Raw genomic sequence first — 72,089 nt, 5'->3', positions numbered from 1 at the left:
GGGTTCACACCTGACATAACCGTCCATTTTGCACACACTTACTGCTGTATATATATCTATATATATATATATATATATATATATATATATATATATATATATATATGTGTGTGTGTGTGTGTGTGTGTGTGTGTGTGTGTGTGTGTGTGTGTGTGTGTGTGTGTGTGTGTATTGATATGTGTGATGCTCCCTCACACATATCATGCAGCACTGTCATTCAAAAGCAGGAAACATGTATTTATATACGTGTGTATGTGTGTGAGTGTGTGTGTGTGTGTGTGTGTGTGTGTGTGTGTGTTTGTGTGTGTGTTTGCATATATGTAGACATACACACACACGCACACACACACACACACACATATATATATATATATATATATATATATATATATATATATATGTAGGGTGCATTCAGACATCAGGTCCACACACTAACTCTCCTTCCTGCACAGCTGCACTTTTCTGCCTTGCTACAACACAGACAGGTGCCACATGTGGGCACAGCCTAACATTAGGAGGGTATATATAAGGACAGATTGCAGGTAAGCCTATTACACCTATGGCATTTGTGCATGCTACATTACATGTTAACATGACTGTCCTGCAAGTGATGAGCTCTGGAACCCATGTGTCCATCATAATGGCATTATTTCCATCACCAGCTATTGGCCACACTAATATACATTTTGCAGTACACAACACACACTATGATGGCTTACAACTTGTCTGTCAGTGCTGATTTGCAAGGTTGACAGGTATAGTCCACTGCCCACAGGAACAGACACTATTGTCAATAGCAGTTATTCAGCTGTTCAGCTGGACATCATTACAACAACACCTGCTGGCACATATAAATCATTCCACCTCATCTATCCCATTTTTATGGACCAAGTACTACATTTAGTTATATGCATATATACTTCACATACCTGTTTTGGGAATGGTGTCTATTCTGTTTACAATTTGCTGTGTGGATGGCTGGATGGATGTGTTTTTTTTTTTTTTGTATTTGCTTTTTTTTTCAGTCTCTCTTCACTAAATGGATTGAACTGCTTTGAATAGATTGCAAAATGGATTTTGTAGGTGATGCACATGATCAGGTGATGGCCTCTGCACCAATCAGTGTCCACCTCCTGCTACCTGCATGCAGCATGCTGTATAGTACTTCCAATTACAACTGTCATGGCAACCCACTGCTATAAATTCCTACATCATGTGGGTGTGGTCCCTTTACCTTTCCTGTATGGAGGACATCCTTGCTGTGTGTGGGCAGCAGTGTTGCAGACAGCAGGTAGCAATAGCTCTTACAAGAGGACTTGCAGACTCAGGCCGCTACATATTTGTATAAGGTTCCAGATCTACAGACAGAGTGAATAGTGTTGTTATATGCATTGCATACCAGCAGTGTTACAGGGTTTGTGTGTACATACTAGTTTAGCATGGAATGGAGTCTGTCTGCATAGCTCTCAACTGTGGGCCTATCCACATGATGGCCAGAGGATTGCCTGTTATGTTTTGTCTGTTAGTCACACAGGTCTTGTGTCAGATATTTCACTAGCATTGTGTCTGTTGAGTGCTATCAGTACATGGCTACATCCATTTGTGTTTCTGACTTTATATTCCTGACTAAGGGTACATTGTAGACTGTCCTGTAACACCAGCAATTTTTTTAGTGTATAACAACACTATTTAAAATATGGCCCTGTGTTCCGGCCTCTGTCCTCCACCTTTATACCAGTCTTTGTCCATATGACATGCAGTAAGAGGTTGTTTATGTAGTGGCCTGTGATTATGTCCTGCTGCCATTCCTGCCATCATTCCAGTGATGTTGTGGTCTATATATATATATATATATATATATATATATATATATATATATATATATATATATATATGTATATGTATATATATATATATATATATATATATATATATATATATATACATATATACACATGGGCTACAGCTGGACAAAACATGTGTGCCCGTCTGCATTCCAGAGGTCAGTGTATGTAACAGTGTTATATGCCCCTGTAAGTCAGTCTATGGGGGAGGGGTATGCCCCATATATAACCTAGGCTGTTACAACATGTGAGGGACATCAGTAGTAAGAAGCCTTAAGTTATATGGCTGTACATTTCATACATTTCACCTTGGGAACATTGGTGGCCTAGTGCTTACTGCCATACAGACTGTTCTGTCTGCCAGTGTGATAGTGATGTTTTCAGTTAAGCACGCCCCATTTCCTGAGGTGGTTCTACCTAAATGTGGTGCAGGGCCAGTAGATGAGGAGGTCTAGGGGTGGGCCCCAAACATGCTGGTGCCTGGTGTCATGGCCATATGAGGTGGATCCGCTGGGACCGGCCTTCCCAAATGTATTTCATTTTTAAAACATATGTGGGTTAGTAATAGTCAACACATTCCATGATTAGGTATAACAGCATGGATAGATATTCCCTTTAACCCAAAACGCCAGATATGGAACAGTTCATAGGTTCATAGGTTCATAGGTTCATACTAGGCTATCTGCCCTAGGGCATTTATAAGCCTAGCCAGAGTTGTGTGGCTTTCACCACCCCTTAGGTTGAAGAATACTATACCCATTAGTTTGCCGTGCCTCTGTCCAGCAGTGATACAGAGATGATCCCCGGGGTAAACCTACAATCTCCCATTCACTGGTCAAGATTCCTCTTGAACAGAGCCAGCGAGGTACTCTGTCTCACATGGACCGGGATTCTGTTCCACAGCATAGGGAGTCTCTGGGTGATGAATCTGTCCCTCCAACACATCCTATTTATATCCGTGTTGAGGTTTAAGTCTCTTGCTCTTGTGGCTCTGGTGGATTTGGATTTTTTGAGGTGGAGCATGTCCATTAATTCCGGGTTGGACATGGCCTTGTATGTCAGGCACAGGTCACCTCTCAGCAGACGGTATGCGACTGAATAGAGCTGGAGTTTCTTCAGTCGGGCAGCATATGGCATATTTTTGAGCCCCTTTATCCTTTTGGTGAGGAACTTTTGGGGTCTTTCCAATTGCTGCAGGTGTCGGGTAAGATACATTCCGAATGGGGCATTGTACTCAATCATTGGTCTGATAAGTGAAGAGTACAGGGGAACAATGACCTCCCTTGATCTGGATGTGAATCCCTTCATAATCAGGTGGGCAGTGTAAAAGGTCCTCCTAACCACTTTGGCAATGTGAGTGTCAAAAGAAAGGTTACTGTCAACTTGGGTCCCTAGGTCCCTGATAACCTCTTTTGTGCTTAATGGATTGTCACCTATGTGGTAACTTGGGGTTACCTTGTTTTTACCAAAGGGTATAACTATACATTTTTTGGCATTTAGCTTAAGGCCATGGCTCTGGCACCAGTTATCCATTTCTATGAGACCTCTCTGAAGGATATCTATGTCTGATGGATTTTCAACTATGGCGCCCAGTTTGTAGTCATCTGCAAACTTTGTCAGCCACAATTCTCCTATGTTTGCCTGCACTTATGAAAAGTAGATGCCGAACAAGAGGGGGCCCAGGACTGAGCCCTGTGGGACACCGCTTGTGACCGGCTTGGAGTCTGACATGGCACCAGCAACTCTAACCCTGTGGGTTCTGTCCTTGAGCCAGTTTGCAACCCATCTTGTGACATATGGGTTTACATTTAAGCTGGTGAGCTTTTCTATGATACCCGAGTGGGGTATTGTGTCGAAAGCTTTTGCAAGGACAAGGTAGGCTGTGTGAACTGCTTTACCCTCATCAATGGCCTTGGTGACTGTTTCAAAAAAGTCAACCAAGTTCAAGAGGCATGATCTGCCCTTGACAAAGCCGAATTGAGTAGGATCCAATGTCTGTCAGTCCCCTATGTCTTTATTTATGAGTTCCATTATGATCCTCTCCATAGCTTTGCAGACCAGGCTTGTTAAGCTTATGGGGCAGTAATTACCAGGGTCCGTAGAAGCACCGCCTTTGTGGAGTGGGACCACAGTTAACTTACGCCACTCTTTGGGTATGTATCCTGTGGTAAGGCTAAGATTAAACAGCAGCCTTATGTGTGGGTTTAGTTCCTCATTGAGTTTGTGTAGCACACAGCCAGGGACACCATCCGGTCCCATTGATGCTGTGTTTTTAGCTTTAGAGAAAGCAGCTCGCACCTGGGCATTTGAGATGATTGGGAGGCTACACTCTGCTGGGATAGATATTTCTCCTTTTGAGGGGTGGGAGGGGAGAAATTTTCACTGAACCTGTCTGCCAGTATGTTTGCAATGTCTGTGGGTTCAGTGATTTTTGTATCATTTTGGACTAATTCTGAGCATATCTGGGAGTTTCCACCCAGGTGTCTAACATAGCTAAAGAAGGCCTTATGATTGTCTTTTGAGTCCTTCGCGATTTTTCTCTCAAAGTTGGCCTTGGATGATTTTATGAGTGATCGTAGTTTTTTACTAGTATTGATCAGAGATGTCTTCCCTTTTAGGGATTTTGCTCTATCTTGTAGTAGCTTTCTCCTCTTGTTGTAAAGTTTGTTTATGGCTGACGTCCACCAGATCAGATGCTTGCCTTTAGTGGAAAGGGTCTTGATTTTATTTGGGATTGCTTGATCCATGCAATCCTGGAGGTGCTCGTAGAAATCATTTGTAAGGGATTCAGCAGCGTGGGTTGTGGTTTCCAATGGCTCAGGGGCCTTGAAGGATACCACACCAGTCTTAAGAAGTGTGAAGTTGGCTTTTGAGAAGTTCTTCACTGTGGTCTTTTTTGTTCGGGGTGGGGGCGGGATGTGGATCTCCAGTGAGATTAGTTTATGGTCTGATCTCACCAATGAGGGATATACTTCCGGTGTGGAGCATTTGGTCCCCATGTTTGTGATGATCAGGTCTAGTATATTTTCACCTCTTGTGGGAATGGTGACAAGTTGTTCCATAGCATTTGAGTTTATGAACTCCAGGAACCTTTGGGCTAGGGTATTGGGGCTTGAGTAATGTTCCCAGTCTATGTTTGGGTAGTTGAAGTCACCCAATATGATGGTGTTTGGAGAGACATTTATACTCTCCGGTGTCTTCAGGAAGGCTGTGTGGGGTTCCTGAGTTTGAGAGGGTGGCCTGTAACATGCTACAAACTGTAGAGCAGTTTTGCCTATGGTTAATTGCACCTGAATGGTCTCTGATGCTTTGTGAGTTGCCAAAAGCCTGGAGGTGTGGGTATCCTTGATGAATATGGATACACCCCCTCCTTTTGTGGTATGGTCTGGGTTTTGGGGCCGGAACGCATGATATGAGGTAAAACCTGATAGTGCCGTGGTGCTCTCAGGAGCCTTGAACCAGGTTTCAGTCACAGCACAGACATCGATGTTCCCCATACTGAGGAGGGCTTCGAGGGCGTGCCTCTTGAGATTTAGACTTCTGGCATTGAGCAGCATTACCCTTAGTTTTTTTCCATTATTGTTTTCTAGGGCGGTGGGTTTAGAATTTGAGCCTTGTCTAAAAAAGGCACTATGGGGGTGGCAAGAGCCTTTGCCAATATCCACAAAGTTGCGTAGCAAATAGAACACATGCATATATGGAACCACAGTGGCCATTACAACAGCCTGCAAGGTACATTGATGGCAGCATGCCACCAATGTGGGAGTATTTCAACATGGCACATGCATGGAAACAAATTTCAATATTTATGAAACAATAGGACATATGTCCCAACAGTAGATTTAATTATACACATACCAATTGAGTTATGTATTTAGTTTATTGTTGCAGATATGGTGGGGGGGGGGGGAGATATAAAAAATAACAACTTGTATATCTCTGTAGTTCTCATTAATTTCTTAGTCAGTGCTGTGATCTGTACCTTACAGGCATTATTACACTACCCTATGGCCTTAGTTTGGACAGTGGTATGGATGTAGACATCTATTGTTTTACCTGCAGTATACACCTCTTACCTGGTATACCTGTGGAGATATTGTTTGTTAACACTACCTGACTGTTTCTATGCATATTCCTAGATTCCAGGTTGATGTTATGCACATACCTCTACATCTCTTATTGCACACACTCTAGACATGTCGTGACAACATGCAGGCGAAACTGGGACATATTTTGACTACTGCCCTCATACATCTTTGGTGAGTTGTACAATGACAGGTTTGTTTTCATAGACATTTTCAAAATATTTACAGGTCTGACAGTCATAAACCACAAAACTTGTAACACAAACTAATAAAACTGACAGTCAGTTATATGACTTTAAATGCTGCCTATATGTCAGAGATTAGCACGCTGATATGCCAAGGGGACAAGGTAATAGCCAGCAGATATGGACCAATTATCTGGACATCACCAGACAGATCTGTACAGTCGAGGGGTATGATTCTGCATACAGCTTACTAGCACTCCCAGGATTCGAATCATGGCTGTGTGTGCTAAAAACAAAACAGTGTACATCTCAGTTGAGTATGCTATATAGATATTGCTGTGTATCTTTTCTCTGAATTCTGTCTATAAGTCTCCCGTGGTTTTACAATCTGGCCTTGTAATTACAACACTCTTATACAGGGTTTCCTAGACAGTTTTATTATCTAGCACTGTGTGGATAACAGTGGTGAGTAATACCTTATTAGTTAGAGATACTGCAACACTAACACTGCCATACAATACCAGATTAAACACTACCAGTCCAGGATTTTAAGCTTTTTATTTCTAGGCACAGTTTTCATATCTGCAAACCTGTGGGGGAAATGTTTGTTAACACTACCTGAATGTTGCCACACATATTACCAGATTCCACATTATTATTATGCATATAAGTCTCAGTCTGTTACTGCACACACTCTGGTCATAGCTTCACAACAATGGGATGGAGTTGGGAAATACTTTGCTTATTACACTCATAACACTTTGGTGAGTTGCTAAAGTGACAGGTTTGTCTTATAGATATATTTCTGACAGTTATGATGTCTGACAATCAGTTGTATGTCACTATTTGCTGCCTAAACTTCTGGGATCATCACACTGATTTTCCAGGGGGGCAGGGTGACAGGCAGGGGATTTACACCAATTATCTAGACTTTCTGGCAATATTTGTACAGTTGTGGGGTATGAGTCTGCATACAGCTTACTTCCACTCCCAGGATTTGAACCATTGCTGTGTGTTCTAAAAATACACTTCACGTCTCAGTTGAGTGCGCTATTTGGATTATGTTGTCTATCTTTTCACTGTTTTCTGTCTAAGTCTCTCTCAGTTGTACAATATGATCTTGTGATTACAACAGTTGTATACAGACATTCCTACACATTTTACTTATGTAGCACAGTGTGGGTAACAGTGCTTAATACAACAGTACTATTAAAAGATTACAACACTACATTATCATATGATACCTGAGTAAACACAAGCAGTCCAGGAGTTAGACCTTTATTGCCAGGCTGTTAACCTTTTATTTACATACAACCTATATAACACTCTTCCTGCCATATTGTCTGGTTTATTCAGTACATGCCATAAACAATACAGGTTTTATACTGGCAATTAACTTTGTACTACTTTTAGATTTATTTCTTATGAGAGTACATGCAGGATTATAACTAACCTGCCTTGCAACGCAACCTCTGCAGTCTACAGGCATGGGCTTCCTGATTCACAGCCCGCTCATCTGCCACTGTCAAAGACATAAGAGGAATGTTTAGCCATACCTATCCATAATATACATGAGCTGGAAATTATTAAACAGGTAGTAGACTTATAATTACACATGACTGGGACATCACCCATCTGCCTAGCCTCGTGGATCCACTGATCCAAGAGCTCCCTCTTTATCTGTTTCAGGTTGGTATAGTGATGTCTGACCTGCTCACCAGTTCGAGGGATGCCAGTGGCACTGGTGAGGTCATGGGCAAAATGATCCCAGGCTTTCACTTTATATTGGGAACCATGGTACTGGCCCTGCAGCAGTCTCTGGTCATGGTCTTTAACAAGGAGTCCTATCATGACTTTAGACTTCTGGATGCCCCACTGCTGAACCCAGAAGTGCGATCCTTCACCCACACCAGCCATAGTGCCTACAGGAGGAAGCTGCAACAAGTTATGAGATGTAGTCCCATCTGCGGGGTTTAAATATGGCCAATTTGCTGCACTTTGCCATGATTGGACAGTTTTGAAAATGCTAGGCTATGGGCAAACCTGCTTACCTAAGGTTGTCATTGCTTAAAGGGGTATACCAATGGGCAAACTGATTTAGCTGGCGTACACATTGCTTGCACCTAGTAAGCAGGGATGTGCAATGCTTAGCATTGTTTAATTTTACATTTGCACACTATTTGCTGTTTGGCATTGATTTACCATTCATTATATGTTATATATGTGTTTGGTATCCATAATTCATGTGTACATACTTTGTATGGGGTCCTTGTGTTTATTGGGAGATTTCAACACTTTATTATAATGACACCTCACATTTGGACTTAATTCAGTACTCCAGTTCAATTATTTATGTTATGTAGTAGGTTTTACAACATAAAACTGTATATAGATTCCTTTCACATGTAAATTTTGATTTTCCTATAGTGATGATCTGTTTGGAGATACCTCAATATTATATACTGCTGGGATGGCTTATTGGTTAACTACTGTGACTATAGTGTACAGGGTCCTGTGTTCAAGACCTGCAAAAGCTGTTGATTTTGTTGTTGGGCAGAACAGCAGCTCTTGGATACAGAGTGATTAAGCCACTTTTAAGCAATTGTAAGTGGGTTTGCATGATGGTAAGCAATGCTAACTTCTGGTTAAATATGCTTACAGGGAGTTAGCTTCAATATTGTTTAACCTGTGTGTGCATTGTTTACCCCCATGCAAATGGGCTTAAACTCACTTACTACTGCTTACAAGTGCTTATTCCTGCTTATTCCCATAATAATTTAGACAGAAATGTAACATGCATCTTGGGAAGCTGGTGGATTTGGATACTCTATGGATTTATCATTCATTACACATTATACCCTCAATTCATATCCCTGATGCATGTGTACATATACTGTATGGGGCACTTGTGTTTATCTGTGAATTTTACAATATTATTACAATGACACCTCACATCTGCATTTAATGCAGTACTCCTGTTCACAAATATATGTTATTTAGTAGGTTATATGGCAAAAAAATGTTCATAAAGTGATTTGACATGGAAAATGGAATTTACTACAGTGTGAATTGAACCGGGAATGACTGCTTGCAAGGCAAACGCGCTGACTACTACACTATTGCAATACTGTTTCAGTTGCATATATCTTGCTATTTATCTTCTTGTGCCATTTAAGCTACAGTATGCAGAGCTAAGCAGTGGGCAAACTCATGCACCTATGGTTAAATTTAATCTGTTTGATAAAAAAAAAATACTACTGCTATTTTCTCTTGGAGGGAAAGGTTTCACTTATTGCTGTGGATTCCTGCATGCATCTGCACATTTGGCAGACATCCTAGCAACTCCCCATACCTCTCAAACTCTTAATTCACATTATCTGGACAAAGCTTGACAACATGAGGTCCAACTATGGACATAGTTTAATTATTGCTCTTATAAACGTGGGACAGTTGCTAGAGTAACAGGAATGATTTTAATATACATTTTCTGACGGATGTTGGTGTCTGACTCATATGTATGCTATTATTTCATGTCTTCGTTCCTGACATCATCTCATGATTTCAAGGTACAACTGAGGTACAGGCCTACTGTATGGGCAACAAATGTGGATATTATGCAATGATTTCTACAGTTGGGAGGTATGCAACCTCCTATGAGTGTTCTCGGTCATTGTTATTGCCGAACAGCAATTTCTGAGTGCAGGGGTGCATGTATTGTGAGAGCTCTGCTCTTAGACACAACCCCTGCACTCGTCCACGCTCCATGTCTGTTTAGGAGCAGAGGCAGTGCGCCTTCATTACTATGCATGGCGCACTGCCGTGCTGCTCCTTAACAGTTGCTTCCATGCAGGAATAAGCTATTCCTCTACGGAACCTTACTGAATCCCAAGGAAGGTGAGGCTCATAACAGATGCAAAACCTGTGGATATAACATTAAAGCCCTGTGAGCGCATGCCTATAATCCTTCATTATCCTTTGTCAGTAAAAGCAAAAAAATAAATAAAACTTCTTATTTTTGCCTTTGTTAAAGGCTATTACTGTCCTAATTTGCAGTCCTTGTAATACTCCCATTTTACTAGTTAAAAAAGGGAAAAAAATGCATACAAATTTGTACAAAATGTATGTGTAGTTAATGCTGTAATAGTACCAACATTTCCAGATATTCCTAACCCTTTAATTAAACCTATTATTTTTGCCTTCTTAAACAAAGTATCATCCCAACTTGCAGTCATTGTAATACTCCTATTTTACCAGTTAAAAAAAAAAATTAATAAAAAACAGGAAAAAATACATTTAGTTTCGTACAAGATTTATATGAAGTAAATTCTGTAATAGTACCAACTTTTCCAGGTGTTTCTAACCCTGCAACAGTACTGACATATTCCTTCAAATGCCCCAACCTTCTCCATAATATTTATCTGCCTTCTTTTACATTCCTATTCAGCCAGATAGCCAGTACCTATTTGCATGAACTTATAGAAGGCAACATTATACCTAGACTAGTTTACCACAAGGGTATGTAAAATTTCCAACCTTTTTCTCTAGAAACATATAAAAACAAACAAGATTAAGTTTTCTCGTGGAACTACTTTGATTCTTTGAGTAAATTATTTACTTTTATCTTCAAAAACTTCACATGGCTGCAAACAAGACACTCACCAGTATTCAGTAAATTCCATGTAGGTTTTGTGTAGAGCCTATAGGGAGTGTTACTTACTATGTACAGGAAGTAGTGCCCATGGCAGTGGCACACAATCAATATTAATGAAGCTATGTGTGCTTAAACCAGGTTTTGCAGTCTGCACTAGTGTATCTAGCCATGAAACCTCTTCATGAATGCAGATAACACATACCTCTCAACTGTATAGATTTTCCCAGACTGTCCGGATGTCTGTGTCATATTTTTGGCTTGTTACTCATAAAAATGTGGTTTCCTGGCAAATCATTATTAAATCTTTGAAGAGTGAAGTCAGAAAATAATGACAGACATTTGAGATTCAGGCTACATACACTTCGAAAAATTCATGCTAATGCAAAACCTGTTAGTCTATCAACTTTCTTGGTTTGTAAGAGCAATATTTCAAAATTGTCCCTGTTGTTTGGGCTTTTGTCCCCATTATGTGTTGCTTTGTGTAATTGTTTAATCTTGTCTCCTTTTTTATTTTGTGTTTTTGCTTTCTTCTTAGGCTTTTGCAATGCACCACTTGCCACAAATGGCTTTGGCTATGCTTATCGTGCTTGCATGACTGGACCACCCATGTATCAGACATGACCCAAACATTCAAAAATAGAAACTGGATGCATTCAATTAATAATGCTGGGCATCACACAAACTCAGTAAATGAGGCTGCACTGCACTAATACCATGAAGTTAACAAAGAAGACTAATATAGGTGACCTCCTGTAACTAATTTTGTGGTGACAGGTGTTAAGTCAAGGACTAGAGTGCAGATGGCCCTAGGTCTTAGTACAGGGTATGTACATTTTCTTATACTGGTGTGATAAATAAAGTGCTACATAGACAAGAGTTGTCTCAACCTTCTTATGGCAAGAGGTCTAAGTTGAGGACTACTAAACACATGGTCCTGGGTTCGAATACTATGTATTCCATACACATTTTACTTTAATTTATTTAATTACTTTGTTTTTTTCCACTTCACATTATATTTACTCTCCCAGTTGAATAACAGAGTTCCACAAGTGGCTGTATATGAAATAATCTTGCGAATGCACACTGTCTAGTTTATCATACTTTTGAAAAAGCTGTGTTCTGCTTACCATCACACAAACAAATGCACTTGGCCTACCGTGTTTGTGCGATGGTAAGCAGAGTGCAGCTTTATCAAATGTATTGAAATGGAGATACTAGGGTGGCCACAGTTGTGCAGTGGTTAGCATTGTTGCCTCACAGCAAAAGGTTCTCCAGTTCAATCCTTAGCTGGGGTGCCTTCCTTTCAGAGTCTGCATGTCCTCCCTGTGGTTACATGAGTTTCCTCCCACATCCCAAAGGTATGCTGTAGGTGGATTGAACACTCTAAATTGGCCCTAGTTGTGTGTGCCTTCCGTAGAAGGTTGAGTGCTGGGCTGGTAACTCAACATGCCAATCATGAGTAGATAAGTGATCCGCAGTGGTGACCCCTAATCAGGAAAAAGCCAAAAGAAAAAAAATTGAAATGCAGACATCGCACACTCTCAGTAAGGATAAATATGTGAAAGGAAAATATGATATTTAAAGTAGAACTGGTGGAAAATAATGCACAATAGACATTGAGCTTGTTCTTTTGAAGAAATGGCTGATGTTGTTGGAGAGGGGGTGAGCTTCCAGGTACAGTGCTGGGGTGCTCAAGAGTCATAAGATCTTTGTTGGGCTCCTGGTTAAGGAGCATGGTCCTTGCCTCTTACAGGGTAACTGTACAGGTTCTCAGTCCAAGGCCTGGAATGGTATAGCTAGGGCTTTGCCCAGTGCAACAGGTATCCCACCGACTGGAGAGCAATGCCATCATAACTATGATGATGTCAGAAGGAGGAAATGGGATATCTTTGATCATTGGATCAGGGAATGTAAGGCATGGAACATCCCACAGATGTGTATTTATAAATTTTACTGTGTAATTGTAAATTGTAAAGCTGAATATAGTCAATAGTGGTATCCATGATGGCATTCTTTTTTTCTTTCTTTCTCCACAACTACAGAAGAGAGGGCCTTGAATGTGAGGCTCCATGAAATGCGACTGACAAGGATGAGAAAAGCATGTATAGGTTCATAGGTTCATAGGTAGGTACTAGGCTATTGGCCCAAGGGCCTATGTAAGCCTAGCCAGCAAGGTTCCATGGCTTATGCCACCCAAGAAAGTTATTTTCCTGTGTAAGTATATATATATATATATATATATATATATATATATATATATATATATATGTATATTTATATATATATATATATATATATATATATATATATATATATATATATATATATATATATTATATATATGTATATATATATATATATATATATATATATATATATGTGTATTACTGTTAATGTAGTCTTAACAGTTAAAAATGGATTAGTTGCTATATGATACAGTTGTATAAGACTGAGCATGCATATCTCAACTGTAAAAGCAAGTATGCATGCATTATCCTGTAGCATAACTCTCAATTGGCCACATTTTTGCTTAATATCCAGAGTTTTGGCCTACTGTTTTCATCTGTTCCTCATACAATTTATGGTTTTCTGGAAAACAACTGAAATTAAATTCAGTAAATGAGTGTCAGAATGTGTGTTAACATAAATCCTATGCTACTTTCCATGTTTGTAAGAGCAATATTTAAAATCTGTCCATATTTTCGGTCATTGTACCCCCACTATTTTATGATATGTCCCGATATCTTTCTCTTAGAGGTTGACAGGTATGGTCTGTAGCACAAAGCAACAGTTGCACATTCTCAGATAATAGTGAGCATGAATCTATAAAGTTTAAAAGGAAAGTGTGTATGCATTATGCTGTGCTGATGATGCCATAAGAAGGCTAAAACATGCATATCCACAGCTAGTGGGGGTTTAGCTTTATTGGCCTGAAATTTTCCATAAATACACATAAAAAGAAAAAACTCATGGGCATTCAGAATTGCATATAGCTGAAACACCTGATGTCCTTAAAGGGTCATTTGCATATATCCCATGTTGCCTCTAATACAAGAAGTTTGAGTCACACAGTGAAAAGTCTAGCCTTGCTAGATTTTTATTTTGATTTTTACTGAGTAGTCCAAAAGAAAAGTACAGTGTTACAGTATTCACTGGTTCTGGGCTCAAATACCACACTTCCCAAATATAAAACTTACTTGTTTACAATACTGTTTTGGTTTTCATCATTAAAATATGTATTACTGTTACAATTTCATCATTATAGCATTTGAACTTAAGACCTCTATACCTGTGGCTTGAATGGCCTGCTGTCAAGTGTAATCAGTGTATATGGAACATGCATATATGAAATATATGCACCCATGAATGATTGCTGGGTGCAATCTGATCTGTACTGTAGTGTGTATGTATAAGGAGCAGGCTATTATTCAAAATAATGAAGACATTTCTTAGCAGTTGGGACTGTTAAAAGTAAAATGTAACAGAACAGAGTAAAAATTAGCTGTAGACTGCTTTGATATCAACTGTGAAGTTACTAATGTTCCCCTTTTTTTCTCTCACCCCACCCCTTCACTTCATTTGTTTTTTTATGGTAATTTTTTTTATTTTTATTATGTATATTTTTAAAAAAATCAAAATACCACCAAAGTGCAAGGTATAGAAACAAAAAGGCTTCATTTATTTTAGTGAAATAATAATTTAATAGCAGCTTTCATCATACAAATGACTTTTTCAGAATGAATATAGTAAAAATACATACCACTTAAGTCGGTCAGATAAGCCTATCACATTTAAAAATCAATTAAATATTTAATCAATCAAAATCATGTTTCTTAAAGACAAAAAATAAATAAAACTTCACATAATTACTAGAAAGATAAATCAACATCAATGTATGTTAACTTAAGCCTTATATTTAAAAAAAAAAAAACATTTAGTATTTATTACTTCATTCAGACCAGGGTGCTTGTCGGCTCCAAACCTGAGCTGAGAAAGTGTCTCCTTCTCTTCTAACCTATTTTTATAGTTCCAACCCCTCACATCATGAGGAACTTGTTCAAGAATGGAAAAAAAATATATATTTATTACAACCTCTAGAATGTTTGTCTAAAGTATTATTTTTGTCACCCTTTTTCTCTAATCCTGCCCTGTAGGTATCTGGTCATCATCCCAATATAATAAGTATCACACCCAGAACACCTACTAAAGTACATTATCCCTTTAGTGTTACAATTATAACATCCTGATATGCTAATAGTGTAATTTAAGTGTTCTATACTTATCTAGGATCCTTCAGCTATATATCGACACATATTGTAAACCCCACACTTATACACCCCTTTGTTCTTTCTAGTAATACAGAGGTTAAATGGAAATCTAGTATTGTCTTTCTGTAAAATGGTTTTAATATTAAACCCTCTTTTATATACAAAAAAGGTTCACTTCCTGCTGTTTTAAACAATTCATTATTCCCCTGTATTATCTTCCAGTTGTTAATAATAATATTTCTAATATCCGAACTATCAACTGTTATTTCTAAATTACATTAGACTTCTATTTGTAGTCAATAGTGCAGAAGAAATACCACTATGAGAAACACAATTCTCCCTTAGAATGGGTGGAAAGTAATTACTTCTTTTTTCTCTTATTTCATGTACTATCATCATCAAAAACTCCCTCTTATACCCTTTATTAACAAATAAGGAGGTAATAATTTCCAATTCTTTCTCAAACTACCCCTCATCAGTTGTCATCTGGGAGGCTCTAATATATTGCCCCCGGGGATATTTTTCTTCAAAAAGGGTGGATGGTGACTTTGATAATGAAAGTAGTTATTAGAAAACACCTTCTTCCTATATATACTATTGTCCCCTTCAAGAAACACATTACACCAAATGACATTTGATGACCTTTATTAAATTTCCATAAACATAAATGTTGCAAAATATTCATTCATTTCAACCAAACATGATACAGATGAAATAACATCCATATAACATTATCTTAGGACAGGACAGCATAAACCTGCTTTTCCTGATCAGTAAGCAGCATCCATACCTCCACTCACCTACTTATGAAGCAGCGTACCCGCTCACTTTCATTACCATTTATTGCATTATACCATCAATCCAATAAGCAGCTTCACCTACTTGCTTATATACTTATCAAGCAGTGTAACCGCTCACTTTCATTATCATTTACTGCATTATGCCATCCACCAAATAAGCAGCTTCCTCCACTTACTTATGTACATGTCAAGCAGCATAACCGCCCACTTTCCTTTTCCAACTTATTGAATTGACCATCCAGCACCAGAGGGGGAACAGAAGAGGGCAAGCTTGCCCCTCTTTTCTGCCCACCAGCCTGACCAGGCTGTTCCCCCTCTCTGCAGCACACTTCCAGCAATCTAAAAAAACATTAAGGCATCTGGCCAAACATCATTCGTTGTACCCCGTCCCCACTAATCAAGGTGAATATAGTTAACTCATAAAAACCCTATCACATAACAAGCAACCGATTACCAAACCACTGAAAACAAAACACTGATCCTTCACCTATGCTAAGATAACCTAGCCTACCCACTGCACATGAGCTAAATAATCCTTACCTCATGACCAATGGCAGCTCCACAAAGACTACAAGTACATTATGAAAACTACGCAGGGTCAACTACATGCCATCATACCAAATTACAACCCCATTTGCCACCCAATCTAGTAATAACCAAATGATCTCTTCTTAATGCCAGAGCAATAACAATTCTAATGACTCTCCCATCATTACCCTTCAACTGGATAACCTAAGAACAAACCATGATGCCTAATCCCAACCCCATTTCACTGCTTAAAATAACCAAAATAGTATCATAAAAGCCCATTGTCTAGCAATCCCACCATCACACTAACTATCCCTTATAAGCAATAAAACAGCTCAACAGCCATCATGGCATTCTAGCAACTCAACAAAACAAGCCATACTATTTCGTTATTAAACCACATTGCATACCATCATACCAATGAGATCTCTTTAAAGTAGGTACAATATCTTTTTTTTTTTTGCTACCACTCCTGATGCTCCCCACCCAAAACAAGCAAACAAACCATTACGTTGTAACTATTGGGAAGAAAATATAACAATTCCATATGTGACTACCTTGCTGAAAGACCATGACCTCTTTTCACATCACTCCATCAACCAACATCCTCAACACCCTCTCTCGCCTGTCAAAGCCACCTTCCTTCCACCTACCTGTAAAAGAAAAAACTGTAAATACTTCATCCACACATAATCACAACTTCTTAATGACAGTATGCACCACCACTGGTGTATCTCCTTAATCAACTGCTTAAAATGCATTTACTATCACATACAAAACACCAATGAAACTTAAGATGTGTTAACAAAAATACCCGTAAGATTTCCTCCACACCTGACAGATTCACAATACAACTAATACCCATGCAAAATAAACAAATTATTGCATTACAAACGGGCCTATTCTATAAATAATATACCATTCTCTTCCCAACCAATTAGTTCCCAACAACGTTGTTAACCATAATTAAGGGAAAAAAACCCCACAACCATAGCCATGCTATTATATCCTATTGCCAAACCTGAAGTGTACACCCCCCCCCCACAGATCTATCTATATTCCTTTTGGACATGGGCAAAAATCACCCATGTCCCTCTTGACTAAGAGCAACATGGAATGCACTCTGGATACCTGAGGCTGTCTAGTTCATCAAAACCTTAGAGCCATTAGCCTAGTAACTACCCCAACTCCTGAAATTAGTGCCGCTCCTCAGACCAGTAAGAACCCAAAACTACCCCTAAGCAAATATCAAACCCTGCTATAACTTGCCCTCAGCATACCTTATCCTCCCTTGGCCTTACACTACCCAGCTGCACCAACCTTGAAATGTCTTAATGAGTATGAAACAAACACATATTAACATACCATCTACCAGACATCAATCCATCCTCCCCCAGCAGAATACCTTACCTCCAAATACAAGTGCATAATAACCATAAATAAAACAAATATTGATAAACTGACTTTAAGGGCCTTAGCAGCAGTAACCTAGTGACTTCCTATGCCTTTAAATACTGCGCATTCACCCCACCTGTAGAAAATCCCCAGGCCCCCCCATAACAGATCCGCAACCCTGCCTTACCCAGCATCCAACCTACTCCTTACTTGTCGACACACTACCCAAATCGCACCAAGTTCGACATATCTTGCTAAACCATGAATAAAATAAAATTCCATATGACCCCTTTGTACAGAACTCCAACAAACTGAACATCCAGCCCCTCAACCTCAACTACCTTTAGCTATTTCCTGCAGGACAGCGACTGTTTATATTACACTCCCCCAATCAAGCACATTTATGCACCATTCCATCAATGACAACAGCCACTGGTACCTGCACCATCACACTCCTAGTCCTGCCTTACCTTGACCCAAACATACCTCCTTACATAACCCCTTATGCACCACTCAAGCACCAAAATCCCCAATTCCATTATACACTAATCCAACCATCAAAGTCCACATAAAGCATCCATTACCTTTCAAAGGCATTTAATCAGGGTGCTGACCACTGATCACTCAGCACATGCCCATCTCCGGCCTTCCTGTGCACCACCCAAATCTTACCTATGGCTGTTGCTCTCTTACTATTGAATGCAAATGCCCACAACAGGGACAACTTCCAACGTATATCTAATGTACTGAATGGGTAATAGAACAAATTGTACAACCAAATAACTCAGATCAAAAACTTAAATGCCTATCCTTCACTGGCTAGCAGTGTAAATCCTCTACCAAAACTCAGCAACTTTGAAATCCACTTACTTCCATCAGTAACTGTTGCCCACTTGTGCTCCACATGTGTAATCTCACACGCCACTGCTTCCATCATCTGAGAATTCACTACATAGCGCCACCACTGGTACTCGACACACCACCATCTACAAAGAAAAGGAGAAGAGAAAACCCTCTAAAATGTAAATAAAAAGCTGCATCTTATACCCACCTATTCCCAATTACAGCCGCAGTAGTCCAAGACCCCATCTGCAAGAAAGAAAAGACATGTAAATCATCCAAAATACATAACCCCCATTCCAAGACATCTTAAAGGACAACCTATCCCGCCAACATGGGAAGGAATGTACCACCACCACTCACATCTATGACAAAGCAGCCATAACTGAAGCTATGCTTCCAATGACCCTAGCAAATATCCAAGATAAATTTAACTACCCCATCTAATCATGCTTGTTTTGTTATAGGGTTTCCATATTGCTATTCCAAGCTCAAGTCTGGGTCTAATGTAGCTAACAACAATGACATTCTTATTTGATTACCTAACCTTATACATCTTCCATAACACCTGTAGTTCTATAACTATATTAACCAATTGGTTGATACGAGTAGAAAAACTCATAGGTGAATCTACTCATACCAATTCCCAATTATATTGCTTTTCATACTCAAGTCAATAGCATGACAAGTTTTTGCCTTTACCTGCCTTCCATCGGGGTATGATGTATCAAACACACGTCTATAAATTCCTAAAATTCATTCCGCTATGGTTGCCACTAATCTACCAGAAACAGAATGTATACAAAACTGTCCAAATATGAGCCAAATCTGGCCTTCTGTGAAATCTGTACCATTGAAATATGGTCAATATCCTTCTAAATAACCCAATTGATTTGCCAAGTAATTCCAAATATAGCTGCCCCCTAGGCATAACATATTATAATTCACCCTAGTGCTTATCTAATGAGATAAGGGCAACAAGAAACTATTCTATGCCATTTAAAATTAATAACGCAAAGTCTCCCCATGCCTACTAAACAAGGTTTCCAAGGGTAACTGCATAAGATGCCTGCTTTAGTACTTAATTGTGCAAGCACACCCCCTCACCTCACATGTAAAATGGCTGTATATAGAAATACTTTGCTGTGTTTCCAAGAAGTCAGTACAAATCACGAAGTTCAAAAGCCTGAAAAATATGGCAGAACCAAGGAACCAAAATAGGGACAGATCTAAATATTTCTCTTATAAACCTAAAACACTGCTAGGGTAACATGGTTTATGTTAAAAAAATGTTTCCCAAGGATACTTACTTGTGACCTTATCTAAGACTGCTGTACTTTGAGTTAATGTTAACAAAGAGCAATATCGTATGATTTGTTGATTCTAGATTTATCTGGTCCACAGGTCCTCAAGGGGCTGCTGCTGCTGTTGCTAGTGAGTTGAAAAATACACCATATTTGATTTAATATGATTTTACTTCTAAGATCCCAATTTTTTTGGGTTATGCTGAAAGAAAATTTTCAAGTTTAACTAAATAATATAATATTTTAGTGAAATCACTGAGTTGAACAAATTGTTGAATAATCTTAGCAGTGCATTCTTAGCTTTGGGATATATAATTCTATACATACGTAGTGAATAACATTCAGCAGTATAGTATACTCAACTAGTTAAACTCTACTTTGGAAAAGGTACAGAAAAGTATTTACTAAACAAGAGTTTGAAAACAGAAAGGGAAACAACTATATTTCTCCTGTGTGATATATTAATTCTTAACATTCATTTACTCAGTCAGTAGCTCCCCAACATATAATACAGACCCAATGCAGAAGTTCTTCCTTAATTGGCACATACCACAATGAACTTCAAGGCTGTCAGCTGACGTCACAGAGCACGTGAACTGAAGCCAAGCACTCTCAAAGTAATTGACATGCCGATAACCACCCCACTTTCTTTTTAGTATATATTTTTTGATATATATAAACCACATCAAGCACTCCCAACACCCTCACAGCACCTTAGTGCGCCAAGCCCTATGCACGCCAGTTGGCCAGCACAAAACTGGAACCACAAGGTATGGCTTCTACTACAGAGGCCAACACGCATTCCAAGCAAACGTAACTGTTAGAATTCCACTAACAAACAAATGAACCCACACTCCAGCAACTGAACACTGTACTTGCTCCAGAAGGGAATAAAGGCCCAATCCGGGCTAATCTTTCCTCATCCCTCATTTGAGGGAAGGAGGACCAAAGATGTTTAAAAGAGGAAAAAAAATTGTGCACATACCATGAAACTCTGGGCAGTTGAGAAACCTGCTCCCACCAACCTGACTTCCTTTTATGCTAAAAGCTGTACCATCAAGGCAGGGCCCCACTCCATTGACAAACCAAGTCACATCATGCATGTGCAGGGCAGCTGCCACTCTTCCCCTATCCAAAAACCATGAAAAGCTCTTCACAGCCTGACAAAAAAAAAACATAAATCACTACACCACCACTACCAATGCACATTCCGATAACTACCATCCCAAAACCCTACCCCCAGAAACATCCTTTCAAGCACACCCCACCAATGCTTCTATCTAGAGAAAAAAAAAGCGGCTATTCAAATCAACCAATGCATCCTATCTACTGATTTCCCATACTGCAATCATTTGTACTTCTGTCATTTTTATGCAAACTGCATTGGGCCCTCACCGCTCCCCCTCAGCAATGCTATTACCACATTAAATGCAGTAACCCTGCTAAAGAAAGCTTCCACGCAGCTCCCTCACACTAACGGGACTACACAAAGGGGAAACAAGTGACTACGTCCAAACCAAGCAATACCACATCTTAGGAAATCCTGCAACTGCCATAGCACCGACCCACAAACTCCCAAATTACCCTTGTCCCCCAAATGACTACTACAGAAAAGGACCGACATTATACCTACCAACTGTCCGGAATACCAACCGAAAGCTCGCCAACCACTTTAAGCTATGTCTACCGGCTGCCTAAAGCTACCAACAATAATAAACCCACATAATGTTATTCTATCCCTAACTCCTTACAAGCATGACAGTAATACACTAACAAAACCCGTGAATGCCAAATCTGTGAATGCAATCCCAAAAAAATACCTTTAACCAGCAAATATATGACCATACCCTATACCTTAGGAACTCACCTCCTCATGCCTACCACCAAACCAAGGCCTACCTGACCAAACAACACACCGGTCGTCAGTACATGCACCTGCAGTATAGCAAGTTCACGCCAAAATGTGACTCCTAATCCAGTTATACTTGCCTAACATCCTTTAAGCCCCTCCTTACACCTACCTCACTTCCTCCCAAACCTCATCCATTCCGATGTAACCCTATCCTACCCCTATCCTCCCAAATCCTGCAACTCTAGCTAACCCCCGCCCCTGACCTTGAAGATGTCCCTGGACAAAATGGTCTGTTCCAAACCTCATGTATCAAAATATCCATGATCTTGATTCCATTTTAGTTTAATATCCAGAAAATTAACTTCCAAACCACATTCTCCCAAAGTAAAATGCAAAAAAAAAAAATTGATTTAAAATTTAATTTATCAATAATTTTTACAGAATTATTTATACTTCATTCACTATTAAAAAAAGTCATCTACCAACCTATTATAATATATTATTTTGCATTCTTCTTTTAGGGGAGTCATTATCTCATATTCCCACCATACTAAAACAATATTAGCAAAATCAGGGGAAGCTAGAGAGCCCATAGTCTTCCCTTATTTTGCTTGTAACATTTCTTTTAAACATAAAATAACTATTATTCAATAATGCTTCTAATAGTTCATAATAAAAGTTTACCTGAGTAGTAGTACTAGTAGATGTGCTAATATATTTCCTGGTATAATCTATTCATTTATCATTGGGTATAGCAGTAAATAGTGAATTAATGTCCATAGTAACCATAACATTTTTACTGAAATAAAAACTACAAGATTCAAAAAACATTCTAAATTTATTTAAAAAATCCCTCAAATCTTTGATAAAAGATTCAAGTTTTTGTTTAATAGCATTTAAAACAGCATCTGAAAAAGTGAAGTAATGAGGGGTAGAAACTATAGGTCTGAAAGGGGGGTTCTTAAAATTCTTGTGGATTTGTGGGATGCCAAACATCACACCTATAAATGGATTATCTATCAAAAGAAAATTATATAGTTCCAGGTCTGTAAGTCCTTCCATTAGGCTATCATACAAAAATGAAGCAATCCTATTATAACATTTAGAAATTTCACTGACTGAAACCAAAGTATAATCATCCTGATTTTTTAACATATTTTCCATAGCTAAAATATATTGTGCTTGGTCCATTACAACCCCCCCCCCCCATTGTCATCTTTCATGCATCTAAACAAATCACTGCTACTTACTTATTTTAATGCTTTTTTCTCTTCAACATTTAAATTGTAAACAGCATTAATACATTTCTTGCTGAGTAATTTCCCTGCAGATGTGATATCAGTTGCACTACACCTTGTACTAAAACACCTGGAAGGGAGGAACAACTACACAAGACTACTATATATTGACTTCAGTTCTGGATTCAACACTGTAATACCAATGCAACTGGTGGATAAGCTCATGAAACTCAAAGATAAACAAGCACCTATGCAACTGGACTCTTGACTTTCTGATTGGTAAACCCCAATGGACATGTGCAGGAAACAACACCTCTCAATGTATAACGCTGAATACTGTTGTTCCCCAAGGTTGTGTGCTCAGCCTCTTGCTCTTCACCATTCTCACCCATGGCTGCACTGCAAAACATAACTCAAACCATATTATAAAATTCACTGATGATATTACAGTTGTGGGTCTTATTAGTGATGGGAATGACCATAACTACAGGGATGAGATGAACACTTGGATTGCCTAGTGTGATATGAACAATCTGGACCTGGATGTTAATAAGACCAAAGAAATGATTATGGACTTCAGGAGAAAGGCAACAGTTCACGAATCACTCACTATTAAAGGGGAGGTAGTAGATAAAGTTAAAACAACCAAGTGTTGGGCCTTCACATCTCAGATGACCTCTTTTCCAGACTGCTAATTCCAACCATATCATCAAGAAGACTCAACAGAGACTTTATCACCTGAGAAAGCTGAAAAAGTTCAGGCTCCCACTGTCTGCTGTCATCACTTTTTATAGTAGAGCTATTGAAAGTATCCTCACTAGCAATTTTATAGCATGGTTTGGCAACTGCACAGTTGCTCAGAAGAAGAAATTCCAGAGGGTGGTGAGGGTGGCTGAGAAAATCTTGGACACAAACCTCCCTTCCATTCAGGAACTTTTCTTTACAAGAGCAAGAAAGAGAACATACAGAATCCTAGCTGATTTGACCCATCCGGCTCACAGCTGCTTCTCACAACTTGTGTCTGGAAGGAGTTGCCACAGCTTCTGCTGTAGGACTTCCAGATTTAGGAACAGTTTGTATCCTACAGCTGTGAGACTTATTAACTCAGACACCAACCATAATGCCTGATACATTGAAGCCTCTTTTTTTTATTATTTAATCCTGCTGCTCTGAGCAATTACCTCCAGTATTACTATTATACAATATGATGGCTATACTGCATCACATCTAAGGTTAGCAAGTGCAATAAAGTAACTAAACAGCTGCTGTTCACTAGTCTGTATTTATTCTCTATCTTAATGGTGAAGAGGTTTGGTGGTGGGTATTTATTTTTTATTTATTATTTAATATTTGATAATGGGTGTTGCATGTGTTTATGTAATGTGAACTACCGCTTGCATGGCATACATGTTGTTATTTTCTTTATGTTATTCTCTGATACCACTGTATCTTTATTATTTGCACTGCATTTCTCTCGTGAGCTGACATTTGTAATTTCATTTAAGCTGCACTTGTGTGGTCCTAAATGACAATAAAGTTTCTTTGAATCTTTGAACGTTTGAATCTTATCTCTTTTTCACAAACACCATTGAACACATTCAATGTGTTGTTTAGCATCGGGTTATAAGTAGAAAGCTTTTTAAACTTACTAACAGATAAATTCAAAATCTTTAAAAGCATATTTTAAATTTAATTTTCTAATAAAATATTTTTAATCCACCAAAGTCTTTGCAACATTAGCTCTACGAGTCAGAATAAAAGTTAAACCTAATTCAAGTATTTTTAAATAACTGGGTTGTAAAATAATACTAGATAAATTAAAAACCCTAGTAGAACCACTCACTAATAATCCATTGAAGAGTCTGACTTATTCCTTCCTCTCATTTGAGTCCTGCAACTCATTGGATGCATTGCTCCCTTTCCCTGAAAAAAAGTTTTTGTTTTTAGTCTGGTTCCAAGATTATTCAGTATAGCAGGCAGATTATATGGTAGCTCTTGAAACACATCTGCAGTGTTATCTCCATCTTCATTCAATTCTTGAAGGTTCTCATTGTCCACAATGATGTCAGCTCCAGTTAAATCAAGGGGAGCTACAGACATACGTTTATAAGAGTTCATGGTTGTTTTTTCTCCTGGATTTCTTAAAATGGAAAACCCTCTATTAATGGAAAGTGAAAGGAAGGCAGGAATGTGCAGTAAGCGTGTAGGAATCAGCCATAGCTATTCATTTTTCAAAAGTAACACATGATCACATGTACAGAATCTTAGCTGAATTTTGGCTGTCACCCCTAGAGAGAGGGGTGACAACAACATAATTGTGTTGTGAAACCAATTAGACCAAATTAAATATGTCAAGAGGATGTGTGTGAAATGGAGGGCTATGTATGCGATGATATTTTTTGGGACATGTGCTCCCTTTTTTTTAAGGAGAGAGAGAAATGTTGAGGAAGGGACATATGCATGTCTGGGGCAGGCAAGTTGGGAAGGTGAGGAAGCATTTGCTGACAGACAAAACAAATGAGACAAGAGACAGGGTTGATGAAGGACACAAGATGGGGTGAATGCCTTGGTTGGAGTGGGGGGTGGGGAGATTGGGGTCCCAAGAAAATTAGGCACAGTCACAGTGTGACTCCAGTCCTCACCCAATGGACTGTCATCACTGTTCCATCACTGCACTGCTGGCTGCAGTGGCTGATGTCTTCACCTACAGTGGGTATTCTGTACCAGGATGGAAAGCAGGCTCTCCATCCAGTGTAGGCATGTCCACCATCTGGAGAACAAGCCTATGCACAATACTTGGCAACTCATCTGAGGTGATTTATACATCCCCTCTACCTCTGCTACCAGAGGGGACAACAGGCCTAGCCTCCTGTGCAGAACTACTTGAGGGTCCAGGTAGAGCTGGGTTAGCAGGTGATGCTACCAGGCTGCATCCCAGAAATGCTGGGTCTTGGTACTATAGCCATTGGAGAGAGTGTAGGCAGATCACAGGGATCCGGCCTACCCTGCTGTGCTGCAGAAATATAAAAAATTAAAATACAGTAATGAAATAAAACATAAACGAAAACAAATGGAAAAAAAAAAATATATATATATATATATATATATACATATATATATATATATATATATATATATATATTTATTGGTCCCCTACACATGGTTGAAATATCACAAAGCCGAAGACCATATGGCCAAAACCATATGATTGACTTTTGAAATATCGATCATGCGGAACGGGCATCTCTGTACAGTGCCGAATGGGAAGATTTCCATCTTCTGCACTGTAGTGCGATCTCTGAGTTGGTATATTTAAATTTCAGGGGAGGTGGGGGGGCCATAGCACCACACAGGGTGATGCAGGGGGGCTTGCTCCCCTGCTAGCAATGTGAAGGTTAGTGTTTGTTTTGTTTGTTTGTTTTTTTAACATGATCGAAATTTCAAAAGTTGATCATATGGTCTCAGTCCTATTGGGATAATATCATGACAAACACAATGATAAATAATAAATGAAAAAATATTTAACAACAAAGCAATAAAAAATATACATGAAGAATAAAACCAAACACAGCCGACAGTAGTAATTAAACACTAAAATAACAAAATACCACCAGAGTACAAGGTATGGAGTCTCTGAGCTACAGTTTTTTAGTGAAGTAACTATTTAATAGCCACTTCCATAATACAAATGACTTTTTCAGAATGAATATACTAAAAATCTAAACCACTTAAATATGTCAGACAAACCTATTATATTTAAAAAAATATATATATTTAATTAATCAATTAAAATAATGTTTCTTAAAGATAAAAAACAAAATACGACTTTACATAATTACCAAAAAGATAAATCAAGATTAACGTTTCTTAACTTTAAGCCTTCTATTAAAAAAAAACACTTAATATTTATTACTTTGTTCAGACTAGAGTGCCTGTCGGCTCCAAACCTTTGCTGCCAAAGTGTCACTTTCTTTTCTAACCTATTTTTATAGTTTCCACTCCTCATATCAAGAGGAACTTGTTCAAGAATGGAAAAAAAATATATATATTTATTACAACCTCTAGAATGTTTGTATAAAGCATTATTTTTGTCACCCTTTTTGACAGAATAAACATGTTCTTTAATCCTGTGCTCTAGGCATCTGGTCATCACCCCAACATAATAAGCATCAGAGCCAAAATACCTACTAAAGTGCACTATCCCTTTAGTGCTACAGTTATAACATCCAGATATACTAATAGTGTAATTTAAATGTTCTACAGTTATATAGGGTCTGTGATGCATATGAAACTAAGTCCGCATTCTTGTTTTTTTATTCCATCTTTAAGTGAAATAAATGTTCTTGCTCTCCATTTCACCACTTTTCTGTCTCTCCATTTCTTTTCTTTAAAGAATCTGTGTGTGATGCTGTGCAATGCGCATCATTGCTAAGCAATGGTAAAGGCAATAGTATCAGTGAATGTATGTAAAATTATCATACACACTTGTAAAAGCTTTGCCTGCACCCTATCTTGATCCCAGAATCATCTGCCTTCATGAATAATGCATTAACCCATCCAGCCACACAGTCAGTTAATTAGGAGATGTATTTTATACAACCAATAGTAATTGTCACATTTTTCTATAAAGCATGTTTGGGTGATGCTGTGTTTTGTGCTGCATCACTAAGCAAGGCTAATAAAAGATTAATTAAATATCAGTAATGAGAATATTACTGATATGTATTACCTGTACCTGCATTCCAAACCAGTTGTACGTGGTCCAAAAAACGTATGTATCACTACTTGAAATTAATTACTACCTGTAGCCAAGGATTTACTTAAGAAGCAGGTCCATGCAACAGCAGTTTAGTGTGCAATTATCTATTCAATTTGTAAAATAAACTTCCTACTCAACTGACTCTGTAGCAATCTGTTAAATGCAGTGGAGGCATCTTGCTTTGGTTCATATGGTACTAGGTTCAAATACAGGTGTATCTATCATTTTCAAATACTTTTATCTGTAAATCAAGATTATAAATTGTGATACTTATGAATCTGTGTCATCATCTGTTTATGCACTCAGTGGAGTAATAATGAAATGTTTGGTGCCACATGGAAGTGGTATCAAATGAAAGTTTATATAACTAATAATACTTGTTTTTGCTGTTGTTTAGCGATGCTGCACATCATGCACCATTGCAAACAGATTCTTTAAAGAAAAGAAATAGTGAGACAGGAAAGTAATGAAAGGAGGAGCAAGCAGGGGGAAAACAAAGTTAAAGGAAGGCAGAAATATGCAGGAATGGTATAGGAAAGAACCATAGCTATCAATTTCTTCAACAGTAACAACTGATCACATGTACAGAATCTTAGCTGAATTTGGACTGTCACCTCCAGAGAGAGGGGTGACAACATAATTGTGTTGTGAAGCCAATTGGACAATATTAAACTTGTCAAGTAGACATGTGTGTGAAATGGAGAGCTATGTATGGGGCAATATATATTTTTGGGATAGGTGCCCCTTTTTTTTAAGGAGAGAGAGTAATATTTGGGAAGGGACATAGGCATGTCTGGAGCAGGCAAGTTGGGAAGGTGAGGAAGCATTTGTTGACAAACAAGACATACAACACATGAGGCAGGGTTGCTGAAGGACACAAGAGGGGGTAAATACTTTGGCTGGGGTGGGGTGGGAAAATAGTGAACTTATGGATGTCAAGTTTGGTGACAGTGAGAATCGAGTCCTCACCCACTGGGCTGTCATCACTGTCACCTCACTGCACCAATGGCTGCAGTGTCTGATGTCTGCATGTCCCTGTGTTATTCAAGACAACAATGGAAAGCAGTGTGTCCACTCTGCATAGGCATGCACCAATTGTGTGGTCAGCATCCTATGCACCATACTTAGTTCAGTTCAGGTGATGAAATCACCCAATCACCCCCTCTGCCTGTGCTCCCAGAAGGAACCACAGGCCTATCCTCTGAGGCAGAACTACCTGAGGGTCCAGGTATGATAGGGGCAGCTGGGGGGTGGCTGGGGCCAGGCTGCAGCCCAGAAGTGCTGGGCCTAGGTGCTGTAGCCAGTGGAGTGAGGGTAGGTGGATTACAGAGAACCTGCTTATGTTGCTGTGATGTAGTAATAACATAAAACATTAAAATACAATAATAAAATAAAACACACCTGGAAAAATGTAAATAATAAAAAAATGATAAAAAATAATTATTATAAATAATGATAAAAAAATGCAAACACAATTAAAAAAAAAATAAAAAATGGGTAACAAAGAAATACAAAATTATACATAATACAAAAATTAAGTAAAAACAAGCAAAAATAAAAACAAGAAGAAAAAGGGGGGGAGGAAAAAAAAGCAGAAAATTACTAACTTCATAGGTGACATATGATGTGCATGTATACAATTCTGTTACTCTACACTGCTCATACTTGTTCACCTCTTAGTGCATAAAATCTGGATAAACCCTGACAAAACAGGGAGACAAAGGTGCAAAGATAGGAACATATTTTAAATATTACTCCTATTAACTTAGAAAGTTGCTCGGGTAACAGGTTTTGCTGGACCATACAGTTTTAGGAATGATTTGAAGTCTGAAATCCACACATATGTCATTATTTAGTGGCTTCAGTCCTCAGATAATCCCAGTGATTTGTCAGAAAACCACACGTTTTATGAGGAACATAACAAGTATATGAAATACAAATCTGGATATTCTGCAAAAATCTGAACAGTTTATTTATTATTTATTTTATTTATTTTACATTTGTTGACAGGGCTAGTTTAATTGGATTTATTTCTATTTTCAGTAGAGGCCCGGGGAGAAAAGCTCCAAATGTTTACAATGTTAAAAATCTTAAAATAAACATTACAAATTTTGAGAGCAAATAGATCACAATTGTTACATAAATAATGAATATTTGCAAAAAAAATTACAACACATACAAGTCAACAAGTCGTTTACATTATAGAATTTAGATACAGTAAAGAGAAGTTATTACACAGTGAGATAAAAGAGAATTGTAGTACTTCATGAAGGTAAGGTGTAGAATGTAAGTTAAGTTGTGTTTACTAGTATTAGGCCTGCTTCTAGGGGGTAAGCAGTAAAGTAGGAGTAAGTGTGGTGAAAGAGATATGGGTGGAGAAATTAGAGGATTAGTCAGGGTTATTGCAAGGGCATAACCAATTTGTTATTAGGTGTCTTTTGAGGTTTTGTTTAAAGAGAGGTAAGGAAGAGAGTTATGTTAGTTCATTAGGTTCCAGTTTTTACCCACTGTATTAGAAAACAGGGAGGCTCCAACTAGGTTGTTGGTTTTACTTATGGTGGCTAGAAGTTTGTTAGATGAGCATAGTGAATTTAGAATTTGTAGGGGATTATGAGGTTGGAGAGTATGGGAGTGCTGTTAGGTTGGTAAAATATCTTGTGGGCAATGGTGAGTTGGGAGAATATTAGGTTGTTTTGTAGTTCAAACCAGCCTAGGTGCTGCAGATTAAGACAGTGGTGAGTTCAGAAGGGATTGGCTGTGGCAAATCCGACTATGCTGTTGTAAGAATTAACTAGTTGGATGATATTATTTTTCTTTAGGTTTGTGTATATGGGTGAGGCATACAATAGAGTTGATATTAGGTGGGTGTGAGCAAACTTAGTTCTAGCTGTTGGAGTTAAGAAAGATTTGATTCTATATAAGGAGCCTATTTTCCTGTTAACTGCCTTTATGGTGTGGTTTATGTGGCTATCAAAATTAAAGTTATTGTCAGTAGTTACTGCTAACAGTTTTGTGGTAGTGTCTGGGGATATAAGGGTGTTATTATTGGAACTGACTGAGAAATCTAAGGGCGGAGACTTATTGGTGGGTGTAAAGAGTAGGAGCTTGTTTTTTTTAGCATTGACAAGGAGGCAGCATGTTGAGAACCATGCCTCTACTGAGTTAAATACATTTTGGGTTAGGGAATCTAGTTCTGATGTGGAGTTAGATGTGCATATTAGTGTAGAATCGTCTGCGTATTGTATGCAGGTGGCTTGAGGAATTGCAACATGGAGGTCATTGATAAATAGTGAGAATAGGAGAGGTCCCAAATTAGAGCCCTGGGGGATGCCAAGTGTGACTGGCAGGAGAGAAGATATGTTATTTTCCCAGACTACTGCCTGCTGTCTGTTGCTGAGGGAGGACTTGAATAGTTTGAGAGTCAAAGGAAAGGGATTGAAGAATATTTATAAGAAGGGTATGGTTTACCATATCAAAAGCTTTTGAGAGGTCAATAAAGAGTGCAGATGAAAGTCTGTTTTCATTGTGATTTCTATTGATGGCATCAGTGAAGGATAATAGAGCAATTGTGGTACTATGTGATGGCCTAATGCCATGTTGGCAGTTAGCTATTATGCTGTGTTGTGTCAAGTGGTTTAATAGTTGATGGTGAATGCATTTCTCCATAATCTTTGCTAAGGGTGATAAGAGAGCTATTGGCCGGTAGTTAGGGCACTCATTAGAGTTACCACCTTTGTGTAAGGAGATAATGTGATAGATTTTCCAGATGTCAGGAATGGCTCCCTCCTTTATGGTTCTATTTATGAGTAGGGATATTGGAAAGGTAATTGCTCTGGCTGCTTTCTGCAGATATTCAGATGGAAGCTGGTCAGCAGAAGGAGTACAAGGCTTAAGTTTTTGGATTAAGTTATAGATAAAGGTGGTATATATGGGTTGCAAATGGAATGTAGGAAGTGACCCAGGTGTGGTGGTAGGAAGATTTGAGTTGTCTGGGGTTAGCTGACTAGCTAGTGATTGTATGGTCTCTGCGAAAAAGCATTAAAGGCATTGGCAGTTTGTTGGGGGTATTTAAATTGGTCCCTAGTGGTGTAGGAGTATGAGAGTGGCCTGGAAGAATGAGTTTGTTGATGATTGACCAGAACTTCTGAGGATTATTATGGTGAGTTTCCTGTAGTTTACAGTAATAGTTATTTTTGTCTGTAAGTATTGCATTTTTTGTACTATTTCTTAACTGCCTAAAGGTTTGATGCTCAGAGATATCTTTAGTGGCTCGCCACTTAGCCCAAGACTTGTTCCTGAGCAGGATTTTTTGTTTGGTTTCTTTAGTTAGCCAGGGGGCTTGTTTGGACTTTATTCTGATAGATCGTTTGGGTGCATGGGTATCTAAGATAGCTATGAATTTAGAGTTAAAATATTTAATGTCTTCTTCAAGTGGGATAGTTTTTAGGGGGTTCCAGTCACAGGTTTTAAGTTCACTTTGGAACAATGCTGGGTTAAATTGTTTGTTTGTGTGCAAAATCGTATAGGTGGAGGGGTTAGAGATATCATTTTTCTGCCTAGTAATATAGGTCAAAGTATGATCACTAATGTCATAGGGAGAGTTCCCACTTTATAAGCTTGTTGCTGTCTAGTTATGAGTATCCAGTCTAATGCACTCTCTTTTTTGTTTGTTTTGTTGATTCTGGTTGTGGAGGCGATTGTTTGAGTAAAGCCGTGAAAGTTGATGAGGGAGGTGGGAGTATCAGCAATGATTCCTTTCCAGTCAGTGTTAAAATCACCTAATATTATTGTCTCTTGGGGATAAGTTGAGGACACCCAGCTTAGTATATCCTCTACTGTATTGGTATTATTGCCAGGAGGCAGGTAAATACAAATGATATATAATGATTTGCTAGGGTTGATATGAAGTCTAGAGATTAGTACTTCTGCCTTACTGTCCTGAGGTTGGTTGTATGGTAAAGGGGAGATGTGTAGTCCATCTTTAAATAAGATTGCTATTCCCCTGCCCTTACGTTTTAATCGGTCTTGCCTCTATGTGTTGTAACCTTCGGAAACTATTTCATTATCTTTAGTACGTGGTTTTAACCAGGTTTCTGTTAGGCAGAAGATGTCAAATGAATAGGTATCTAGAAAGGCCTGGAGGTGGGCTACTTTGTTGTTAATGCTGCGGATATTAAGGTGCCCTATCAGAAAAGAGTTAGGTAGTTTAGGCTGAACAAGTAGAGTAGTTGGATTTGTTGGGCCTGGGTTAGCAGGTTTTGTTGGTCCTGGGTTAGCTGGATATGTTGGTCCTGGGTTAGGGTGGATGTCACCATCTTTTAAGAGTAGATTCTTTAGTTTTAATGTTGGTAAGTATGATTCTGCTACCTTTACTTTTAATACTACCAACTCTTAACAAATAACTTTTACAGTGTCAAGACTACCAAGCTCAAAACAGATGCACAGTATATTACTGACTGCATCAAGCAATCATGGATATGTGGATATATTGTACATATGTGTGTTCCAATTACACTGATGACAATCTTCATCAGGCTATTGCTGTCTCTGGTTTATAGGTCTTATGCTACATTGCAATATTGATGTAAAGCTTAGCAGTATTGTATAGTTGGGATGTGTGTTTTTTGAACTGACAACCTCTAACTACTCTGTAATACTAGACTGTGGTTTTATCATACAGACTAATGCATACATACTTTTCCTTTACAATTGACAAATGCATACTCAATGTGATACAAGTGTTTAACACAATAAGCTGCATTTACTCTTAGTAATAACAATAACAGTACTGTTTGGATGCATACATACCACTTGCATCTTGCATCCATGCCAATTTTGCTTCATATGTTCGCAGATTCAGCAATCTATCTACATGAGCTGTGGAAAAAGCAGAACACAACAAAATGCCATTAGGAATACCAATCCTCAACAAATACAGCTGCTAACTCTTACAAGTAGTGCCTGCAAGTGATACTTACACATCTGTGGAGTGCTGCCAGTCTGACATTCCTCTATCCAATGATCAAGGGTATCCCTCTTCCTCATCCTAAGGTCTCTGTAGTGATTTCTATACTGTTCTCCAGTGCAGGGAATACTGGTAGCACTGGACAAATTCCAGGCCAAACTATGCCATGCATCTGATTTGTAATCAGATTCATGATAGTGCATCTGCAACAGCCAGGGACCATACTCATTTGTTAGTAGCCCAACAAACAATTTGGTCTCCTGCATACCCCACCTTTGGAATCAAAATCTTAAAACCTGTCCACAAACACCAGCCATGTCTAATGCAGATGAAGACCAATCTGTAATGATGTTTCCCCAATTCCAGTTATCACAGATGCTGAGAGTGTTTACTTTTTGATTTTGCAATATTTTGAAAATGGTGCACATCTCTTACCATTGCACAAACACAGACAATGTGTTTGCATGATGGTAACCACTACAGAGATGTATTCAATATGGACACTAATACATAAGTACATAACTGACACAATATTAGTGTGTCAGCCATCATAAAAATAATTATGATTTAAGAAGTACTAGGTCAACTGCTTTAATTGAGAGTGACTATAATGTGAATTGTGACACCATTAAAAAAGAATGGAGTTTGTGGTATTCAGACCCTGGACCTTATTTATGGTAGGCCTACACTCATAGCTGTCACCATAAGAAGAATGAATAAATACTTGTCTATGTTTAATTTCATTGCTATCTAATGCAAAGTAACAACAGTAAAATAAAGGCTTCAATCCTTGTTGTCGAACCACGGACCATGTTGACTTCAGCCTGACACTTAACATCTGCAGCCACAGGAGAAGTTACATGACCATCTCCTAGATTAGTATTCATTTTGAGGTTCATGCTGTTAAATGCAGTGCAAAGACACTTAGCAGGCACAATTACATTAATGGAATGCATCTGATGTCTATTTTAGATTTCTGGGTCCTATCTGTTACCTGGGTGGTCAAATAGTACAGTTTGTGCACTGCTGCTGTACTCACAAAACAGATGAGCATAGCCAAAGCTGTTTGTGCTAAGAGCAGCACCATGGAAACAGTGGCTCAAAAATTAAAAGAAAAAAAATGTCACTTACCCCTAATCCAAGGATGACAAGAAGGTGGGGTAGTTCATTTAAGATGCTTTATTACATAAAAAAACATATCAGGATGGATAGCAACTTCAACAACTATAAATGAACTGATTAACAAACAGAGCTTACACACCTGCATGCTTATACTACAACATCTAAATACAAAATGGCACTCTGTCACTGCACATGCTCAGGAATCAACACACTTAGTACATGCCCACAGGAGGTTTCTTAAAAAGATATGTACACTGATCTACACCCTCTCTCTTAAAGAAAAGAAAGCAGCTAGGCATGCATCAATATACGCATTTAGAAAATAAACACAATGCTCATATGATTCATATTATCATGTCCAAGTCACTGTATATCTGAAACATGTCTCAAAACTTGACCAGATCTTGTGATATAAACATCAGGACTGGACTTAGTAACAGGGACAGGTTTTGGTGAACAGCTCACTTCAGGATTCATCACAGGAATGGAAATTGTTTCTGGAACTTCCTCAGGAACTGGAACACTGGACAACTCACTCTGAGATAAAGATTCTCTCTCACATGCTATATGCTGTGGTACAGGGTCAGATACTGGTATTAAATGCTGCTGATTCCATCTGAATTATGCTCCTTGTGATTCTACAATGTGTGATTTTGGCTCTGGGCAGATGTTCCTCACAAGACCAGTCCAATCGTAACTTCTGGATGTTTGTATACTTACTACTTCTACCTCTCATAATGGACTAAGCAGTTTGCTGGTATTATCATAATAGGACTACTGGGTTAGATGCTTCTTCAACAGATTGGCTTTCACTGACCTGTTGTTTTTGACTATTGACTGGCAATGTGATTCTGGTTTGTCTCGACAGAAGACTCTGAGCAGGTGAGCCAAGATTTTTATCATGAGGAATGTTTCTGAGATTCAAGAGATAGAGGAAAACATCACTATTGAATCATTTCAACTTCTAACTGCTTTGCACTTTGCACTATGCATTCTGCCAAACCATTCGACTGAGGATACTCTGGGCTACTTGTGACATGAGTAAAGTCCCACTCTTCTGCAAATCTTTTCAACTGTTGGCTTGTAAATTGCGTGCCATTCTCAGAAATAGCTTTGTGCGGAGACCCACAAACTGCAAAATGATGCTTCATCTTGGTAATGACAGTAGTAGATGCTAGATTAGGAAGTAGGTCAAGCTCAAACAAATATGAGTAAGAGTCTACTAACAGCAAATAATGTTGACCATTCCACTCAAAAATGTCTGTGGCTACTGTCAACCAAGGTAGCTCTGGAACCTGGTTAAGCTGAAGTGGTTCTTTCTGTTAATGTGGCTTTGTACTATTACAAGCAGAACAAGATGAAAGTGCTCTCTCAATATCTTGTGACATAGAAGGCCAAAATATTAGTTCTCTCACCCTTCTTTTGGTAGATTTGGTTCCTGGATGACCTTGATGTAAGATAGTAATGTACTCTTGTTGCAAGGACGTGGGAACAATAACTTTTAAGACTTTTCATGACAATACCATTGTCTGACAAAAGCTCATCTCTGTATGGAAAATATGGTTGCACTTCTGGAGGTAAACTGGATTGCCTTGATAGCCATCCTTCTTTGAGGAGGTAGTTGAGCTTCTGTAAAACAGGATCTGTGACTGTATGATCTCTAAGATCATTAAGATGTGAGGAAGAAAAATGTCTGGCTTCCATGACTTCAAAATCAAATTGCTCATTGTCATGCTGTTCAGTGGTACTACTGGGTGATCTGGATAATGTGTCAGCAAGATAAACAAGTTTATCTTTCTTGTAAACAAGATTGAAATAGTACTTTTGCAATCTCAACATCATATATTGCAATCTGGCTGCAGCTGTATGCATAGGTTCTTTCAAGGTAGTGACTAGAGGTTGATGATCTGTTTCGATCTGGATAGGTCTACCATACACATAATCATGGAATTTGGAACATGCAAACACAATTGCCAAAAGCTCTTTCTCTGTCTAAGCATACTGCACTTCAGCTTGGGTGAGAGTTCTGGATGCATAAACAACAGGTTGACCCTCTTGAAGAATGACCACACCAAGGCCAAATTTCAAAGCATCACATGAAAGAGTAACTGGTTGTGTACATCATAGTATCTGAGAGTAGGTGGACTGGTAGTTCTCTGTTTCAGGATATCAAATGCTGTCTGGTACTGTTCCAACCAAGTCCAAGATACAACCCTATGTCTCAGCTCTCTCAGTAGTGCTGATATTTGACTCAAGTCTGGAATGAATTTGCCTAGGTAGTCAAGAAAACATTGCAGCGCTTGAACATTGTCTGGAGCTGGCATCTCGAGAATGGCTGCTTAGAAGGATCTGATCATAAGCATGAACTGGGAAATAAATGACCAAAGTAAGTGACTTCTCATAGCCTGAATTTACATTTCTGTGGATTGAGCTTAAGATTCACTTGATGTGCCCTTTCCAGAACTTTTCTGAGGTTTCTGTTATGCTCTGCTTCACCATTACCTCCTACCAGTATGTTGTCTACTATAATAGCACAAGGATACTCAGAAAAAAATTGCTCCATTGCATGTTGAAAGACTTCACTTGCAGAATTTATCCCAAATGGCATTCTCAAAGATCTGTACCTTCCAAATTGAGTACTTAGAAGTTGTGAGCAATGAGGATTTTTTTTATCAAGCTGAATTTGCCAAAATGAACTTTTTGCATCTGAGACAGAAAAAACAGTGGCATTTGGCATCAAGGCTGTGACTTCTTTAACTGTGTACATTGGATGAAGAGGTTTTTATAGTGCCTTGTACAAATTCCGTGGGTCTATACATATTCTGATGTCATTTGAGCTCTTCTTATGAGCTACCACCATGAAAGATACCCGCTTTGTTTCTTCAATATCTGGACAAATCACACCTTGTTGTACCATTTTGTCTAGTTTGGCATTAACTCTGGTCTGCATAGCTACTGGAACTTTTTTGGCTGGCCTAACAACTGGACTGACATCCAGATCTAACTTCATGGAGTACACAGCTGGAAGCTTGTCTAGTTTGCCTTTGAATAGATCAGCATAGGTAAAAAAATAGACTGAGCAAAATTAGAGTAATGGTCTTTTAAGCTATCATGGTGAACTTCCATATTAAATGAAAGTAGTCCCATTTTCAAAGAGTCTCTGAGGCCTAATAATGACTGAACATGCCTTTTGACCAGATAAAATAATAAATTGTAGCTTCTCCCAGCAGAGTAACATGAAAGCATTACTGAGGCTTCAGTCTGAATTTCTTCACCACTATAAGCAACAAGCTGTGCACACTTTATCAAATCAAACCGGCACATACTCCAGCAAAAGTTTCTGCAGACATAACATTGCACTTTGAGCCAGTATCATCTTTGAGCACTGTGGGTTTGCCGTTTTTCTGAACAGTACAAAATACTTAATTCTTGGCCCATATATCTACTGCATTGACTGTTTCACTAAGCACTGACACACCATCAAAATAAAAAGGATGACACTCTGAGTCATGGCTTTCTAATTGATCAACTTGTTTCTTAAAATGTTCCTTTTTAATAAAAGAATGCGTGGCTTTTGATTTACAAGGTCTTTTGAAATTATTCCATTTATTACATTTGTGGCATTGTTGACCAAAAGCTAAGAATTTTTCACATTTAGATTCATGATTCCTACCACAATTATGACAGTTAAATATGAAATTATGCTGGGGCCCATACTTTGAGTTTGCTGACTCACTCATGCTTCACTGTGCTGTTGATGGAACTTGCTAGACAGCTCTGGGATGCCCTGCCACAGTCCTTGGTAAACCCCATAGCTGCCATGTGCATGGACCTGTTTCTTTTAACCACTTGCTGCATACTATCAATGTGAGGCTTAGAAGTTACTGGAAACATGTACTTCCCATTTGTAAGAATACTCATGTGCTTTTCTGTGACCTCATATATCTGACAAATCTCAATGGTCTTTGTGATGCCCCTGCAATGGCCCAGTGATCTAGGAGCATCAATCCTCACCACTAGCACCAGTGGGGGATGTACATTTGGGAGGATGGCAAACACACACATAGCAAAGTACAATTTCCCTTAAGAGCACACAGAGATCACAGTCAGTCAGGGGCTGGTTTCTCCCTCCAGACTCCCCATTGGTACAGCTATAGGGTTAAGATCTCAGCTGAGGGGCCAAGCTTCACCTTGTTTGCTCTAGCATAGACTAGATCCAGGCCTACTGAATCTAGCTTTGTTTATATGCTTGTTGTTTGTTTGCTTGTTATTTCCCTGGAAGCTAATTCCACCTAATACGCAACTTCTCAGCGCTTCTGTGGATCACTAGTGATATCTGCATTGCTTACTGTACTTATTTCCTTGTTTCACTTGAAAGAAAGTTACTGTTTGTCGTTTTTGCATTTAGTTACTTGTAACACATTGCACTCAAGTTACCTGGCACTTGCTCACTAAAGCAATTATATAAGTCAGCACTAAAAATTAAAAGCACTACACCCTCACTCCCCACTGGCCCTTGTTTTCAATTAAGGATTTCCCAATATTATTCTAGCATGTCCAAAGGTCAGTTGTCAATCTCCTCTCCGGTCCAGCTGGTGAATCTGGGAATCTTGAGGCAATGTTATAACTGCCTCATGTACACAGACAACCCTCTCCTCCTCCCACATAACACAAATACTTGCGAGAGATGCAGCTATTTAGCCAAACTGGAGGCTGAGCTCTCTCAACTCAGGACTGGCAAGACCAGACAGGAGGAGAAGGCAACTACACACACCACAAAACCAGCCTCACATAATGCTACCACTCCACTGAATCAAACACATAAACACACAAAGACATACTCGGAGGCTCTGAGTAAAATTTACCTAAACAGCAGAGGCCTCCAAAGCAGACACCCAAACAACTGCTACCTCAAGACACCCCACAAGCAACACATAAACCACAAAAGCAGTGTGCAAAGCAGTCACAGCCCTTAAGGCCAAATACAACACCAAACATACTTGTCATAGGTGACTCCATAGTCAGACACACTGACGTCCCACTCACCAGGCTGAACAAGGAGAGGGTCACAGTAAGCTGCCTATCGGGCGCTAGAATCCGCCACATAACACAAGCACTCGGGTCACTCCATGGCAAGTACAAATATGACACAGTCATTGTCCATGCTGGTGTGAACGACCTAAGACGTACCTCCCTGGACTACATGAAAAGAGACATAGAGGAGCTCTCTGATTATGTAGCCCAGGCAGGTATGACCCTAACCCTGAGCAGTATCCTTCCTTCACCAAGAATGATGCCACAATATAGAGACAAGATGATCAGCTTTAACAATTGGCTTAATGTCTGGTGTCATTCAAAGGGGATCCAGTGTCTGTCTGCCTGGGATGACATGCTTGACAAGCCACGCTGCTTCGCAAGGGACAGCTTGCACCTGTCACCCTGGGATTCCGGATATTGGCTAAGGCTCTTGCCACCCCCATAGTGCCTTTTTTAGGCAAGGCTCAAATTCTAAACCTACCACCCTAGAAAACAAAAATGGGAAGAAACTGAGGGTAATGCTGCTCAATGCCAGAAGTCTAAATCTCAAAATGCACGCACTCGAGGCCCTTCTCAGTATGGAGAACATCGATGTCTGTGCTGTGACTGAAACCTGGTTCAAGGCTCCTGAGAGCACCCGGCACTATTAGGTTTTACCTCATATCATGCGTTCGGCCCCAAAACCCGGACCACACCACAAAAGGAGGGGTGTATCCATATTCATAAAGGATACTCACACCTCCAGGTTGGTGGCAACGCAAAGCTTGGAAACCATCCAGGTGCAACTAACCATAGGCAAAACTGCTCTACAAATTGTAGCATGCTACAGGCCACCCTCTCAAACTCAGGAACCCCACACAGCCTTCCTGAAGACACTGGAGGGTATAAATGTATCTCCAAACACCATCATATTGGGTGACTTCAACTACCCGAATATAGACTGGGAACATTACTCAAGCCCTAACTTTCTAGCCCAACGGTTCCTGGAGTTCATAAATTCAAATGCCATGGAACAGCTAGTCACTGTTCCCACGAGAGGAGAAAATATACTAGATCTCATTGTCACAAACATGGGGACAAAATGCTCCACAGGAAGTATATCCCTCATTGGTGAGATCTGATCATAAACTAATCTCACTGGAAATCCACATCCCGCCCCCCCCCCCAGCAAAAAAGACCATAGTGAAGAACTTCTCTAAAGCAAACTTCACACTACTCAAGACTGGTGTGGTATCCTTCAAGGCCCCTGAGCCAGAGGAAACCACAACCCAAGCTGCGGAAGCCCTTACAAATGCCTTCTATGAACACCTCCAGGACTGCATGGATCAGGCAATCCCAAATAAAACCAAGACTCTTTCCACAAAGGGCAAACGTCCAGTCTGGTGGACCCAGCCATTAACAAACTTTACAATAAGAGGAGAAAGCTATTACATGATAGAACAAAATCCATAAAAGGGAAGTCACCCTGATCATTATTAGTAAAAAATACGAGCACTCATAAAATCAACTAAGGCCAATTTTGAGAGAAAAATTGCCATGGATTCAAAGGACAATCATAAGGCCTTTTTCAGCTATGTTAGGAACCTGGGTGGAAACTCCCAGATATGCTCAGAATTAGTCCAAAATGATACAAAATCACTGAACCCACAGACATTTCCAACATACTGGCAGACAGGTTCAGTGCATACCTCACCCTCCTCTCCCGGTCTGAAGGAGAGATAACTATCCCAGCCGAGTGTAGCCTCCCGGACATCTCAAATGTGCAGGTGAAAGCTGCTCTCTCTAAAGCTAAAAACACAGCATCAATGGGACCGGATGGTGTCCCCAGCTGTGTGCTACACGAGCTAAATGAGGAATTAAACCCGCACATAAGGCAGCTGTTTAATCTCAGCCTTACCACAGGATACGTGCCCAAGGAGTGGCGACGGCAACTGTGGTCCCACTCCACAAAGGCGGTGCCTCACGGACCCTGGTAATTACCGCCCCATAAGCTTAACAAGTCTAGTCTGCAAAGCTATGGAGAGGATCATAATGGAGCTCATAAACAAAGATATAGGGGACTTGCAGACATTGGACCCGACCCAGTTTGGCTTTGTCAAGGGAAGATCATGCCTTTTGAACTTGGTTGACTTCTTGAAACAGTCACCAAGGCCATTGATGAGGAAAGGCAGTCCATACAGCCTACCTTGACCTTGCAAAGGCTTTCGACACAATACCCCACTCGGGTATTGTAGAAAAACTTACCAGCTTAAATGTAAACCCATATGTCACAAGATGGGTTGCAAACTGGCTTAAGGACAGAACCCACAGGGTTAGAGTTGCTGGCGCTGTGTCAGACTCCAAGCCGGTCACAAGTGGTGTCCCACAGGGCTCGGTCCTTGGCCCCCTATTGTTTGGCATCTACTTCTCAGATGTACAGGCCAACATGGGAGGACTTTGGCTGACAAAGTTTGCAGGCGACTGCAAACTGGGCCATAGTGGAAAGTGCATCGGACACGGATATCCTTCAGAAGGGACTCACGGAAACAGATAGCTGGTGCCAGAGCCATGGCCTGAAGTTAAACGCCAAAAAATGTACAGTCATACCCTTCGGGAAAAACAAGGTAACCCCAAGCTACCATATAGGTGGCAATCCACTAAGCACAGAAGAGGTTATCAGGGACCTGGGGACCCAGGTTGACAGTGGCCTTTCTTTTGACACTCACATTGCTAAAGTGGTTAGAAAGACCTTCTACATTGCCCACCTGATCATGAAGGGATTCACATCCAGATCTAGTGAGGTCATTGTTCCCCTGTACTCTTCACTTATCAGACCAATGATCGAGTACAATGCCCCATTCGGGATGTATCTCACCCGACATCTGCAGCAATTGGAGAGACCCCAAAAGTTCCTCACCAAAAAAATAAAGGGACTCCAAAATCTGTCATATGCTGCCAGATTGAAGAAACTCCAGCTCTATTCAGTCACATACCGTCTGCTCAGAGGTGACATGTGCCTGACATACAAGGCCATGTCCAACCTGGAATTAATGGACATGCTCCACCTCAAAAAATCCAAATCCACCAAAACCACTAGAGCAAGCGACTTAAACCTTAGCACGGATATAAATAGGACATGCTGGAGGGATAGATTTATCACTCAGAGACTCCCTATGCTGTGGAATAAACTCCCGGTCCATGTGAGGCAGAGCACCTTGCTGACTCTGTTCAAGAGAAATCTAGACCTGTGGATGGGAGATCGTAGGTTTACCCCAGGAATCAACTCTGTGTCACTGCTGGACAGAGGCACAACAAACTAATGGGCACAGTATTTTTTCATATAAGGGGTGGCGTAAGCCACAATAATTTGGGCTAGGCTTATAAATGCCTTAGGGCAGATAGCCTAGTATAAACCTATGAACCTATGAACCTAAGCTAAGACCTCCATTACCCTCTCTGTCCAACCAGTGCTTCACATCCCTGCCCAAGTAGCTGACACACATGCACTTTGAGATTTGATTTATATACAAACACATGCACACACACCTGGGGAAGGCTGGCGCAGGTATACTAGTTATGCTCCCTTCTGCACAGACTATAAGGTAGTTTCCACTGCACCATCCCCAACTCCTACTTTTCAGCTACTATAAGGCATTTACAAAGGGTGTCCAATCCTACTGTGTAATGTTACTATTAATCCAAATGGTAGTCTGACAAAGCAAGGCTATTGGAGTGGCCTTTACAGTGTCACCAAACACATATGCAAGTACTCTCAGAGCTTAAATATGTCTCACAAATATCAGCCACAAAGATCGGTTTAAATATATTTAAAAATAAATAATAAAATAGCAAGACAATACTTAGTAAAATCAACACAGTAATTTCAGAGTTCAAAATTACAGGAAATATTTTAAAATAACATTGGAGGACAGTCTTAAACAAATACAGAAAACATATAAACTAATCTTTACTATATTCCTATCTATATCTAAAAAAAATACTATGCCCTAAATCTTACTTACAGAGCAAGCCAAGTGTCGATGGTGATGATGAATGTCCTTGCTAGGTCCAAGACAAAATGCAAAATACACAGTCTTTCTCTGAGAGAGTTCTTAAATAAATATCAAATATTACTGATGGTTTAGCTTGGATGACATCACCTTTTGTCACCTGACTTCACTTCCCAGGCTAAACAGAAACTAACATAATTTAACATCTATGTGTGAGAAATACATATCTCTCAGATTTTTGTAGCTGCTAGGAAGTCATAAAGCAATAAAACAACTTTACATTTGCAACCTAGTAATTATTTCTTTTTGAAGACAATACAAACGCTTCTAGCTCTAGACATTGAGTCTGCTACTAAACTGAAACTGAGAGATAACATCTTTTGTTTATGGTCCAGCTATAAAGTAACTTTACCTGAACTATTCTTAAGTTTTGCAGGTTAATCTTCTGTGTTCCAGCAGGGTACACTGTGGATATGTCTTAGCTCAGTACATAACATAAAGTTCTGTATAAATCATATCAATATTCACAAATGACATAGAATTGTTTACAAAATTCCAGATAACTGGGCTGGCAATATGTCCCTATATCACAACATTATTCAAAGTTAAATCACTGCCACAAAGCAAAATCTTTCTCACAGCATCATCTTTAATACCAGACGCATCTGTCCTTTATGAACTCATCCCTTAAATCACCAAATCTGCATGTTTTAGTTTTATTTATCAAGTCAGTTATATATGCAGCAAACGTTTCACTTGGCTTTTGATCCCTTGTACAAAATAAGTGCCTCTCCATTGTAATGTTGGTCTGGGGGTTACACATTTCTCTAAATTTATATTTTAAGCACTCAGGATCCTCCCTTGACTCAGCCTGTACAACAATATGATGGTTTTCCCCATCTTCAGCAAGGATAGCAGATGCATACACAATTGAATGTTCCCTTTCTATGGCTTCTGACCCAGCTAAATTAAGTTGAATATATGCCTTTGTAGGTCATCTTTATCAGAAAATGCAGCCTCTATGAAAATGTCATACTCTTGCTTAAACACTCTCCAGTTCTCAGCAATATTATTATCAAACACTAGTGGTGATTGTTTTCAAAATCTGTCTGCCATGCCAACAAATTATTGTAAAACACAATGCAACCTGAGTCCACTTGTAATTATACAAACATGCACACAAAGCCAGTTCTTGTAATAACACTCAAATGCACAATAAACTCTTCGAAATACTGTACTTTGTGAAATATGCTCTGAAATGGCTGTATTTGTGAAATAATTTAACTGCAACACTGCACAAACATGCAAACAGTTCATACACTTCTGCTAACTTGGACAGCCTCAGTTTATATGAAAAAGTACATGCTTAGTAAAAAAATGTTGTCTGTATGCTTCGTTTCATATTTTACAAATAAAAAATAATTTGAGCAAGTTTTAACATGAGAAATTCATTTCTGACCTGTTTTTTTTTTTTTGCAGATTATACATGCAGCAGGGATGGTCCACTTCTGTACATGTACCACTTGAAGTCAAAGTGCAGAAACTAAAGTTCTTTATGGCCATTAGATATGCTGTTTCTAACATCATGTCCTTTAGAAATCATGGTTCTGACACCATGTCACTAGTCCCCTAATCCAAGGATGACAAACAGGCAGGGTAGTTTGTTGAAGATGCTTTATTACATAAAAACATATCAGGATGGATTGCAGCTTCAGTAGCTATAAACAAACTGATTAGCAAACATAGCTTATACACATGCATGCTTACACTACAAACATGTAACTACAAAATGGCACTCTGTCCCTGCATGTGCTCAGTAATCAATACACTTAGTACATGCCACAGGAGGTGTCCTAAAGACAAATGTACAGTGATTAACAAAAAAAAAAATAATACCAGGCAGAAACGGAAAACAATGTATGACATACACAGAACAATATCTTAGTACACATGAAATATGCCTTCATAGATTTGGAATCCAGATCACCATCAAACACGTTGAGAACACAGGATAGGCGTCTTAACTGTTTTTTACACAAACACCTTTATAGCAAGCAACACTTATTAAGTGCATAAACAAATTAAACAGAATGTACAGTTATATTAAAACATTGCATGTTAGTAATACATTTACTGAAATGTTGATTTTCAAAAATGGTGCACTTAGTGATTAAACACCCTGCTATGATTTTTTTCTTGCAAATATATATCACTGTCTTACATTTCTGTGTTCCTTGGTCATTCAGCAGTTATCTGGCCAGTCGTCAGGGACATACAGTGTGTAAACCATTCTATATCATTGCACTTACAATGTCAAAGGATATTAACTGGGAATAATATAATATGCAGTTGCCAACTAAGGAAAGTTAGGTAAGTCAAGGGATATTAACTGGGAATAGTATGATATGCAGTTGCCAACTAAGGAAAGCCAGACTGGATGTCACAAAAAAGCACTGACTATCCTTTTGGGGGTGGGGGAGCAAAGGTGTTTTCCTGCTATGGCACTAACAAGACTGTGTTGGTCTGGTTACTCTGCTTGTGTGGCATCCTGCCTGTTGCCTGATTTAGGGAGGGCTGAGAACTCAGAAACTGCAATGTGTATGCTTACCATCAAACTTTTCTCTGTAATGCTTTCCCAGTACAAAGTATGATGAAGAACGAGTATGGTTTTAGACTCCTAGGTAGTGAGTCACTGTACAATGGTGTGTCTCCTAGCCAATGCAAGGACATATTGAGCATGTCTCTGTCTGCCTATGATCATACCAGTTGCTGGTTCCACCTCTGACTCATCATTGGCCTGTAACTGTGGTGACCTTGGCATTGTTGGGAGGATGTGTTCCCCTTCCCCTTGCTGATCCTGCTGCAGCTGTTTCCACAAGGTTAACTTGGGTAGCATAGAACATACTATGAGCATTGTGGGACATGTCAGTGGATTGTAATAGAGGCCTTGACCAGATTTATGTAGGTACAGGCACTGTGACTTTAGTAGCTCAAAAACATGCTATATAACATTACAGGTTGGATGGTATGTATCATTATGGTGTGTGTGTGTGTGTGTGTGTGTGTGTGTGTGTGTGCGTGTGTGTGTGTGTGTGTGTGTGTGTGTGTGTGTGTGTGTGTGTGTGTGTGTGTGTGTGTGTGTGTGTGTGCATTTCTGATGGGTTTCATCAGCCATGACTCCAGTGCATAGCATGCATCCACCTCTAAATGACTCTGGAATATATCCCCGATAGCACATATTTGGTGCAGTTGGGAGCTGTGGTACATAAGGGAGTCATTTTAACTGCCAAGGCTGCCAACACACATGTCCCAGATGATTCCCATGCCATTACACATGAATTGGCAATGTTGTTTTCATGTGTACATGACTGAGATGTATGGCACACATTACTTCAGGGTAGTGTAATACATGGTACAATTGTAGTATTCTTGTGACCCTCTCCAGAGAACTAATGGTAAAATATATGTGCTCTTTGCCATGTTGTTGCATAACATGCAGGAATGTTTGGAGATCCTGGATGATGATGCCTGTGGCGCACCAAGCATGTCACCTGGTATTCTGTGAAAGGTACCTGTAGCTAAGATTCTAAGTTCAACACATACCTTATTTTCCACTATGATGTGTTCCCTCCATTTGGCTCTGGCTCTGATTCAAGACTGTCAGAAGTCACACAGTTCCTGTACAGTGTCCTTGGCCTGAAAAGTCTTCACCTTCTGTGTCTATGGCTATTAGCAGCAGCAGTAGCATTGGCTTCACCTGTAGCTCAGACAAATGTATTAAAAAAGCATCAGTTACCAACACTCTGTCTGTGATTACTTTGTGTCTGTCCTCCACTATTTTCCCAATCCACATTAAAAAAAAAAAACAGCATGGAGTCCCATGGATGCTTTATATCTTGTTGACTAGCTCCACACGATTGGTTGAGTAGCATGCAATTCAGCTGCTTATGCTGTAAGTAGCATATCTGAAGCTTAGACTAAGACAGATGAAGTCCATTACTTGTGTACTCCATTACAAAAAGGCAAATGTGTAGACAGGCAAACTGATGTGGATGAGAGTTATTGCATTGCTTAACTCAGTGACATATTTATTTTGAACAGTATATTTTTACAATGGAGTATTGTACTCCAGTAGGTATGTACCCATTTTGGTACCCACATAATGCATATGCTGGAATGTAGTTAAGAATAATGTGAAGTAAATCTGTATACATTTTTAGAACCATAATCATGGCATGGCCTTATTTTTCAAGCCATTTCAGGAGTACAGAGGATGTACAGTAGGGTGAAATTATAATGCTATGTACACGTTTCATAGAAGGGTCCTTTGATAGCACTTTTAAAAATTCACAGTTGTTTGGTTAGCACAATTGGTCCTTATCCTGTCATTTTGTTTGGGGAGGAACAAATATAAGTTCCTGCCATGGCACAAACTAGAATGGACTGTATTTTGAGTGGGTGAGCATGGCTGATTATCTGTTATGACCTAAACAATAATATGTTTCTCTTGTTACTATCCTTATTTTGTACCCTCCCTTGTTTGTTTTTGACCATTACTGAATCTTTAAAGTCTATCAAGTGGGGAATATTGACAGCCCATCTTTACTGCTTTATCTTTAAACAGTTTATTTGCACTTTTGTGATTCTTATATGTGTTTATCATTTTTTTGTCTTTCAGGACACAATATGCCCTCATTTACCAAGGTGGAGAATGACCTCATCATAGAAGCCTTATGTCAACATCATGCAGTACTGCTGTTCAAAGGTGGGGGCAATATGGCTCAGCGTACAGCCCTGTAGGATGAATTAGTAGTCTGCAACATAAATGATATTGGGCAGCACAGTTGCAGTTATGAGTAGGTGCATCACAGAGCCACCAGTATGATAATAGCTGCAAGGAGGCATTCAGCTCCAGTCGTATATGATCATCAGATCATCGGTGGTGGGCCTGCTGCTGAACCTCCTCTCACTGCCACAGAGGAATTCCTAACAAACATTGCCACAAAGGACAGCTGCCTGCAATCAATGACCCAGTATATTCTGGACATGGACATTACTTCTGTGTCTCAAGAGGAGCTTCCAGGTATGGTTTGTTAGATCATCATTAGAATACTGTGGCATTCTGAAATAGTGTCAGTAGTTTTTATGTGTGTGTCAATTTGTTTTTTGGTTGGGGGAATTAAAGATAGCTGCAGTTTTAAGCTTATTTTGAGGTTGTCAGCCACATTCTTGTTAACATTTGGGTTATTGCAGATATAGATAGGTAAAGGTATTCCTCCCGTTATACTGTTAATGGCTCTTGCCATTACCTCTTCCTTTACTTATTTTAGGACCATCAGGAATTTAGTTGGTAAACATAATACATTTATCTTAGTACTGTAGATAAATTCAAAGATATCTGATAATGTGTCCTCTCAGGCCTGCTGTATGTATTACTGTACTGTCTACATACCTGTCAACTGTGCAGATTTTTGCTGAATGTCCAGAGCATATTTCTGGCCCGTAGATCATATCATAGTGATTTTCTGGCAAATTATTGACAAGTGGTTAAAGATTGAAGACATAAAATAATAACAGAGATCTGAGTTTCAGACTTCATACCCTTCAGAACTGCCAAGCTAAAGCAAAACCTGTTATTCTATCAACTTTCTAAGTTTGTAAGAACAACATTTCAAAATTGTCCTTATTCGTGGGCCTTTGTCCACCTATTATTCATGGCTTTGTCCAGATTTCTTGCATTAAGAGGTTAAGAGTTATGACTGTCATTAATAGTGGCAGCAGTGTGAATTATTTAGCATGTACTGCAGCATAGTAGTGCAGGTATTTCTCAGGGAAGTGGTTCTATGTCCCCTGTACCATCTGATGTCAGTGTCTCTTCTGACTCTGATGATGGTGGTGGCCAAACTGAGGCACAGCCAGAGGTTGCAGAGGCTGAATCTGATTAACACTCAGTGACCCCCCCCCTCATTTTCTCCATACACAGCCAGTACACCTACACATCCACAGTCCACTAGGACCACAGATATTAGACAGGTGGAGGGCAAGGACATTGACCAAGGAAGTGTAGCTACTTCTGCTTCAGAACCTGTTGACTCTGGCCATAGCCAAATTGTTGTCTAGGTGCCACACAGGAGGCTAGATAGGGATGCTTGGAGGAGGCCTGCTGTCCCTCTACCTGGTGCAGGTCTCTCTTCATGTATAATGCAATATATGTTTAGTACCATCATAGAGGCACAGGCATGTTCAGAAAGGTGCTCCAGAGAAATGCTCAGGGTCACAGATGTGGGACAGTCTGACATCCATGACTGCCTCCACCGTGTTACTGATTCTATGGGTTGGATGAATAACACATTGGAGCAAGGTGTGTCTGTGACAGAGTGTGGTGCATCAGTTATGGAACGGACAATGTCTGTGATGGAATGTCTGCTGGGAGGGAAACATCAGCCTTTTGTGTGTAAGTCAGCAACTACTTCTCCTGTGAGGCAACGTGGCCATGTCCGATCATGCTCCTGTAGTGGCAGTACTTCCATTGCTCCATCAGGGAGTGTGCTGTCCACACTCAGATGTGTTAGATCATGTTGTCATGGTCCACGGAATTCCTATGAAAGGAGCATTTCTAGCAGACATCATTCACCTGCAGTTAGTAGCCCTACATCAAACCTTGGGCATGGAGGTGCCAGTGCAACTCCAGCAAAGCCAATTCTTGTAGTCAGTGGCAACAATGATGAACTGTCGACTCTACCATGCATGGTTCACATTTGTCCAACATACAGATGAGGAGAGCTAGCACTGAGTTTGGCTGTGTGCATGCAAATACTCACACACCAATGTTACATTGAGGGCACCTACACACACACACACACACACACACTCTCACACACACACACACACACACACACACACACTCTCACACACACACACACACACACACACACACACACACACACACACACACACACACACACACCTTTTATGTCAACCTAGGCCTCCTGCACCCCCACACAGAACCCTATGCAAGTGATGATAACTGTGCCATATCCCTGAATTCATGGATAGTAAAGCTACATGTCTAATGCACAGGATAACTATTTACATAAATGATGATTACATCTGCATGTTTGATGTTGAAATGATGATTGCATCTGTCAGCATAGTGCATTTAGCCATTTAGACAGATGCTACCACCATTATTTCACCACTTTACAGAGGATGCTTTTATAAGGGTTGCAAAGTTAACAACTGAAATTTGTATCCTACAATTTGAAACTTTCTCTGTAATTATTTTTAATACAGAGTTATGGTGCACATCAGAAATCACAACATCAGATTCAGATATCAGGACTAAGTATGCACTGTAGTCAACTCCCATCAAAACAGTAATACAGTTTAACAGTATTTCTGGCATGTACATCACCATAGCTTCATAGTTACATAGGATGTTACTAGGGTATTGACCTGATAGTGTTTAGAAGCCTAGCCATTAAATCACAATATAAAATTCAATGTTAGATATCTTGTATGGGCAAGATTTGTCTAGCAAGGACTATCCATGTCCAGGTGAGAAGCAGGAGCAATGCAGGACAGAGATTGACAATTTCACATTATGTCATCCAGGCTGTGATGAAACAGTGTCATGAAGGTGCTCAGCTTGACATGGTTTTGAAGCCTATTCCAGAGGAGTGGCAACCTATGTGAGATGTATCTGTCTCTCCAGCATTTCTTATATATGTCAGTCTACATTGATGACCCTTGAACAGCTCAATGTAATCCCAAATGACATATGTAGTGCCAGCATTTCCATCACAGCTGGGTCAGAGATAGCACTGTAAGGCATACACAAGTCACCTCAAAGCCCTTGAAGCAGTCTATATCATACTGAGTACAGTGACAGTTACATCATTCTGTCCTTATTAGACACATGTTTGACACCATGACTTATATAACTTGTAAATGTCTGAGGTCTGCAAGTTTCTGCAGGTGTCTTGCCAAGCAGAGTGGCCTATCCACAATGTCATCCCACACCGACAGGAACAGGAGCTCCTTAGACTGACAACAGACACATAGCCAATTTCAGAAGCTCATTTGTCTTTATATTGTTGTCTCATCCTAGGCGAGCTTGTAATGCTGATCAGACATAGGAACATATATGCTTGGGAAACATATTTGGGGAGCTCAATCATGTCTATCTCCATATATTCCCTAAAGATACATCTCAAATTGTGCATGCCAACACCAACTATGATGGATCAATAGTGGGACTTGTTGTGGTGAGACTTGATTGCATGTAACAACTATATGTGCCACACAGTTGACCCTAAATTTCTTCTTGTTTAAGCTGGAGAGTGGGGCAGATGTATGACTCACTGTACAATCAACTATAAAGACAACATCTGCAATAGAAAGCTATTACCTTAGGCACTTCCTGGGTGAGACACTGATGCTCCTTTTTATGTGTATTCTGTACTTTGGGTTTAGTGTTAGGGGTACCATACTTGTGTTTTGGATGTTTCTGCTGTTTATGTAGATTGCTGGGGGTACCTCTGCTGAGGATGGTACTTCATTAATGTCGTAGGACAGGCCTGAGACATTATCTTAACTGGGTTAATAAAAACATGTCAACTAGGCTAGCAGAAGAAAAAGAGGGGAACTGACAGCTTGTAATGTGAGCAGTGATCCTGGTATCTGCATAGAGAATGAGAAAAGGGTAGGGGGGTGATATGGTGCTATTTTAGGGAGACTAACATATGGGGTGCACAGTAGGATGTATATCCAAAGTGGGATCTATAGTTCCGTTGTGGAGAGTTAAGATGTAACATTACTGCTTGTTTACGTGAAATATGACCAGCTATGCTGAGCCATTGAAAATCTGCTCTGCTAGATAGCATTGACTGATTGTAAAGGAAAATAATTGTATAATTTTTTTTTCTAAATCTACAACTAGTTAAGCTCTCTGCACACGAACAACAGTAGAGCAGCTAAGATGATGAAACACTGTTAAAGCTCAAAATGAGACCAAAATCAGTTACCTTCAAATATATAGTCATAGTGTACACAGGAGGCACATGTGTATAGTGGTGTTTTCAAAAAATAAATAATCACAGAGGTAGCAGTTCTAAATATCTTTACTTGTGCAGTTAATAACTCCGGTACCTCGTCCTTTTACCATTAAAGGATACAAAATTGCTCACAAGCTCCCAATTTATAACAGGTGAACCCCTCCATAATTACATTCAATTAACCTCCTTAAAGTACCCCATGCAAAATTGTACAATAAATATGCAATGTATATTCAGCCATTACATGCAAAATATATTAATAGAAATACCTTAAAATTATAAAAATAAACATCTTAAGAAACATTAAAGAAACAATTAATCAACATTTGATGAACACCTTTAATTCATTAAGTTAACTCATTCACTCCAATGGAGCTCAGGAAGTTTGCACTGTAACTTCCAATGGCCGAAGCCTAAGTCTTTTGACAGGATCAAATTATATACTCACATTTCAAACAAATGTTCATATATCTGGAACTATAGGGGTTATGAAAGAAATATTAATGGCAAACCCTTCAACACAAACTATTTTTATATTGGTAGTATTCTTTAGGTTCTACATCTTAAACTGAATTGTATAAGTCTTAGTAAACACAGCTATTATGTTTGAAATATTTTGTAAACTTATAATATCTCAATATCTCAGCAACCACACAAGTTATACATAGCAGCATTTTATTCATCAAGTTGAGAACTTTCATATGAGGCTATGGAGTTCTGTCTGTGTTACTTGGTTGTTGAGATATTTAGAAAAATGTGAAAACTATATTGATATAAATTAATATAAAAACAACAGTTAATATCTCTCTACCTGCACTAGACAGAGGTCAAATATTAATGCAGTTGAGTTTGAGATTGTGTAAGCTTTAAAATGAAATCTTATAAAACCTTGTACATAGCATGGTTTTGGAATTATTGATGCAAATATGAACAAGCAATATTTGACATGCACAGGTGTCAGTAGGCGTTAACTGCAGATGCAGCTGGAGGCGATGTAATGAGTTAACCTCAAGATTAAGACCCTTAGGATGTAACATTCCAAAATTAAAAATTAATTTACTTTCAAATTCATTCAACGTTTTGTTAATATCCCCCTCTATACAAAACAGGTTGTGCTGATATGCTAAAGAAAAAAGAGCCATCACTTCCAGCATGTATAACATTGAAATGCTCACCCACTGGACTCTTCATTTTCTTATTGCAGATGTCCCCTGAATGTTCTATATAACTTTCACGGCCCTCTCTGTTTGTCCTATATACCACTTGATATTGTTGCATCCACACCCCACAATATAAATCTCCCCACATGAATTACAATTAAATCTTCCCCTAGAAGTGAATTTTTGCCCATTTATATTCATACCAGAGATATTGCTAATCCTGCTATATACTTAAAAATGCCCACAAGCAAATAAAAATGCTAACTTTTGGGGCACGTTAAATAATGCCATGTTTAACAGTTCCTTTAAATTCAAATACCTCCCATATGAGAAATTCACAAATCTGGGGAATAAATGCCCCATTACCTCTTCCATACAAATGCTATGCCAAAACACCAAAATGAAACATTTCACTACCTCAGAGAATGGAGAATATTTAAGACAAAATATAATTTTTTTCTGCTACTAGCAGGAAACATTCCATCTCCAACATGCCCTGTAATATCCCTTCTGTTCACCATAGTTCCTTTAGATGGACCTCTTTCATTCCCAAGGATTTTTCCTAGGGCATGATCTAAAGTTTCTTCCTTATATCCCCTCTTTTTCAACCTCTCTTCTACCTCTAACAAAAATTTAAACTTACACTTCCCTTCTGAGTTGTTACGGGCAACTCGTTTAAATTCACCATAAGGGAGTGATTCCATTAAATGGGGGTGATGCATACTCTCAGTATGCAAAAAATTGGTAACCTCAGCAGGTTTCCTAAATGGCCTATATTGAATATTAAACAGACAATCTACATAAAATTCCAAATCCAAAAACTGAAAGGAAGAACTACCCTCCATCATGGAAAACTTCAATCTATGGTCATTCATATTAAACTCAGAAATAATATGACCAAAAGCTGACAGGTGCCCCTTATGAATAAAATCAGTATAACATTTATACATCACCACATAACTTCTATAGAATCTGGAACCATAAATAAACCTCTTCTCAAAAAAAAAATCATATAAATAATAGCTTATGTATGGGCATAAGGGGCATCCATCACAGTCCCTTCCTTCTAAAGAAAAGATTTCATTGCTAAACCTGAAATAATTGTGCATCAAACAAAACTCAAGCAACCTAACAATGAAGGCAGTATGGGGACCTTTACCCACCATATCCCAAATTGCCTCCAAACCCTATATCAACTGTATGTTCATATATAATGAGCTAACATCTATTGAAACCCAATAATCACTCTCCTGCCATTTTATTTTCCTCACAACTTCACATAAATGTTGAGTATTTATAATGTGTGCTGGACAGTTTGTCTTCTCCGAAATCACAATTGAACTAGATTCATCCAGTGTGAATCCAGTGTATAGTGCAGACAAGAAACTTAGCAAAAACAAACAAACTCTCAAAAAAACAAATAAGCGAAAAAACACTCCTTTTGAAGTTGTGATTGGGGGCGGTAACTGTTGGTGTATACCAGTATTTAAAGGATTCTTTGTATTAAATGGTAATCTGATGAAGTCTGCTATTGAGTAGATGAAAAGCGCTTTAGAATTTTTCCCATTTTTAACGTTTAATAAATTTCTATTTTAGGAAGTATCTGCTATCTTTTCACTTATTTGTTTTTTTGAGAGTTTGTTTGTTTTTGCTAAGTTTCTAGTGATTTCAGTTTTCAGCGATGGATAGTGGAACATCTACTTCCCCAGTTTTATTTTCACAAGAAGAACAGGGGTGTGATACTACAGAATTACTTAGACTGATACATTCATTGACACAATGTGTGGATTTACTGGCAAGCAGTATTGAGAGCATCAGAAATAATGCAGTTTGGTGTGGCCAAGATGAGCACAGAGTAGCAGCTTTTCTTATCAGCTCTGCCTTTACAGAACATTATTGACAGGAAATATTGATGTAAACTTCCCTAATAATAGTTTTTTTTATTTTAATTAATTCTTTAAAATATATATTAGGGTGGTATATAAAAAATTTCAAGTAGATTTTAAATTTTCCTGTCAAAGTTACACTTGGCAGTACTACAGTAAAAGAAAAGGATGAGCTTCACTTAATCTTCTCATCAAGAGACAACTATCAAAAAAGAATTACAGTCAATACTAACTACTATTCAGGAACTAAATGTCAAAATAGACAAAATGGATATAAAAATTGAAAATTTCAAAGAAAAGTGTTCTCACCAAATGGACATTCTACATGAAGATTTATTGCAACATAGGAAGCAGATTTCAGGAATGGAAACTGTATTAAGTGATATGAATAACATATTTCAGGAGAGTGAACATAATGTTGAGTTCCTGTTAAAGCAGAATTCTCTTCTTCAGACAAAGGTTGATGACCTTGAGAACAGGTCCCGTAGGAATAATGTGAGAATTTTTGGCTTACCGGATAACATAGAGGGAAATAATATGGAAACATTTTTATCTTCCTGGTTGCCTGAAGTACTTGAACTGCCGGAGGCTCTTTCATATGGTATTGAAAGAGCCCATAGATCAATGGTGACATCTAAAAGCACCAAGAGTAATTATACTAAATCTGTTATTGTAATGTTCCTATCAGCCCATGATAAGGAAATGGTCCTAAAGACTGCATGGGCAAAATCCCCAATCAAACTGAAGGACAATATTATACGCTTTGATGATGACTATTCTTCTTCAGTATTATCAAAAAGGAAAATGTTCTTGCCTTTAGTCAGAGAACTAAAAAAGAATAACATAAAAACCCATTTGCTTTTTCCTGCAAGACTGAAAATATTTTATCAAGATGGTTTTAAAATTTTTGATGACCTAGACAATGCAATAACTTATATAAAATCTAATAACATACTGGAAAAAGTAGATGAAATGGAGTGGGCCAGTCCTAGTCTTAAAAGAAATGCTGAGAACAACACTTGGAAAACATTTGACCCTAAAAAAAAAATCAAAAGATGAATCATAACAAGTACATATTTGCACTTGATTCCCTCAGTTGGGGAAATGAAACCAGACATTCAGGTGAGCTTTTGGTATTATATTTAATATAATGTAAATTGGTTAACTAAATATTTGTCTATTTTGTTTTGTAGAATAGTCGTTTGTTGGGATTTTTTTTTCATTTGTACTATTTGTTTAAGATTAATTATCTTAATGTTTATTGGTTTGATTCCCATGGATGCAGTGATTCTCCTGTCTCAGATATCTATGCTTCCGGATGTCTTGTAGTGGTGCTTATCATTAGGGGGCGTATTAGTTTATCTTGATTTTGGTTCTTATAATGGTTGGAAAACTTTTATTTAGTTATAATTGCTGTATTTGTATTTTAGTTGATTTATGGTTAATTGTTTGATAAAGGAATCTTGTATGATGGCCCGATGTATAGTTGCAGAATTGCTGTGCTAGTGATGGTACTTCTGACCCGGAATGTGAATGGCAGTGTGGCTGGAGTAATGGTATGGCTTCGTTGTCATTTCCGAGTTGTTGGTGTGTTTATTTGGAGGCTCTGGTTTGGTGCACTAGCACTGTAGACACATGTGTGGTGTTGTTTGTATTAATTGTATGTTTTGGTGCCTGTGCGCTTTGGTCAGAGATTAACTGGAGAGTCTGGTTGATAGTGTCATGAAGCTTTGCTTGATAGCTGCCATTGCTTCGTGTTGTGTATGTGAGTTTTTTTTTTTTTCATCTCTCTCAGTATAGAGGGAGTCCCAAGACATTGCGTTATATGTAGTTAAGTAATGTTTTACTTACTATTTCCCACCGGAATTTCGAAAGCTTTATCTTCATGATGAGCTCGAGACTGGTATCCATCGGGGCTGGAAAGCTCGGAGCTTTCTTAAAACGTCATCATGAAGGTGTCGGAGGTAAATTGATTTTGTGATCCTCACCGGGAAGCTACCGAATCGAATTTGTTTCCTCATACAGCATACAGAAAGAAGATATAACTAGATTACTACTTTCAACTTATTGTAAGACATTATATGCAATAATCTCTTAAATAAATAGGGATTATACTACGCATGTAGCCTAAATACTTTTTCTGATCATCATAGGTATTCTTGAGCCTTATGTATTTATATACGAATAGTATTCTCATAAAATATTTGCTTAATGTATGACAAGGGTGCCGATACCTTGTTGAGAAATACTAGTTGTGATTTGTGCATTTTTGGAAGATTTAACAATGCTACAGGCTGTTTATATACTTGTGTTACATGTACATTTTTTATAACTATTGACTTGCTGAGAAAATATTCATGAAGCATTTAACAAAATGTTAAATGTATAGATGTATATAACAGGTTATCTCAGTTATTTTATGAATGCATTTGTGTAACAGGCTGATAGGGATGTAACACATAGGCAGCAATAATATTGCAAGGACAGGTGCATTAAAAATAGTTAGATCTGTTTATCATTAGAAAATGTGAAATTTTCATCTTTTGTTTTGTTAATGAAATAGCTTTTCAAAATTCAAAGATAGTATAAGCTATAATTGAATAATAAAAAGCTCATTCTATTGAAATAAGGCTTTTATATAGTATAAAGGAGCTATTTAAGCACCTTGCTTCTTTGAACTAATACGACCTTTTCACTAGTTTTCAGTATGGTGATGGACCCTTTGAGGTAACTCAAATTAATGTAATGAATGGAAGATCAGACTTTTAAGGTTTATTAGTCACTCTTCTATGAGAGACTGCACCTGGGTGTTTGGTTATAAGAAAACTAGCAGGATGTTGTTGGCTTTACTTCTTAATGAGTAATCACTATATTTGGTTTCTGGCAAAGAAATGCAGTGTTCATTTCTTTCAGAACAATCAGTATGTTAGTTGATTGTTAGTAAAATCATTTTTATTAGCATCTTATTTATTAGCTGCCAATGTTAGTGGTTATTGAAGGCCCTTAGGTGATTAATTTACAACTATGTTCCATTTAGCTGATCACCTATGGCAGTACTATATATCACACTTCAGCCTTTATTAGCCATATTCCGGTAATAAAAGAATGCCACAGTCCCTTTTTAATGTTCTTATCAAATGTGATTACTTTAAAACAGAAGAGTGAACTAATAGATCATAGTAGTTCTTAATAACCTACTAACTAATGTAAGAAAATTCTGTACGCTATTCCTAAGATGTAGCTGTCATCAATTTACTAATTGACACAACATTAAATCTATATATTTGGTTCATACAAAAAATTGTTTATGATATTGATGAGAAGCCTTATTTTTATAGTTATGACTATAGACATTTAGGCAGGTGCTGATTGGATGCTGCTTTTGATAGGAGATTGATTCGAGTGACTGATGTCATTCGAGTTAGGAGTTTTAAACTCCAGAGGGGTTCGGCTTGGTTATTTTGTTTCATGTTTATGTTATAAATGTTTATGTTATAAATATTTTCTAATAACTTTTCAGACATTCATATCTTATGTAGTAGGAAATAACCTTAATTTTAAGAATATGATACTCTTACACTATGTTTGTTCTAATAATCAGAATATTATTCCTATTAGATATATTCTTGTGTATTTCTAAGATCAGTATGTTTATATTTACGTCATTTAATTTTCAATGACTAAACTAAAAGGTATATCAGTTAACATTAATGGTTTAAATAATACTAATAAAAGGAGGAATTTAACTAGATATCTTAAGTTACATAAATCCCAGTTAGTAGGTTTACAAGAAACTCACTTAATAACAGAGGATATATTCAGACTTGAATCTAAAACATATAAGAATTTAGTAAGTTCTGAACATACTAAAAAAAAGAGAGGAGTAGTTATCCTATGGAACAGCATAATGCCTTTTCCTAAAATAATAGATACATATAAGGATAATAAAGGAATGTTTTGTACAGTCACCATAGAAATGAACAGTAAAATTTTCACATTGATTAACATATATTGGATACCAGGGATAGGGATAAACACAGTGAAACAACATCTAGATCAAATTGTACTATTCTCTAAAGGGAACATTATTTGGGCAGGATATTTCAATTGTATTCTAGATTACAAAGACTCTAGTACTAATGGGAAGAGAAGAATATCTACATCATCTAAATTATTAAAAGACTTCAGATACTTATTTTTTGAAAGGTATAAATTATTTTGCAAATACTACTTTGTTTTACACCTTTTTTTCTCATAGACATACCTCATACTCGAGGATAGATAGAGGTTTTATTTCTAATAATTTAACAGATTCCTTAAACAAATCAGCAGTGATTCAATGTCCTTTATGAGATCATAATTCTATAATTTTTGAAGTGGTAGTCAATCCAAATTTTAATATTCATATAAAAAGAATCCCAGCTTATATCACAAAATTAAAAGATTTTAATGATTTAATTTCTACAGAAGTACCGAATTTTTTAGAACTTAACAATACTAATAATATATCAGAAATGTACATATGAGATGCCCTAAAAGCTTATCTATATGGTACGATATTTAATTGGTACAAAAAAAGAAAGCTTGGGATAAAGAGCTGCAAGATATACAATGTAAATTAGACACTTTAAAACTTAGTAATATGGGTGATAAAGATATATCTGATAAAAGGAAAGAAATAAATATGTTAAATAATAAATATCTATAAATATTAAAACATAAAACTATGATCAATATAGAAAAATTCAAGTTTATACATTTCTCTTCTAACCCTAAATCCTTAAAAATTCTTGCTACTAAAACAAAAAGATTAAATAGATTTAATCATATTAATGAAATATTCTCCTCTAAAAAAAGGAGAAATGGTGTAGGAAATTCATAATATATTAACTGAATTTAGAGAGTTTTTTATAAACAACAACCAAACAACTGCTGAAATTAACTCTAAAGAGGAAATTAAAACATTTATTAATAAATACACTAAAACAAGACTTTCAGAGGAACAAGGGATTTCTATTGATAAATATCTTTCAAAGAACTTCAAACTCACATTACCAAATTAAAGCAAAATAAAGCACCAGGTAATGACGGCATCATTCCTGAAATTTACAAATTACTACCTATAAATGCTCTAAAATTGCTTTATAAAGTATTTAATCTTGTTCAGGACAAAAACATAATTCCACCTTCTTGGAAATACACTTTTATTTCTCCTGTTTTAAAATCTAACAAAGATTTCTCTAAGTGTACCTCCTATAGACCCATCTCCCTATTAAACACAGATTACAAATTATTTATGTCCATTTATGCAGAAAGGCTTAAAACACTTTTACCCAAATTAGTTGATAGTGATCAAATGGAGTTTATAATAAAGAGAACTTCATATGATAACATTAAAAGAATATTAACTTTAATTGATTTGGTGAAAAATCTTAAAACAAATTTAACCCTAGTTAGTTTAGATATAAATTGTGCTTTCGACTCAGTTACATGGGAATATCTGTTCACTCTATTAAAGGAATTACATTTCTCCAATAATTTTATCAATCTTATCACTCTGTTATATGAAGGTAGCCAAGCTTATGTTAAAATTGGTACTAGTATATCTCAAAATATACCAGTAGTAAAAGGTACTAAGCAAGGGTGTCCTTTATCCCCTCTTTTATTTTCATTAGTTATGGAACCATGGGCAAATTTAATAAGACATTATACAGATATTGAAGGATACAAATTAAACCCCACTATATCATCTACAATACAAATGTATGCAGATGACATATTGATTACTCTTGGGAGTAGAAGGGAATCTATACAAAAACTTTCTAAAAACATGGAATATTTTCAAAAAAATTCTGGCCTTACTTTTAATAATAATAATAATAATAATAAAACACAAATTATTTTAACAGGTTCAAAAAATACAATATACCTGATGAATATAATGAATATATAGCTCAGTCTCAACAAATAGCATATTTAGGTATAATTATTACTAACAATATTAAAGATACCATTCAAATAAATTATAATAAAAGTCTATTACAGATAGAGAATTTAATAAATAAATGGAACAAATTACCCTTTTCTATGGACGATAAACTTTTAATAATAAAGATGATCCTTCTCCCCAAAATCTTATATATAATTCAATCTTTATCTATACCTCCTTCTTACCAAATAATTAAAAAAATTAATTCAATAATTCAGAATTTTTTGTGGTTACCAAATAAGCCAAGGATTGCATTAACATACCATATGTATAATTGGAATAATGGGGGTATAGCCTTGTCAAATTTAGAAATGTATTCAGTTTCATCAGTATTCAATACAATCTATCATTGCATTGATGTGGAATACACTGCTAAGTGGAAAGAGTTTATATAGGTACTGTCACAAAATACCAAAGATATAAACAGTTCCTATAAGCTAAATATAATTAATAATCCATTTATTTGGAGGATAAAAGATTATATTTCTGAATTTTCTTCTCTGAGTTTTAACTCTAAGTATATAGTTTTTCTTTTAAAATAATTTAAAAATTATATATTTAAATATAATATCTCTAAGGATTGGCTTTTTTTACTCTTCCCTATAGCCTACACACACAGATCTATTTTCTCTTCAGATTATACAAAAATGTCTATATTTCAGCAAAAGCATTTAATATTTTGGCACCAAATGATGATAAATAATGAGATAAAATCCAATAGTTTACTCTTGGAAGAGTATAAATTTGATACTTGTTTATGGTTAGAGCTTCAAGAAGCTAAACAATATGTATTAAATAAATCGGATTCTATGTCTCCTATAATTAGGAAAAAAAATCCCAAGCTAATACAATATATGATTTTATCAGTTTTGCATACATCTCCTGCTAATAACAAGTTATCAAACATTTATAGGGCAACTAAATGTGATTTAGATACACATTCAGATAATTATTGGAAATATTTTTCTTTAATTAATAATAATCTCCCTTCTGAGAAAGACAAATTGAATATTTTGCAATCAGCAAGTATGACTACTTCTTCTTTAAAATGGAAATTATTCACATGGAGATTTTTTAAATAGATCATTTATCACTCCTCATAATATAAGTATATTTTCTAAAAAGAATATAACATGTTGGAGATGTAATATTGAATTGAATGCTGACTGGTCTCATATGTTTTATAATTGCATATATTTAAGAAAATGTTGGGATGATATCAATAATTTGTTGCAGACAAGTTTTACTGATAATTTCTTTATATCTAAATCACTTGTTTTATTTAATACTCCTGTTCCTGATTGTGTAAAAGAGAATAAGCACCATTTGGTTTGGTCTATACTATCTATAGCTAGAAAAACAATCACTAAGGAGTGGAAATCTAGTACAGCACCTACATTTTTGGAATTTAAAATATACTTCTTGAAACATGTAATTTGGAAATGTTAACTATTAAATCTAGATCATCTATGGAATACTACATTATATAATTCATGGAATATCATCTATGAACTTCTAGAAAAATAGTTTATTAATTTATGTAAACAAATGATTTTTATTAATCCTACAGCTGCATTAAGATTTTTTTTGCATGATGAACGTCTTTGTACATAGTTTAGTTACATTGGTTTATATATTAGAATGCTTTTTTTATTTTCTTGTTTTTTAACTTTAAAGAAAAAATATTATAATTTCATGGAAATATTTGTTCATTTTAATAATTATTTAATAAAATTATTTGAAAAAAATAAATAAATAATGCAGTTCCACTTTATGACCAGCAGATGGCAGCAATGCCATTCCCATCTGGGCAGCAGCAAGTTCTTCATGCTGCTAGTGTAGGAAATGGAGTTTATGAAGGAAATAATGCTAATGTTGGGTGTTTGGTGTCTTTTTCAACTGTTTCTTCTCCCAATGGATTAAATTCATCAATCCAACAGTAGGAGGGTAACCAGGGACTTAATCCACATAATAATGGTTCCCAAGGAGTACAGAATGGAAATGCAGTCATGCAGACACTGCCAGGTATGAACTTTCAAACACAGCAATTTCATAACCATAATGCTGGTAACATGTCTAGTTCTAGTAGTATTTATTGGAAACCTCCTATACTGAATGACTGGTTAGCAAATTGAAGCATGGGACAAGAAGTAGCTGGAGGGAATAATGCAAAAAATAAATTGGAAGAACTGGATTGGAAACTGTATAAAATGAAAAAGTTGCAATGTGAAAATGTTTATTTGAAGGACTGTATTACAAGTGGGGTGGTTTCAAAAGGGCTTAGAGTATGGCATTATCCAGCTGGTCTAATTGAGAACTCAGCCCTGCACAATTATTTAATAGCCATGTTTGATAGGCATGGCTTTGAATTATTAGAACTGCTCATTAAATATAACACTAAAGATATTGATTTGTTGTTGATTGAGTGTAACTCATTGCAAGCACAATTGTTATCAGAAGCTGAATATGATAGGTACAAGTATGAGCATCAACGTATTTTTACTAGTATTGCGAACAATATTGTGGAATTAAAAAGAAAGAAAAATAAAAAGTTGGCTAGAGACAAACATCAATACAGTCAAAATTTTGCCTATCCAAAACCCCAACATGTTTATAATAACAGTAATAATGGTGAACATTTGCAGTTTAATAATAATAATGGAGCAGTGTTTGAAGAAAATGAGCAACAAAATGAAAGTGATTTGTGTAATGATGATGACTATGAACAACAATTTCCACCTTTAAGGCGGTCCAAAAGGATCAGGAGTAGGAACTATAATTATGGTAACAATCGTGGTAATGGTCCCAACCAGGATTTTTATACCCCTTCCAGAAGGAATCAGAGGAGGGGGGGCAATAGGGACACGGACGATACCCGAGGAATGATTATTAACTGAATGTACTGCTCAACTGAGTTCTATTGAAATTGATAGTACTAATGGTATCTCAGATGAAGTTGGACAACAAAAACCTATGGCTATTTTTAATGAGGCACATGATTTTAAAATTTATAATTTTACTTCTACATTTTTTGATCAGGAGATGGCTGATTTCTTAAACAAATGTTTGACTTTTGTTCCTGCCTCTAAGGCATGTTTAGCTACGGTACTCATGGATTTTAAACTATTTCTTAGGAAATTGAATTTTAGAATTATGTTTGGTGAAAATCACAACCATTCTGATATGCAACTGCATACCACCAGTACTTTTAATCCACTGTTACATCCGGCTTTAATTCCCTATGAGAAGGCTTGTGAAATTGATATTAGACATCTGTTAAGCAATAAGCATGTCCCTTTGTAGGACAATGTGAGTTCTAATGAAAGGGAATTACTTGTATATTTAATTCAACAGAATATTAGAGTCATGAAGCCAGATAAGGGGGGTGGACTGGTGGTAATGGATGTTTTTGATTATAATGATAAAATAGCGCAGATATTTAACACAGCCACATATGAAGAAGTTAGCAGAAATGCAGTTAATGTGGCATATAAAAAGATTGAAGTATTTCTTAATGACCTGTTTCTTGAAAACAAAATTGACATTGACACCTATAATTATTGCACCTACCATTCCTTGTATTTTTGGCTCCCCTAAGGTACATAAGGATATAAACAATACACCACTAAGAGCAATAGTGGACGGGCGCAACTCCATAACTTATGCATGTGCCAAATTTTTAGATTGTAAATTGAAAGGTTACTTGGATGGTCAAAAGCAAATCTGTAGAGATTCTTGGCATTTTCTCAGCCTTATTAATGCAGGTGAATATACAGAGGATGTTCTATTTTTAACGATATATGTAAAAGATATTTTCTCTGTGATTCCTCAGCAGGAAGGTGTAAATATGACAGAAGAGTTTCTGTTTGAACAAGGAGTACCACAAATGAACATTAACTTATATGTTGATTTATTTGAAGTGGTTTTGACCAACAATTATATTATGTTCAACAATCATTATTATTTACAAAAGGTAGGAGTTGCTTTAGGTTCACCCTGTGGGACCATTTTTTCCAACTTGGTAATAGCCCAATGGGAACAGAAGCACATATTTAATAGTGCATACGAACAGTATATTGTCCTATATTTGCGATATCTGGATGATATTTTTTATTTTATGGAGGGGTGAGCAGCAGCAGGTGGATGATTTTATGGAATACATTAAGAATACAACTCAATTTTTGAGGTTTACGTATAATGTTGATGGACAGGAGAGTAATTACTTGGATGTGAATCTGAGAAAGGAAAAGGTCAACAAGAGGTTTGTAGCAAAAGCTCACAGAAAACCCACATATTCAAATAGCTTTCTTCATTATACAAGCTCCCATCCTGTTATTAACAAAAGAGTGGTTATAAAAGGCCAATTGGTTAGTGCTGCAAGGATGGTTAGTTTACATAATAAATTTCTTGATGAGTGTAAGAATCTTATAAGCATGTTTTTGTGTAAGGGCTACCCAGAGGAATTGCTGAATGAATTGTTTCTTGAAGTAAAACAAAAAAGAGAAAATGTATATTTTGTACCTATTCTTAACAGAGATGGATTATTGGTGGAAATGCACAGGTCTAATCAAAACACAAGAATTGAATATGCTAATGCCTTTATAACTACATTTAATGTGCATTTCATTTTAATTAAATCAATAATTTTTAAAAATTGGAGACTTTTGGATGAGGAATCAATTATTACCAATAAGTTTCAGAATGGTATTAAAATCATTGCAAGGAAGGGTAGGAATATCAAAAATCTTATTAAACAATGTCACAGGAAAGAAAAAGGTGGGAGTATGAAAAATGTGGCATGTGTACTTTTTGTAAGTATATGTATCAAGGTGAATAGGTTGAAATTAATGGTAAAAAGTATTATATTCATCAGAAATTGAATTGCAAATCCAAAGAGGTGGTATATGCATCTAACTGTAAAAAATGTTCTACATATTATATAGGAAAAATCACAAGAATGCTAAAAGAAAGTGTTTATGAACATTTGTATGCCATAAGGATGGGGAATTTAGTTAATGCTTTAGCAAAACATACGCAGGCATGTGTTGATCATAATTTTGAATTGTGTGCCATTCAGCAGATTTATGAGCAACCAAGGGGTGGACCCTGGAGTTTATTTTTAGAAAAAGCTGAATTAAGATGGCAATTATTATTACAATTGTACTATAAACCAGGCCTTAATGAACAATGTGCCATTAACAGACTTTTAAGGTTTGAGTAGATGAACTAATATAGCGCATGCCTGGGTGTGGGTAATGCTGGATTTACCCACGGTTAGTGTGGTTTGGTCATGAGTGCGAAGCCCGAGTGGCCAAACAAAGCCAACCATGGGTAAATCCAGCATTACCCACACCCAGAAGTGGGTTATTGCTATTATACAATGACATTATTTAAGAAAAAAATAATTACTTTTCTTAAATAACCGCATTGTTTAATGCCTCCTTGCTGCCCTTCTGCAGCTGTCTGCTATTCTGCGGCAGTTCTGATGTACTGCGCATGCGTATGCCTACGCAGTACATCAGAGCTGTGGGCAAAAGCAGTGGAGAAAGCAAGATCTCCATTGCTTTTTACAAACTGTTTCGCTATGTTGAATGGGTTTAACATAGCGAGATAGCTTTATTTAAGGCAACGGAGACTCTCTGTTGCTTTTTTAAAGCTGTCTCGCTATGTTAAACCCATTTAACATAGCGAGACAGTTTTGAAAAAAGCAACGGAGAAAGCAAGATCTCTGTTGCTTTTTACAGACTGTCTCGCTATGTTATTGGAGTTTAACATAGCGAGACAGCTTTAAAAAAAAGTAACGGAGAATCTCCGTTGCTTTTTTTAAAGCTGTCTCGCTATATTAAACTCGTTTAACATAGCGAGACAGTGTGAAGCAATGGAGATCTTACGTTCTTCGTTGCTGTAAAACAAGAGTCATAGTAATGGAAAAAGTCCGGGCGACCGGACCTTTTTCCTTTACTATAACTCTGATTTACAACGTGCACGCTGACCAATCAGCATACACATTTTTGAATATTAATGAGGGGTCGTTGTATAATAATTAATATTTAACTTCACTTTTTAATAAGCATAGGTTTTATAATCATTAATTTTTATAAGTATATGTCAAAAATTACATAATTTTAGCATAACGTATGTTTAACAATTTTCTGTACTAACAGTATGCTTACATCATTTCCGTTTGAAGTTGTGATTCGGGGAGGTAACTGTTGGTGTATACTAGTATTTAAAGGATTCTCTGCATTAAATGGTGGTCTGATGAAGTCTGCTATTGAACAGATGAAAAGCGCTTTACCATTTTTAACGTTTAGTAAATTTCTGTTTTATGAAGTATCTGCTATCTTTTCAGTAACTGACAATTTATTTGTTCATAACATTACAAAAGGAACAGACTCAAAAGCAGCACAATACTTTCCACAATTAATCATAGCAACACGCAAAAAAAAAAAAATAATTATACTTTTTCTTACATAAGAAAAAGTAGCAGCTGGGCATACTTCAGGGCTTTCGTTTCATAACAGTGGCTAAAAACAATGGCATGAGGAATGTGCATAGAACAGTGTTCCATAGGTTGCTGTAAAACACTCTCTGTGTAATGCCCACTAACAACTCAGACACACATGACACCGCCCAGTTGACTGGATTGAGAATAGAACCACTACCCATCTAAGTACACAGACTACAAAACACAGTACTTAATGATTGCACCACAGCACAAGTCTGAGATTAATAGAACTGCAGGTGATTTCATAGTAGATGACATCAGCAGGCCATGTGGGGGACAAGAGGTTGGAGGTCTGTTTGAAATGGATGTTTGTGCAAGCACCAAAAACACTGCAAAAACATGCCATTGGAGAAGTCAGTTTGGGATACACACTTCCACTCTTCTTTATGGAGATACACACACTCACACACACACACACACACACACACACACACACACACACACACGCACACACACACACACACACACACACACACACACACACACACACACACACACACACACACACACACACCATTGAAAACCAAACTCCTACCTTTCAGAACACAGTACTTAATGCAAATGCCATGGCTCAAGTCTAAAGTATGCAAGACTGCAGCTGAACTTATAGTAGATGACATCAGTAAGCCATGTGGGTGTGACATGCCACCACTGGACCAGTAATCAAGGAGCCTCAATCCTCACCACTGGCACCAGTAGGGTACATACGCTGGGAGGATTGCAAGTACACACACAGTATTTCCAGATGCAGCTCACTGCATCAAATGCAATTTTCTTTAAGAGCACACAGAGACCAAAATCAGTCTGGGGTTAGTTGTTCCCTCTTCATCCAGATGTCCAATAAAGCTCCTCACTGGCACAGCTACAGAGTTGAGATCTCAACTGAGTGACCAAGACAAGATCTCCAGCACCCTCTCTGTTCAACCAGTGCCTTGTGTCCCTGCTGAAGTAGCTGACACACACACAGTCTTTGAGGTTTGATTTACACACACACACACACACACACACACACACACACACACACACACACACACACACACACACACACACACACACACACACACACGCACACACACCTGGGAAAGGCTGGCACAGGTTTACTAGCTATGCCCCCTTCTATCTAGGCTATAAGATAGTTGTTTACTGCCACCAGTCACTCCTTATCAACTACTTTAAGGGCCTTAACAAAGGGTGTCCAATCTTACTGTGTAATATTAATAGTAACACAGATGGTAGTTTGACCAAGAGCAAAGCTATAAGGCTTGGCCCACACAGTGTCACCAAATAAATATGCAAGTACTCTCCAAACTTAAATATCTCTGCACAGATCAGCCACAATGAAAGGTATATATATATATATATATATATATATATATATATATATATTTAATAATTAATAAACAAACAAGACAATACTAGATATATGTTCACAGTGCCATCAGAGTTCAAATATTTAAAACATCATTGCAGGACAGTCTCAAATAAATAAAGAAATGCATCTAAACTATGCTTTACTTTACTCCTGACAGTATCTAAGAGACATACTAGACCATAGTAACTTACTTTGTTCGAGAAAGGCAGATGTGATGAATGGATCTTCTAGATGTTGTCAGGTCCAAGACAGAATGCAGAATACCCTGTCTCACAAAGAAACTTCTCAAATTAATATCTCAAATATTACTTCTGGGAACGCTTGCAGAATGGCATAATTTCTTGTCATCTGATTGCTAGTTCCCAGGCCAAACAACTATTGATGCAGCTGGCAGTATTTAGCATCAACCTGTAAAAATATACAGACAAGGGCTTCTCTTCAGATTTCTGACAGCTGCTGGAAGTCATAAAACAATTGCATTCTTCATTCTTTCAAAACTAGTAATTATTTCACCCTAAAGACATTACAGAAAGTTTCCTAGTACAGACATTGTGTCTCTTGCTGCACTGAAAACTGAAATATAACATTGATTATGGCCTAGCCATAAAGTAATTTAATTTGAGTTGTTTTACTGAAATTTACTAGACTGAGGTCAACCTCCTGTATCCAAGTTTTCAATGTTAAAATATATACATGTAAACAGTCACAATAGCACATGTACATTTCTGTTCTTTTACAGTAGGACCCACTGTTGTTGTATTTCAGACAGCACTTTGCAAACATCTTTTCAACATACATGTCTGTGCAAGCAGTTTGATATATACATGACATACAGTTCTAATACATTTGTAGCACAATCATCTTATATAAATCATTTCAGTATTCACAAATGGCATATAATTATTTACAAAATTCCAGCTAACTGTGCTGGCAGTATCTCCTTTCATCACTGTGGGGGATAAGAGCTTGAGAGTCCTCCATAAGCACATCATGTCTTAGTGTCATCTGAGGATAGTAGCCTATCAGAAGTATACTGTTTAGAGGCCTAGCTGTGTAACAACACCAGTATCCTTATTGAGCATATTTGGCTGTTTGAGTTCGGCAGAGCAAGCCTGTGAGTACTACCAAATGGCCCTGTCTATGAGGGACCACACAACATTATATATTACACTTTATATTGTGGTTGATATATGTATTGAAAAGTTAAGGAGCCCTCAGGGTTGTATTGATTGTTGGTGTGGTTGGTGGTGGGGAAACAAATGAGTGGATTGTAAATATATGTACATATAGTTATATTGTGCCATCAGTTTGCAATGTTCCCACATGTAGTTTTAGGTCAGACAAAGGTACTGAAAAATACAGAGCAGTAAGAACATAGCATATGTATGTATATATATATATATATATATATATATATATATATATATATATATATATATATATATATATATATATATATATATATATCAACAGAGAGAGAGATAGCTACATATATATGCATAGGTAAGCAGAGACTTACTATTATGTAATATATGCCTGCTATTATAGCACTCTCTTACCTCAACTCAGGCCAGGATTTCCCAAGGACTGAGAGCAATAATTGAATGTATCTGCTTTCTGTTGTTGGCAGTCTGATATGCATCTTATCTGTTTTTTTTTTTCCCTGTTTCTGCAATGCTGTGCTTCAAGCAAACTACTGTAGATAAGACTTCTTAAAAATATTTTCTAGACATGGTGCACAAATGTGGAATCAAAACAATACAAAGAAAATAAATATTAAAAGTATTGGCCACATAAGCAAAGTCTGTTAAAGCACACTACCAATTGATAGCAGGCATCCAAAATTTCTACTTACTGTATGTTGGGATTAGAACCTCACACCAATACACCTTCAGCAAACAAGATGGTTGCCTTAGTCCTCTGTGCCACAAAAGCACCTTGCCAGCATAGAACTGGGGTCATTTATCATGCAACCAACTGCATAAGAATGTACACTGCTACCAAACCATGAACTGCATGTTGTACAAGTAATTTTTGTATTATATTTGGACATAAAGCAGTTAGTAGTCACATGACTGTAATTAGCATGAATTTAACACACCTGCTGAGTGTTCAGTAGTGAGTTATTTGCACCTTTGCACTGCTTTGTGCACCATCACATAAATAAAATGAGCATAAGCAGAAAATTAATATTTATGTCTCTGTTTTCCTGATATTACACAAACATGGAACATAAAACATAAAGAAAAGCGTGTA

The sequence above is a fragment of the Protopterus annectens genome, chromosome 5.part0, assembly GCF_019279795.1.
Source record: "Protopterus annectens isolate FY-2018-M chromosome 5.part0, PAN1.0, whole genome shotgun sequence".
In the NCBI taxonomy this organism is placed as follows: domain Eukaryota; kingdom Metazoa; phylum Chordata; order Ceratodontiformes; family Protopteridae; genus Protopterus; species Protopterus annectens.
Note: the sequence above shows the minus strand (reverse complement) of the source record.